The sequence below is a fragment of the Panulirus ornatus genome, chromosome 56, assembly GCF_036320965.1.
Source record: "Panulirus ornatus isolate Po-2019 chromosome 56, ASM3632096v1, whole genome shotgun sequence".
NCBI lineage: Eukaryota > Metazoa > Arthropoda > Malacostraca > Decapoda > Palinuridae > Panulirus > Panulirus ornatus.
The window spans coordinates 18164797-18236885 of record NC_092279.1 but is presented as its reverse complement, the minus strand read 5'-3'; the positions used below and the strand labels follow the sequence as shown (position 1 = coordinate 18236885).

General features: G+C 42.3%; 1 long non-coding RNA gene across 1 annotated transcript; it reads left to right on the top strand.

The window, feature by feature from the left end:
* Window positions 1-38666: 38666 nt before the first annotated feature.
* LOC139766066 (uncharacterized) lies at window positions 38667-66108 on the top strand. The gene is made up of 2 exons (XR_011716781.1): window positions 38667-38737; window positions 65868-66108. It is a non-coding gene; the product is annotated as an uncharacterized lncRNA (long non-coding RNA).
* Window positions 66109-72089: the final 5981 nt, after the last annotated feature.

Here is a 72089-nt window from a genome sequence, read left to right as displayed (position 1 = left end):
TGATATTAAACCAGCCCCATAATAGGCCTGCCCCCGCATCATACATGTGTCAAGGACATATTGTTTTAAAGTAGATATGATAACATCTGCTCAGGCTTTCGCCGTTAAACGCTACAGTTGATCAAAATCAAAGATGATGTCTATAGTTTCAAGTCTGATTTTATCAACAAATCTCAGACAGATCGACAGAATGTCTGCATTGATTTATTTGTCTGTCAGTTTACAGTGTTTACATTTTTGAGAGAGACTTAGAACTGACGTGATCCTCGATGAATGTGTATTTCCTTCTGCTCTGTTTTCACTGGGCAGGTAGGTGTCCACCTGGTGTGCCAGAGGTGGTGCTCTTGAAGTTCAGCTTCTTCAGGCATCATCTCTCTCTCTCTCTCTCTCTCTCTCTCTCTCTCTCTCTCTCTCTATCTCTATCTATCTATCTATCTATCTATCTATCTATCTATATATATATATATATATATATTTTTTTTTTTTTTTTTTTTTTTTTTTTTACTTTGTCGCTGTCTCCCGCGTTTGCGAGGTAGCGCAAGGAAACAGACGAAAGAAATGGCCCAACCCCCCCCCCCCCCCCCATACACATGTACATACACACGTCCACACACGCAAATATACATACCTACACAGCTTTCCATGGTTTACCCCAGACGCTTCACATGCCCCTGATTCAATCCACTGACAGCACGTCAACCCCTGTATACCACATCGCTCCAATTCACTCTATTCCTTGCCCTCCTTTCACCCTCCTGCATGTTCAGGCCCCGATCACACAAAATCTTTTTCACTCCATCTTTCCACCTCCAATTTGGTCTCCCTCTTCTCCTCGTTCCCTCCACCTCCGACACATATATCCTCTTGGTCAATCTTTCCTCACTCATTCTCTCCATGTGCCCAAACCATTTCAAAACACCCTCTTCTGCTCTCTCAACCACGCTCTTTTTATTTCCACACATCTCTCTTACCCTTACGTTACTTACTCGATCAAACCACCTCACACCACACATTGTCCTCAAACATCTCATTTCCAGCACATCCATCCTCCTGCGCACAACTCTATCCATAGCCCACGCCTCGCAACCATACAACATTGTTGGAACCACTATTCCTTCAAACATACCCATTTTTGCTTTCCGAGATAATGTTCTCGACTTCCACACATTTTTCAAGGCTCCCAAAATTTTCGCCCCCTCCCCCACCCTATGATCCACTTCCGCTTCCATGGTTCCATCCGCTGACAGATCCACTCCCAGATATCTAAAACACTTCACTTCCTCCAGTTTTTCTCCATTCAAACTCACCTCCCAATTGACTTGACCCTCAACCCTACTGTACCTAATAACCTTGCTCTTATTCACATTTACTCTTAACTTTCTTCTTCCACACACTTTACCAAACTCAGTCACCAGCTTCTGCAGTTTCTCACATGAATCAGCCACCAGCGCTGTATCATCAGCGAACAACAACTGACTCACTTCCCAAGCTCTCTCATCCCCAACAGACTTCATACTTGCCCCTCTTTCCAGGACTCTTGCATTTACCTCCCTAACAACCCCATCCATAAACAAATTAAACAACCATGGAGACATCACACACCCCTGCCGCAAACCTACATATATATATATATATATATATATATATATATATATATATATATATATATATATAACAAAACGCCAAGAAATTTCCTTTCTCTGTCGATTTTGAAATTCAACCATCCATCCCTGTGTGCGTCTCAAAGGAGTTAGTTTCCCACCACGAGAGATCACGGACGTTGTGATGACAGAAATCTAGCCAAAGCTGTGTGATGTGGTGTTCGAAGTAGGACGCGTATGGATAGACGAGGAGGTGGCAGCGAAGAAGTAGCTACCGCAACCCGAGCTCGGGCGAGGGGCGTGGGCGTGTCTGCTCTAATGCATATGGCCTGCCTGGGGACCTGAGTGCTCACGCCTGGCCAATAACAACAGAGGCGGCCATGGATGCTCGAGGCAGGTCGGAGAGGGGAGAGAGAGACACACACGGGGAGAAAATGGATGGTGTTCATTCCACCTTCCAGCTCCCCTGGAAGAGCGGGGTTGCAAAAGGGATAAAAGAAGTATAAATCTCACTGACCCCAAGGTTTGCTTCGGTGTCCAGAAGTCACAATCTCGTTTCTGAAACTCACTCAGGGACGTAGGAAAGTGACCTGGATCTGCACGTTATACCCGACCGGAGATCCACTGTTGAACCTTCCGCACCTGAGGTTGTCTGACTCGTGTACTTCCTGTGCAACAGTTAAGTGTCCAGTGGCGACTGTCATTGTAGGCTACCTTCACATCCTCCAAAATACTAATGTGTACACCCTTTAACTACCCCAACACGTCCCTCTCCATCAACCCAACATGTCCACCTTTTAACCAACACAACACGTCCCCCTTTAACCAACCCTACACGTCCCTCTCCATCAACCCAACATGTCCACCTTTAACTAACCCAACACGTCCCCCTTTAACCAACCCTGCACGTCCCTCTCCATCAACCCAACATGTCTACCTTTAACCAATCCAACGCGTCCCCCTTTAACCAACCCAACACGTCCCCCTCCATCAACCCAACACGCACCCTTTCTACCAACTCGAAACCTACCTCCTCCCCATCTGTTCTCGTCATCGCCCTCTCCACTCGGTCCCCTCACTAGTCGTCCTCCTCACTAGTCGTCCTTCTCGCAAGTCATCCTCCTCGCTGGTCGACCTCATTGCTAATCGACCTCCTTCCTAATCTTTCCCTTTCACAGTTCGCCTCCGTCGCTGGTCGATCGCCTCCCTCTCGTCTCTCTTCACACACCCAGAATCCATCTTCCTCACCACCACCACCACTCCCTCCGTCCGGCAGCTCCTCCTCCTCCTCTTCCTTCAACCCAAGACTCCCTCCCTCCTCCCCTTGGGTCCTCTAGGGGTCTGCTCCTGGAGATGGACGGCCTCGGCCTCGCCTCAATCTAATCTCCTACAAACAGGCTTTTGGACCCGACACACGACCCAGAGTCTGTGTAACGAAGATAAGAAAGTGTATAAGAATATATATATATATATATATATATATATATATATATATATATATATATATATATATATATATATATATATATATTGGAAAGGAACACGGAGAAAATGAAACACGATAAGTTCCCAGGTGCACTCTCGTGTAATAATCACATCATCAGGGGAGATACAAGAAAGAAATATAGCAGTCAGTTGATATACAACGAAGAGACGTAGTTAGGACGCCATTTGGTGAATACGTGATTGTCCAAGACAGACAATCACGTGTTTACTTTCAAATGGCGTCCTCGCTACGTCTCTTCTTTGTATATCAGCTGACTTATATTTCTTTCTTGTATCTCCCCTGATGATGTGATTATTACACGAAGGTGCACTTGGGAACTTGTGTTTCATTTTTCCCGTGGACTCATAGGAACATATATGTGTGTGTGTGAGAGAGAGAGAGAGAGAGAGAGAGAGAGAGAGAGAGAGAGAGAGAGAGAGAGAGAGAGAGAGAAAGAGAGAGAGAGAGACCCGTATGCGTCACTTTCCGTGTCTCCCCGTAAGGTAAAGTTGTGGCCCCTGAAAATCTTCATTGAATTTCTCGCCCGGATCCTCCCTACTGAACCTTCTCTCATGAATTCCTTTCCTGAAATCCTCCTCAAAGTTCTGCTAAAATCTTGCTTGGCTTCTTGGAAAGACGTGTGACTAATTATACCCGAACTTTACGTTAACATTCTCTCTCTCTCTCTCTCTCTCTCTCTCTCTCTCTCTCTCTCTCTCTCTCTCTCTCTCTCTCTCTCTCTCTCTCTCTCTATTTATCGGCCTAGCATTGCTTGTATCTTGACAGTAGTTGTGATTAGTCTTATTACAAATAATTCATTATCATTATTATTTTTATTATTATTATTATTGCTATTTTCATTATTATCATCGTTTTTGTTGGTTTTTATTGGATATTATAGTAAATCTCTATATCAATGCATTCTGGACAAATATTCATATAGTTCTCTCTCTCTCTCTCTCTCTCTCTCTCTCTCTCTCTCTCTCTCTCTCTCTCTCAAAGGCCATCATGTGTCCATTGTTCTCAGCTCTATCCTGTGGATGTAACCAGTTGGAATACTGTCCCTACCAACTCTAAGTTTGGCATAGCCATACAGCCAAAAACGCGTCCTTGAACAACACTTCGAAGTAAGGGATAATGTCGAGCAGTTTGTTTATTCAGCTAAGTTTTAAGGGTTTATGTTGATTTGTCTACTCTTAACCGAAGCTAAATTCGCTTGATGTCACGTTTTAGGAAAGCTGCTCACATCTGACCTCCATATAACCGGGTCTTCCTGATATCTGGTTTGGTTAGGATAAGATGGGATTATGTACTTGGTTATCTGACCCTTGTTTATGGGTTAGAGGTAATTATCAATAATGATAATCCATGTAAGATATCGTCTGTTGATAGTGATAACTAATACCATATAAAGATTCTATTTTGATTTTTTTTATTTATTTTTTTATTTATTTATTTATTTTTTATTTATTTATTTATCTTATTTATTTATTCATTTATTTTATTTATTTATTTATTTTATTTATTTATTTATTCATTTTTATTTATTTATTTATTTTATTTATTTTTTATTTTCTTATTTTGATTTTACTCGTAATCCAACCATGAAGGTCTGACTACAGGTGTTTACTGTATCTTGGAAGATCTTCGCTTAAAGGCGGGACATTAGTTACATTCGTGCGTACATAATTTCCAAATTCAAATTTAAATTCGCGTTATAAGAATTTATTCTGACATGAAAAGAATACATGAATACATTTTCCTTCCTGAGACAGAAGCGACTTGTCACATTCGTTCGTGTTGCAGGACGATGCAAGAATGTGTAAATTCTGAAGCTGAAATGGGGTTGGAGCCTGGAGGGTGTAGGTGGGAGGTGAGGGAGGAAGGAACGGAGGGACTGGTGGCTTCAAGGAGTGAGGTTTGTGGAGGAGGGAAGTGGTGGGGTTAAGGGAGGGGGGGAAGGAGGAAGGGAGCTGTCAAGATGTCGCCTCCCATGTTCTGTTGTTTTGTCTCTGACATCATGTAATCAACATCTCATTATTTCTTTCGTTTTTCAACCTTTATTTCTTTTTTTTCCTTCTGTTTCTGTTCTCTTTTACCTTCTGTTCTCCTTGTCTCTTTCTCCTTCGTTCCCTCTCCACCTCTGTTTAAACAGAGATATTTCTCTCTTCATGTTACGTCCATTACAGCCACACTCTGAGGCCATTATCTCTCACTATATGTTAGCTACAGGCGGCCAGGATTGGCCTCCAGCTGTGGTATAAGTGATTAGGCTTGAGCTCATACTCACCCCCATGAGATTACAAGTCCACAAGACCACCATAAATGTACTTCAACACCACAAGGCTACATCAACACAAGACTGGATCCCCTAACACAAGACTTCGTCACCATCGGATGACTAACGTTGCTTCCACAAAAGACCTTGGCAAGATCTTACATATGATTCTCCCCCGTCCCTTCGGCAGGGATGCCGACCCCATATGATTATCCCAATCCTCTGGCGTCTCCACCAGCAGCCAGGAATATAAAGCACGTCGTCCTAAAGTTAGTTTTCTCAGTGATATACACTTGTGGCGTTGACCCTGTGTAGAACACTGGGTCCATGAGCACCGATGGGTCGATGGCGGGCTATGAAGTGAGGGGCGGATTTTCAGTAAAATCTGGGAGATCTGAAAGAGTGGAAGGTCTCGTACATTCATTACGTACTGGCAGGCAAGGTTATGTCTACATAAGGATTAACATCGTATATATTCTCCTTGACAATGCAGTAGTGATGCTTATATTGTGTTTACAGCAGAAAAATGAGTGGAAGTATCGGTCGAAAAAGAAGAACATCCACATGTAATCTCTCCCACCACCAGTCAGCTGATGATATATAAACAATTCTTGTGCTGCCATCTACTAACAGCATCTATTGATACGATATTCATTGTGCTTGGCCTTTTGTTAGTAAAGAATAGAGCCATGATCATATCATGTCCCTTTTGCAGTAAAAACGTATCACGAACTTAATTCGTATTCGATGTAAAGTGAGTCATTACTTCCAGTGGCCCAACAGTTAACAATACCTCCCTGTTTACCTTCAAATCCAGTTCTTTCAGGTGTGCGTTCTGTCGGCTTTATTCAAATTCCTGGCTGATGCGAGGCACATGAACCACTATGGGTAGGAAAAAAAACCCATCACAATGAAGCACCAGCTTGGAACAATTAGCTCGCCAGGTTTTTTTTTTTTGAACCAATTTCCTGTGGATTCGGCTCTGTTCGAGCACCATGTAAATTTGCGATTCAGATCCAGGAGTCATTTTGAGGGTTCACATAAGTTCACTTTGTTCGAACACCCAGTGACTCGGTGGTTCAGAAAGAGCGAGTCATCGGTTCCTTGATGGATTCTTGATATCATGGAGATAAGTCTTGACTCTAAACACATTACAGTTTACGTTCTGACTTAGCTCTCAAGGACATGCTTAATCTTCATAATCTTCATCTATTTTTCTTCTGTTTTTGTGTTTTCTGCCTCTTGTGGGAAGTCTTACTCATTTGGAAATCATTCAAAGGATCATATCCTTTGGTTTTTTACTATCTTCATGTATCATTTCTTCCTTAGTTTATCTCCTACATTGAGAAAATTATCTTTAGTTTCTTGACCTGCTTTTATCCTCCCATGCTAAGACCACTCTCGTCTCTGAATACAACTTGGCTTGGATACGCGAGTCGCCCCTCACAACTCATCCCGTTTTCCCTCTCCTTCCAGATTAGATGACGTCAGGCAGACAGCTCCATCTACCAGCCGCTCTGGTAAGTAGAGCCAACTCAGCGTTTGTGTCATCTGTATCTCTATGGATCAGATGAACATAATTGAAGGTTTGTGTTTGAATAGGAAAAACAGTTTGGTCCTCTCTGGCCAAAGAGAATATTTCTAGAGTGATGGTTTGCGGAGATGGGTGTCGATGGGTAAGGAGTGTTGTTGGTGTGGGAGTGGTGGAGTAAATAAGTGAGGAGTGGTGTGGGCGAGGAGGATGTGGTGTGGGTGAGGAGGGAGTGGTGTGGGTGAGGAGGGAGTGGTGTGGGTGAGGAGGTAGTGGTGTGGGTGAGGAGGGAGTGGTGTGGGTGAGGAGGATGTGGTGTGGGTGAGGAGGGAGTGGTGTGGGTGAGGAGGGAGTGGTGTGGGTGAGGAGGGAGTGGTGTGGGTGAGGAGAGAGTACGGTGTAGGTGAGGAGGGAGTAACAGAAAACGAGAGTTAACGATGCGTGTGTTGGGATGTCGTTGGGTTGAAATTTCAGCTTCGTAGCGGTGACCTCGACTTGTCACTGTTGACCCGGTGGTTAAGTCAAGGGCAGACCACAAGTTAGGTCAAAGGTCAGCAAATGATCCTCCAGATCAGGTCAAAGGGTGCCCCCTTAGATTGAATCCAGAACTGACCCCAGTTTGGTTCAGTTGGTGAAATCCAGGTCAAGGACCGAAAGACCATATCCACCACACGAACCAAAGACATGTGAGAATGACGGCAAAATAACCAACCACTCAGACGGTACCCGCTGTCAGCGCCTGATTCCGGCACAATACCGACGTCTCTTAATACCCAATTTTTTTTTGTCATCATCTTTCGTGATCCTACGGTACAGTTTCACTCCGAAAAGAAGAGAAGAAAAAAAATTTCATCCCCCAGAACTCCACGTCATTGTACCACATTAGTGGTGTTTAACTCTGAAGGAATTACTCCGGGGGAGTCATTTTCCTGAAGGGTTTAACGAGGAAATTCATTTACGTTAGGGGCACTTCGGTATAATGACCCTGATTAGGGGCCCCGTGCCGTCTCTTGTATATGAAAAAGAAAAAAGAAAAAGGAAAACGGGTCATTAAAGGATGGCTTCCCTGGCGTGGAGCTTCTCCATGGGAGAAGATGGTCAGGTCGTCAGCAGCGGAGGAGAGAGAGAGAGAAAGAGAGAGAGAGAGAGAGAGAGAGAGAGAGAGAGAGAGAGAGAGAGAGAGAGAGTCATCAAAGACGATCCAAGCTTGAGCGAAGGGTCGGGTTCCTTTGACTTGTCAGAAGACGACCACGCCTGAAGGGGGCAAAACTCTGCTGATTTCTTCTGAGCGGAGGAGGATGCCCTCCAGCCTTGCCATAGCAGGGAGGTGAATGCTGAGTTCTTCCGGGCGGAGCTCTGACAACATTCCTCCCCCCTGTCTCCTCCTCCCCATCTTCCTCCTCCTCCTCCTCTTCCTCTTCCTCTTCCTCCTCCTCCTCCTCCTCCTCCTCCTCCTCCTCCTCCTCCTTCTCTTCCTCCTTCTCCTCCTCCTCCTTCTCTTCCTCCTCCTCCTCCTCCTTCTCTTCCTCCTCCTCCTCCTCCTCCTCCTCCTCCTTCTCTTCCTCCTCCTCCTCCTCCTCCTCCTCCTCATCCTCCTCCTTCTCCTCCTCCTCCTCCTCTTCCTAACCTGTTGTTCCTCTCCTCCACACACGTCACGGCGTTACGTCTGGTAAGGGAGGGTGGCTGGGTGGCTGGCTGGCTCTAACTCTGCCGTGATGATAGGCCGAGATAAAGGAAACCGAGACGAAATCATGATCTGCGATGTCCTGTAGCATTGACCAAGCCTCGTATCTCGACGCTGGTTGGTTGGTTGGATGTCCAGTTGGTTGGGCGTGAGTTCTAACAAACTGCCAGGGTCATTAAGGGTAGTTAACGCCGAGCTGTGGTATATTCAGGGGGTCATTAAGGGTAGTCAGCGTCAAGTTACATGTAGGGGGTCATTAAGGACGCCTTCTTCAGGTGTTAAAGGGGGTGATTCTGTGACCTCGCACACTCTTAAAGTACGTGTACCATGTGGTAGGAGGAAGGACTTTCACCCATCATGGTAGCGTGTTTGATCTGACGATTAGGTTAATGAGGCTACATAGACTCATTCCCTTTTTTTTTTCTGATTCAATGTGATCTACTTAGTAACCAGTGGGTTGAGGTATATTGGAAAAAGTTTGAGAAAATTGAATGTTTTTTCTCTATACTCGTTCACCGATTCCCGCGTTAGCGAGGTAGCGCGATACGAACAGAAGAAGAAAAGAAATAGCCCTCATCCACTCACATGCGTTTTTTATTGGTGGTGTGTCACGCGCTCGCTATCCACAGCCAGGCCTCGCAGTGAGAGACACGTCCCCTAGGCATGGACGCCCCCCTGGGTTGACACGAGCAGACTTACAAGCTGTGTCTATTGTTCGAGATCAGAGTCACAACCATGGTGCTTCACCCAAGCCCGAGATGGTACCCATTGTATCCACCAACCAAAGGAAAGATGAACAGTTGGGTGAACTGTGCTTCTTTTTCCCGGGTCCGGATCGGACCCAGGCTAGTAGACAGACAGAAGCGCTTACCACTACACCACAGAGGTGGCTAGTTTTCCTTCATATTTATTCTATTTCAATTCAGTTTCCTCCCAATTAATTTTTTTAATATTATCTGTACAATTTTTTTACAACGCGTTTCATTTCGGTGATTTTTATGATGACTATTACAATGTATTCCTTTTGAAATTATACGAAATTAACTCATTTGTGCTTCACTGGGTTAGAGTCAAAAGCTAATATATATATATATATATATATATTTTTTTTTTTTGCCGCTGTCTCCCGCGTTTGCGAGGTAGCGCAAGGAAACAGACGAAAGAAATGGCCCAACCCACCCCCATACACATGTATATACATACATGTCCACACACGCAAATATACATACCTACACAGCCCTCCATGGTTTACCCCAGACGCTTCACATGCCCAGATTCAATCCACTGACAGCACATCAACCCCGGTATACCACATCGATCCAGTTCACTCTATTCCTTGCCCTCCTTTCACCCTCCTGCATGTTCAGGCCCCGATCACACAAAATCTTTTTCACTCCATCTTTCCACCTCCAATTTGGTCTCCCACTTCTCCTCGTTCCCTCCACCTCCGACACATATATCCTCTTGGTCAATCTTTCCTCACTCATTCTCTCCATGTGCCCAAACCATTTCAAAACACCCTCTTCTGCTCTCTCAACCACGCTCTTTTTATTTCCACACATTTCTCTTACCCTTACGTTACTTACTCGATCAAACCACCTCACACCACACATTGTCCTCAAACATCTCATTTCCAGCACATCCATCCTCCTGCGCACAACTCTATCCATAGCCCACGCCTCGCAACCATACAACATTGTTGGAACCACTATTCCTTCAAACATACCCATTTTTGCTTTCCGAGATAATGTTCTCGACTTCCACACATTCTTCAAGGCTCCCAGGATTTTCGCCCCCTCCCCCACCCTATGATCCATTTCCGCTTCCATGGTTCCATCCGCTGCCAGATCCACTCCCAGATATCTAAAACACTTTACTTCCTCCAGTTTTTCTCCATTCAAACTTACCTCCCAATTGACTTGACCCTCAACCCTACTGTACCTAATAACCTTGCTCTTATTCACATTTACTCTTAACTTATATATATATATATATATATATATATATATATATATATATATATATATATATATATATATATATATATGTATATATATATAGATAGATAGATAGATAGATGTAGATATAGATATATATGCTTTCAGTAGTACGGATCTAGATATGAAATGGATGAAAATATTTCATATTGGTATTTTCAACGGATATTCACCATACACAGATCATGTTAGCCAAAAGGCTTGCATATTGATCAGGTGGTGTGCAATAGTCCAATCCCCAGAGCGGATTTTCCATAATGTTATATATATATATGGATGGGGTTGTTAGGGAGGTAAATGCAAGAGTCCTGGAAAGAGGGGCAAGTATGAAGTCTGTTGGGGATGAGAGAGCTTGGGAAGTGAGTCAGTTGTTGTTCGCTGATGATACAGCGCTGGTGGCTGATTCATGTGAGAAACTGCAGAAGCTGGTGACTGAGTTTGGTAAAGTGTGTGGAAGAAGAAAGTTGAGAGTAAATGTGAATAAGAGCAAGGTTATTAGGTACAGTAGGGGTGAGGGTCAAGTCAATTGGGAGGTGAGTTTGAATGGAGAAAAACTGGAGGAAGTGAAGTGTTTTAGATATCTGGGAGTGGATCTGTCAGCGGATGGAACCATGGAAGCGGAAGTGGATCATAGGGTGGGGGAGGGGGCGAAAATTTTGGGAGCCTTGAAAAATGTGTGGAAGTCGAGAACACTATCTCGGAAAGCAAAAATGGGTATGTTTGAGGGAATAGTGGTTCCAACAATGTTGTATGGTTGCGAGGCGTGGGCTATGGATAGAGATGTGCGCAGGAGGATGGATGTGCTGGAAATGAGATGTTTGAGGACAATGTGTGGTGTGAGGTGGTTTGATCGAGTAAGTAACGTTAGGGTAAGAGAGATGTGTGGAAATAAAAAGAGCGTGGTTGAGAGAGCAGAAGAGGGTGTTTTGAAATGGTTTGGGCACATGGAGAGAATGAGTGAGGAGAGATTGACCAAGAGGATATATGTGTCGGAGGTGGTGGGAACGAGGAGAAGAGGGAGACCAAATTGGAGGTGGAAAGATGGAGTGAAAAAGATTTTGTGTGATCGGGGCCTGAACATGCAGGAGGGTGAAAGGAGGGCAAGAAATAGAGTGAATTGGAGTCATGTGGTATACAGGGGTTGACGTGCTGTCAGTGGATTGAAGCAAGGCATGTGAAGCGTCTGGGGTAAACCATGGAAAGCTGTGTAGGTATGTATATTTGCGTGTGTGGACGTGTGTATGTACATGTGTATGGGGGGGGGGGTTGGGCCATTTATACACATACTATGTTACTGAGGCTTTCATTGTGATGTATATGTTGTCATGTACACATGATGGAGAGGTGGGAGTGATAGTGTGTGTGTGTGTGTGTGTGTGTGTGTGTGTGTGTGTGTGTGTGTAATTACCTATTTTGTGCTGTACCAGGAGGGAGTTTTGCACTTTTGAACTTCTGTATCCTGTGTGAAGTTCCTACATTTTCATTCATCTGCTTCATTCTTTCAGTATACCTGCGCCATGGAAGTGCTTTACATCCTTTTCTAACAACTTTGCTCTTCGATTTCATATTATTGTTCTCGTTGTTCTATCCTCTTGCATCTTCGAAGAAACAGTGCAATATACTCACATCATGAAGCTAATCTAAAACTTGAGGGTTGAGATTAGGTCATCCTTGACTCTACTGTGGTTAGGTCATCCTTGACTCTATTGTGATTAGGTCATCCTTGACTCTACTATGATTAGGTCATTATTGACTCTACTGTGGTTAGGTCATCCTTGACTCTATTGTGATTAGGTCATCCTTGACTCTACTATGATTAGGTCATTATTGACTCTACTGTGGTTAGGTCATGATTGACTCTACTGTGGTTAGGTCATCCTTGACTCTACTGTGGTTAGGTCATCCTTGACTCCTACTGTGGTTAGGTCGTCCTTGACTCTACTGTGGTTAGGTCATCCTTGACTCTACTGTGTGATCCATGATGGGCAAATTTATGGCCTCCCTAGCCTCTCTCTCTCTCTCTCTCTCTCTCTCTCTCTCTCTCTCTCTCTCTCTCTCTCTCTCTCTCTCTCTCTCTCTCTCTCTCACCTCGGAATTCTACTCTCTTAATTCTGGTACCATCTTTTTTTGCCTCCTTCTAGACCTTCTCTGATAATTTTTTTTTATACGTGCATTGACTAATTTTCTAAAATGGAATTCTAGCGACACGTTAAGATTCAGTCAAAGTCCCAATTCTGTCTCGCGCCCTTGTTACCTGCTGGATTATATTCGTACTGGGGCCACCTCTCACTGTGGCCCGTCCCCATTACTTTTGAGTTGAACTTCATCGATCGCGAGTCGGATCATCTTTGAACTCCGCCTACGTCCCCTTTGTCAGCTGAGGCAATCTTCCCACCCCCTCCCCATATTCTGCCAACATATTCAGGGAGGAGTCTAGCATACCTTCTGACGAGTCATTCATACACACACACACACCGGGAAGACGAAGGGCCCCAGAACAGAAGCCTGCGGCACTCCACTGGTAACTTCAGCCCATTTCGAGGTTTTTCTCCAGACGTGCATGCTTTGTTCGCTTCTACTGTGGTAGCCTCTTCGTCGAAGGCGTCTTCCCCTTTGGGCCTGCCTGGTAATCTACTCTTTTGATAAAAGCCTCCAGTGTGAGACAGTGTCAAATGCTTTCTGGTTGTCCAGACACACACACACACACACACACACACACACACACACACACACACACACACACACAGTTCACACAGCCTCCTGGTACCATAACTTCCTACGTCCTGGTACCATAACTTCCTACGTCCTGGTACCACAACTTTCTACGTCTTGGTACCATAACTTCCTACGTCCTGGTATCGTAACTTCCAGCCTCCTGGTACCATAACTCCCACCCTCCTGGTACCATAACTCCCACCCTCCTGGTACCACCCTGCGAATAGCCAAAGTTCCTAAAGAAGACCTGGTAGGGATTTTCAGCCTCGAGCCGAGGTGAATATTTATGAGAGAGAGAGAGAGAGAGAGAGAGAGAGAGAGAGAGAGAGAGAGAGAGAGAGAGATCAGAGCGGCCATGGGAGGAACTCGACCAGAAAGTGAGATCGCATTTCAGCGTCCGAGCCAGTGGTGGGGAATAACTGGATCGTCGTATTTCTGTCAGGCAGGGGTTCTGGGTCGACCTACCTGATGACGACATCTGTGTTAGCCGGGTCGTTGACTGGGTCGTGGACTGGCGGCCATTGATAGGTCACGTGAGTCGTACGCTACGTTTTAGCTTAGCTCCGCCTTCGAGCACGAGGTTACGACCTCTTGAGCACGACGGTACGCCCTCTTGAGCACGACGGTACGACCCTTGACCCCCGACGGTACGACCCTTGACCCCCGACGGTACGCACTTGGTATACGACGCTCTGACCTTTGACCTGACCCTGATGGCTTAGGTCATAAGGTCACGCCAACACAGCCAAAGGGGCCGAGCACAAGAAATTAATTTGATGTCAAGATTGAGCAAAGACTTTCAACCAATGAGTTTTCTATGGGAGTCGAGAAATGAATGTGGCAGGGAGGTAAAGGCCATCCCATCAAGGTGGGGGTCGCCAGGTGGGAGAGAGAGAGAGAGAGAGAGAGAGACAGGCAGGCAGGCGGCGCGGGTGATGGAAAAAAAATAAAATGAAAGAGACGCATTAGTTCTGCCTTGAAATGAGAAGGAGAGGAGATTCCGTCGGCCTTTCTCCTCTGATTAAAACGGACAGATAAGCCCAGGGAATTAGAAGGATCCCCGACGACTGGCACAGTGACAGTGAGAGAGAGAGAGAGAGAGAGAGAGAGAGAGAGAGAGAGAGAGAGAGAGAGAGAGAGAGAGAGAGAGAGAGAGACGCAAGGCGCCACACGCAAGGCACGACACGTAATCACAGTGGGCTTGGGTGTGCTTAGAGGCGAAACACAAATGAAACTCTTGGTGAGGGTAAATGACACATCCTAAATCCCTCTCCCTCCTCTCTCACCTTACACCCTCTTCACCCTCCCTCACCTTCACTCTACACTCTCCCCCACCCGTCACTCTATACCCTCACCGCCATTCTACACACTCTCTACCCATGTAATCTGCACCCTCCCCACTCCTTTAATCTACAACCTCCCCATTCCTTTAATCTACAACCTCCCTACCCCTTTAATCTACTCTCTCCCCTTCACTCTACACTCTCCCCCTCCCTCACCCTCACTCTATAGCCATCCTCTCCCTGAACGCCTCCCACCATGCTTCCCCTCACTCCTCATCCTTACATCCCTCAGATCATGGCATATTAGAAGTAAGAACAAACTTATAATAGTCCGATGCTGAAGATTGCCAAGTTAGATTACCGTCTCCTGCAGTAAGGTATCGAATCCTCCTGTGAGTGGCAGTGTGGCTTAAGGGCAGAGAGAACCAGGCATGGTATTATGTGGGAGAAGAAACATTTGGATGGTGACATTTGTAATGACACGAAATTAGGATATAGACATCACCCTGGTGCTTCAGGGCTGCTGCTGGTGGCCCTGAACCCTGGTGCAGTGTGGTGCTTCAGGGCTGCAGCTGGTGGCCCTGAACCCTGGTGTAGTGTGGTGCTTCAGGGCTGCAGCTGGTGGCCCTGAACCCTGGTGTAGTGTGGTGCTTCAGGGCTGCTGCTGGTGGCCCTGAACCCTGGTGTAGTGTGGTGCTTCAGGGCTGCAGCTGGTGGCCCTGAACCCTGATGCAGTGTGGTGCTTCAGGGCTGCAGCTGGTGGCCCTGAACCCTGGTGTAGTGTGGTGCTTCAGGGCTGCAGCTGGTGGCCCTGAACCCTGGTGCAGTGTGGTGCTTCAGGGCTGCTGCTGATGGCCCTGAACCCTGATGCAGTGTGGTGCTTCAGGGCTGCAGCTGGTGGCCCTGAACCCTGGTGTAGTGTGGTGCTTCAGGGCTGCTGCTGCTGGTGGCCCTGAACCCTGGTGTAGTGCGAGGACGTCGCTGGACGACCAGAGCCAGAACTATTGTATCGTACATATTCAAGGATGATCTGCCACGGTGTTGGTATCACATGTATCTGTCCATGTGACACCTCTCCCTCGTCCCTTCCCTCTAGGTCCTCCTCCAAGTCACATCCCTGCCTCACCCCCTTCCCTCCAAGCTGCCCATGTCATATCCCTCCCTCATCCCTCCGCCCCAGGACCTCCAGGTCACCTCCTTCCCTCACCCCACCCCTCCACGAATACATGTCACATCCCTCCCTCAACCCCTTTCCCTCCAGGCCCTCAATGTCACATCCTTCCCTCACCCCACCATTCCAGACCCCAACAAATGGCCCCCCCAGCTGAGCCATTGTCAAACTTGTCCGGCGTTGCTTCAGTCCCCTGATCACTCTCTCCAAAAAGTTTTTCTTTGCAAAGGCACCGAGTTTTCTGTGACGCGATCTGTCCAACTTTGGCAAATTCAATCGTTTTTCGCAGTAAAGAAATCTACGCAGAAGACCCTGAAAGTTAACTGATTATAGAGGGGAGATAATTGATAAGTGGATTATAGAGGAAAGTGATGGGTTATATATGTAGCTGGTGATAGTCGCCAGAGGCCTGGAACTTCAATCATTTGTACGTTTAAAGTGGATATCATTCCTGTATGTACAAGTCTAATAGAGTAACTTCAAAATCTCGGTTGTCATATTTTTTTTTCTTTTTTTTTTTTCGTGCTGAATACGATTCTGGAGTCGATATTTTTGGGTTGATTAATTCATTTCTGCAGTTAAGCTTTGAAATTATTACAGATTTGAAATACAACGTAATCATTTCCTTCAAAATAATTCCCTGTCTGTCAGATCAAGAAGACGCTATTATATATTCGAAACTGGCATTCAAATTACAGAAGCTTTATTATGGTATGTAACTATTTTTAGCCAAGAGAGAAAAAAATCCTGATCATTTGCCTCATAATTATCTGCAGTGTGTCTGCCTACGAAACCATTATAAAATATTTTTCATTTTAATTTCAGACTTAGAAGCGTTTCGTTATTTTGTTATTCTTGCTTAGCTTGAATAATTAACCAAGTTTTTTTTTTCATTATTATTGGTCGTTATTTCTCCGCCCAAGGAAGCCTTGTATGGTATTTTTCTTTCTCAAGTACATTGCATTTCTAAATTATTTTTCTCCGAAAATTACGTTTGATTTAATACTTTAGTATAGGTCATAAATAAATTTCATGTTATCGGTGTGTTGGTTTGGAACCATTAATTTAGTTTTAGTAATTAAGCTTCGAAATTATTTATTTCTAAAAAGAAAAAAAATTCATGATTATCTACTTTATGATAACTATTTATGTCTGATCAAGGAAGAATTATAGTCTAATTTACATAACCATTTTAAGCAACAACCCAGGACTTGTTCCTGTAAACATCTGAAGAAAACGAGAATAATTTCCGCAAGGATACATACCGTTCCTTCCTCAGGCAACAGAAGGTCATACGGCGCCCTCAGTCACTTGTCTTTAACAACGAATGAGGCAGCTCGCTAGGACGGACGTTCAACCTCAGACGTTCACCCTAGCCGGCCGTTCAAACCAGATGCGTCTCCCAAGTCCGGTCCGCTACCTTAAACCTCAGTGGGTTTTGTCACAACGATATGCAGATGATGTTTGGGTTTCATCAGAGAGCTAAACTTTACTTCTCATTCGACATAAGTTCCTGGCACTTTTACCAGCTATTCATGTCCATATCCTTCACTGATTAAGGTCAGTGCAACGTACTGGCCCAATCAGACCAGAACGTATGTTATTTTTATGTCGAGCGCCTTCCAAAACTTTTTTTCCAGAAAAAAAGAAAAAACTGAAGTTGGTTAGTTGAAGAGCTTGGAGTGATTGTGTGGAGAGAAGTTAGGGAATGTTTAAAGGGTTGAGTTTTAGGGTTCAAGAGGGGTTCTGGTACAGAGGCGTGGAGTGGGGTGGGTGATGTTGGTGGGGTCTGGGATGAAAAGGAGGTGGGGTGTAGTGAGGTAGGAGGTATAGGGATGGTGTAGTAGCGTGGGAAAGGACTTTTCTCCGTGGCCTTAGCGGTGGCTGTGGATTTAATGCTCAAACCCGCAAGAAACAGAGAGAGAGAGAGAGAGAGATTTTTAGGAATCAAAGACTTTATTCATATGGAAGACCTCCTTCAGGCAGTCAGGGGCAGCCCATACACGCCCTGGCCCAGCGATATGCCAAGTTTTTCAGCTCAGAAAGATCGTAATCAGGGAAGGTGAAAGTGATTTATTGGCCAAAGATGTAGCAACAGCGGGTACCTCACGCAATAACATAAATTTGATTAAATTTCAAGTTCATTCTCGTTAGAGATTCTATCACCCTTTTGTAATTTACTCATCTGTATTTCTGTCTATCTCTCTACCTGTCTATCTACCTGTATATATGTATATTCTAATTTTCCGGTTTCGTTTCCTCTGCAGCTGACCGTCTGATGCAAGCAAGTTGTTTTGAAACTCGACGGCCCAAACTGATCAGTTTTCTTTGATCGCACGTTTTCTCTAGCATAATTTACCCCATTTTCCTTTTGTCATAAACAACATATTACATTGTTGTTCATCGTTTATGTTGCCAGACCATCCGTGTTGCATTATTTGACACATAATTCCCTAGTGTAGTTAAGTCTGAATTATTCACCTGAATATGTTTCATATTTTATTTATTTAACTGTACCCCTGCCTGTATACTTCCCAGTCTTGTTTGCATAGGAATCGTAACTAGTTAGGTTTCCTAACGAGTCTTGTGCAGTTGTTGCAGCTCCATGATAGTAAATTGAATTAGAGATCCGAAACGTTTGATTGGCCTAGGATAAAAAGACTTGTGGATACGGTAGACTTCACGGTGGGTTTTGATTTCCTCACACAGGATATGCATCCAAACGGGAAGTCCGTTCAGCAATATTATATATATATATATATATATATATATATATATATATATATATATATATATATATATATCTTTTCTTTCATACTATTCGCCATTTTCCCATTGACAGCATTGGTCGTACGCCCGCCTACGGAGTACAAGGACCAAGGTCGCGTTTTCTGTCATCGTACACGTTCGTTGTGGGGTCAGCAAAGCAGAAAAGATGGCATCACTTTACGTCTCCGGGTTCTCAAGGCTTGTCCTTGAGAAGGGGGACATTTATAAAGAGGGAGCGCTGGTACGAGAGTTAGTCTTGGAGCTGGTGCTACCGTGTATGTAACGCAAGCTGTATGATTTGCCCCACAGGAAACTATTTATTGTCATTTTAGATGGAAAAAGGCCCGTGAGCTGAGTTCCCTGCTGAACTGAGATGATACGGACCCCCTTTTCATCGCTGTATTGAATCTGTTTTGCTGTTCAGTGGTGAACGTTAGTCAACACAGCATTGCAAACATCGACTTGCACACACACACACACACACACACGTACTTCAACAACTATACAACCCGGTCTTAGGAAAGAGAAACGCATTACATTTGCGTCTTTTTGAGTCACATTGGCAGTTTGTAGGTTTCTTCTTTGACTTCTTATACCTTTTAACTTTTACCAGACTCATCCCTGAGTTTGTGATACATTCCACTGTCACAGACTTGGCCTCGAAAGGACCCAGTGGTCTATTGCTGTTTGAATTCCTTTGCATTTGAATGATTGTGGTGATGTTCGTGTTCATAGGGAAGTAGTTTCAGTATTCCTGATTTGTCAAAAAAAAATATAAAAGCCACTTTTTTTCATTTCTTCAAGTGGGCGCAACTTGCCATATCCGCCTGGCTCCCTGCGTGGTACGTTGGCGTCGCGGTCAGTTTTCATGACTTGCCATACAGCGATCTCGTTGGCTGGTCGAGGGTCGAGAAGCGACCAGGTATGTTTGTTTCTCTCTCTCTCTCTCTCTCTCTCTCTCTCTCTCTCTCTCTCTCTCTCTCTCTCTCTCTCTCTCTCTCTCTCTCTCATCAAATTAACCCATCATTGGCCTTCGTCGATAGATCATTCATCACTTTCATTTGTCATGCCAGCTTCGGGCAAAACGATTCCAGTGATAAGTTTGATGTCCTCTGGCGGTGCGCGGATGGCTTTGGACTCTGAACTCAAGCGAAGAACGGAATTAAATTCCCCGTCATAAATGGGATACGTATGAGTTATTTATATTTTTTTATATGATTGTATTTGTGTTATCCTTATGAGGCTCTCTCTATATATACCTAAACAGATGATTACAACTGTTATTGTTGGTATTATTACAGACGCCTCAATATATCATGGATATTAACCCTTTCCAATTGAGAATGAAAGTTATGGAATGATTCTGAGGCAACTCGAAGTTTAATATAACTCTGAACATTGATGTGTCCAGACAGACGTGAACAGGGAGACGGACAAGGACAGATATGGAATGATACCGTAATATCTTAAGTTTTCGAACGACACATTAAGAAACGCTCCATATGGCAACATCGACTAAGTTCAGACAAACGACCGTTGGCTTGCGGAGGGAGGCAGACAACCTCGCCAAAGACGATCACAGAGGGAGCAGTAAAATTTTCCAGTCTGCCACAACTTGTGGCTGATCGTACGTATATAAAAGAAGATTATTGCTAGTGGAGTTGCGAAAGACTATACGTTGTAACAGTGAGAGGCGTGTATGGCCTTGGAATATTCTTCAAGACCTGGAAAAGGGGTTCAAGAATTTTCGATTGGTAGTTATAGAAAGACGTGGACTTTATTATTTGACCCTGTCAGTTAAATAGCCTATAGGTCAAATAACCAACCAACTAATTGTGCCATTCGGACATCCCCACTTCAGTGTCAGTTTGAAGCTGCAGTAGTTGCCCAGCAGTTTTCTTTTTTGCATATATATATATATATATATATATATATATATATATATATATATATATATATATATATATATATATATTTTATTTTTTATTTTTTTCTTTTTTTAAACTATTTGCCATTTCCCGCGTTAGCGAGGTAGCGTTAAGAACAGAGGACTGGGCCTTTTTTGGAATATCCTCACCTGGCCCCCTCTGTTCCTTCTTTTGGAAAATTAAAAAAAAAAAAAACGAGAGGGGAGGATTTCCAGCCCCCCCGCTCTCTCCCATTTTAGTCGCCTTCTACGACACGCAGGGAATACGTGGGAAGTATTCTTAATCCCCTATCCCCAGGGATAATATATATATATATATATATATATATATATATATATATATATATGCAAACAATGTTGTATGGTTGCGAGGCGTGGGCTATGGATGGATGTGCTGGAAATGAGATGTTTGAGGACAATGTGTGGTGTGAGGTGGTTTGATCGAGTAAGTAACGTAAGGGTAAGAGAGATGTGTGGAAATAAAAAGAGCGTGGTTGAGAGAGCAGAAGAGGGTGTTTTGAAATGGTTTGGGCACATGGAGAGAATGAGTGAGGAAAGATTGACCAAGAGGATATATGTGTCGGAGGTGGAGGGAACGAGGAGAAGTGGGAGACCAAATTGGAGGTGGAAAGATGGAGTGAAAAAGATTTTGTGTGATCGGGGCCTGAACATGCAGGAGGGTGAAAGGAGGGCAAGGAATAGAGTGAATTGGAGCGATGTGGTATACCGGGGTTGACGTGCTGTCTGTGGATTGAATCAGGGCATGTGAAGCGTCTGGGGTAAACCATGAAAAGCTGTGTAGGTATGTATATTTGCGTGTGTGGACGTGTATGTATATACATGTGTATGGGGGTGGGTTGGGCCATTTCTTTCGTCTGTTTCCTTGCGCTACCTCGCAAACGCGGGAGACAGCGACAAAGAAAAAAAAAATTATATATATATATATATATATGTATATATATATATATATATATATATATATATATATATATATATATATATATATATAGATAGATAGATAGATATTAGAAAGGGTGAATTTTTCGCGTGATCAAGTATATTCCTATGAGTCCACGGCGAAAATGAAACACGATAAGTTCCCTAGTGCACTTTCGTGTAATAATCACATCATCATAGGAGATACAAGAAAGAAATAAGTCAGTTGATATACAGCGAAGAGACGTAGCCAGGACGCCATTTGGTAAACGCGTAATTGTCCAAGACAGACAATCACTTGCTTGCCAAAGGGCGTCCTAGCTACGTTTCTTCGTTGTATATCAACTGATTGTTGTATTTCTGTATCTCCCCTGATGATGTGATTATTACACGAAAGTGCACTTAGGAACTTGTGTTTCATTTTCCCCGTGGACTCATAGGAACATTGTGTGTGTGTGTGTGTGTGTGTGTGTGTGTGTGTGTGTGTTTTACGTTCTATCTCTTTTTAGATAAGGAGATACTGAGACTATCTCTCGGTTCCTAGTTCAAAAGAGACATAAGGCAGACGTAATTCCCAGAGCAGCCGTCACGATTTCTTTATTCGGAGAGTTAGAATCGAATCGCATCAACACAAAAGATAGAACCCATGCATTAGTTCGACTTCCAGTATCGACAGGCACACGCAAAAACGCACATTATATATACATATATATATATATATATATATATATATATATATATATATATATATATATATACATATATATGCGTCGCTCCAGATGTTTGATTCCCACCAGAATCTTCTAGTCTCGGAGAGACCCTCCCGCCTGCAAGAGGGTCTTTGCTTATTGGCCAGGTCCTCCTCACCGCCTGCAGGACTTGGCAAGGACCAAGACCTCATCGCCTGCAGGAGAGTTTTCTTTTTTTCCTCTCTCTCTCTCTCTCTCTCTCTCTCTCTCTCTCTGACCAGGATCAGGCACGTGCCATATGAAATATTGGTCATGTTAACAACTGTTCCTTACGTTCGGTTTTCCCAGTCTTATCTCCTTTGATGATGCCCCAGTTTGCTCTCTTGCTCTGGGATAAAAGTGAGTGCACACACACACACACACACACACACACACACACCACACACACACACACACACACACACACACACACCACACACACACACACACACACACACACACACACACACACACACCACACACACACACACACACACACACACACACACACACACACACACACACACACCACACACACTCACACACACACACACACACTGCAGGTATTTATTCTTCAGTGTTGCAGAATGTATATATATATATATATATATATATATATATATATATGGAAGGAATATATGACTCGACATATGTGATAACACTAAATTCACATAATGGGAGAGACGTACCTAGATCACCGAAATACACATATGATTATGAAAAACTAATGCTTGTATATTCCAATGGGGACTATGCTCAAAAATGGCTAAGCTTACCGCTTAAATGACGGCTTAAATGACAGCTTAAATCTCATACCAGAGACCAACTGTTTGTCATATGTGTCTCCGGGGTAATTCCGGACAGGGAAGGGACTGTGTTGTGGAAGGCTGAGCATTTGTTCTCTCTCGCTGTGGTGGCAGACGTCCGGCAGATGTCCACTTTAAAAGTATTGCATGGCTTCCCTCGCTTGCCCATGAGACGGCAGGAAGTATCAAGAGAGAGCAAGAGCACACGGGGCGGGAGTAGTGTGTAGTGGCAACTAGTCATGATCATTTATGTCATTTGTATTTGCGTCACTTTCAGTTTTTTTTTTTTTTTTATCGCCTTGATGCCGTTTTTTTCTTCTTGTTCTTCCACTGGTATCAGGATGACGCTGTGGTTTAAAAATCCAAATGGCCTTGAGCATGATGTTAAATTTATTCTCTCTCTCTCTCTCTCTCTCTCTCTCTCTCTCTCTCTCTCTCTCTCTCTCTCTCTCTCTCTCTAGGGAGACAGATAAACGCTGATTTCGATGGATGAAAAGATATCGTTACTTCCAGCTTGGATATTCTCGGAACGACATAAGCAGATCGCCATTTTCTACTACCTAATGTAGGCTGCTTTCGCACGGGAGGTAATGCATAGCCTCCACAATAAACCAAACGATACGCCTCGCCTCTCGCTACCACCAAGAATTACATTAGTTTCCCCGAAAATTAGGTATCTGAAGCGGGCACTATTATAAACTTCACACGCATTGTGCATACAAACTCGAATCATTGTAGTCACCACTATACACTTCACCTTCCCTCAGTAAGACATCCACCGTCAACTTCAAAAGAGATTATTTTCTTCTGGCTTAAATCGCTATCGCTTGGGTACGCGAGCGACACGACAGAAAACAATTAACTTAAATGTTATATCGTTACCTGGGCGATCGGCATCTGTTCCTTGGGTTGGTTCATGGGATATATATACTGCTGGCTGTGATTCGTTTAACGTTCCTAAGTGTGTTAAACTAGATGACTAGGCATGAGAGGTTAACTTACTATGTGTGCGAGAACCTAATTCAGTCAAGCGTCAAGACGCTTAACTTACAGGGCGTGGAAAGCTTATTTCGCTCGGTGTGACGATCCACTAAATGTGAGAACTAATTAACTTCCTAGATGTGAAAACCTAACTTAGCAAGAACCAAACTTGATAGACTTTGTAATTGTAACGTACCAAAAGTGAGTACTTACTAAACGTTAAAACTTAACGTATATGTTATACGAACCTAACTTCATGTGCTCCTGTACTATATATCGCGGATCAAAGATATATCGAGATTTTTCCATAAAAACATACCCCTTGGAAACCTGAACATTATATTCCCTCATATCCGAGGATATATCTCCCCCCTCCACTCTTAATATCTCTCATTTCTCAAACGGAACTCTCATCAGAATGATAAAAATGTTGATACGAAGACATTTACATCACGAGCGACCATAACCATAATCGCTTACGCATGGAGTTGGAAGGAATTGGAATTGTTAATCATTGATCAAGTGACCCGAAAAAACCCGCGATCGTCGTGTGGCAACACTTCATAATCACCAGACTGGGAGTTTGCTAGTCTGTCAACCGTCTCTCTCTCTCTCTCTCTCTCTCTCTCTCTCTCTCTCTCTCTCTCTCTCTCTCTCTCTCTCTCGTTGACCAGACTCGTACTGAAGTTTCATACAACTGACGTAAGCAGTGGACATGGAAACGGGAGGACAAACAACGAACTTCAGGCCACCTTCAACGGGATTGGTGTCCTACTCACTCAGCTTCAGGGGGACTGGGCTCCTTCCAGTCCATATTGATGTTCAGGGTGTCTGGGCTCCTTCCAGTCGATATTGACGGGTTCCTACCGCTTTAATTTTACATGGCTCGTTTCCAATTCAGTGATATGTTGGGTTAGGCTCCTAATGCTGATATATTTACGTGTTTTTCCGTTTTTCACAACTATATATGCAAGTTTCTTTAGAACAGTAAACTATATCAAATTTCTCTTGTAGATTTATACAAATTATTCTATCATCTGCGTTGCTATCTGATTTATACAATGAAAGTGTTGAGACAGCTGTGAATTAACTTAGAATATTTCACACTGAGACACAACAGCTCATATTGCATGTAAACCTTGTTATCTACTTCCTGCATCGCGTCTGCGAGTTCTTGCGCCCTCCCACACAAGCAGCAAATTCACAAGATATATTCAAGACTAGAGCGGTTGTCGAGCGCGGCGAGTGTGGGCGGAGGGATATGCGTTGGTGCCACATCTCCGTCCTGGTCGTGACGGAAGCAAACACCTCAAGCGCCAGCGGGTCGTGGACCATACATACATATTTTCAAAACTTGAAGGTGTTAAAGATTTTTGGTTGGTGGATGTAACGTGACTTAGACGACCTCAGTGACCCTGGCATTTTGTCGACAGCACAGGGCTTAAACACCCAACCTGCCATCAGTCACGAGTGAAGGGAAATAATGTTTTTACAGATAAGATTACATTTGAGATATGGTCTGGGAACATGGAGAGGGGTAAGTGAACATGGATTGAAAGAGAAGATCAAAGTATTGGAAGTGTAGGAAGCAAAGAGGAAGGGAGACTGAGGAAGAGACTGAAGGCTATATGAAGGAAGCTTTGGGGTATCGGGGCGTCAACGTTGAGGAGGATGAGAAGCATCCATGAGAAAGAACGAACTAGATCGACTTGATATATGGGCAAGGGGTATGGACGAGGGGCTGTAGTGATGCTAATGAATTTAACCAGGACATAGGATGAGGTCAAGGTAAAACATGGAGTAGGCCGTGAGGCGTGGCAACAGATAGTAATCTCGACGTACATGAACTGTCTGAGAGTGGATTTATGCAGATGAAGTCCCTGTCCGTCTGACTCCGACGTTACCTCGTTAAGGCACGAGCGACAGTTAGGTATGATTAAGAGATACTGTTGGAGCAATTTTGACGGATGAATAACTCGTAGAGAATCGCCCACCAAGAGGATCTCTCAAGATCAGAGGATAAAAGTCTCGTTCCTCAGGTGTCCATAATATGTTTGTATCATCTTATGCAGCGTCTCGTTTTTCTCTTCTCATTTCTTATGAACGCTTATGACATTTTCTTGCCCTCCTTCTAGAAGCCTTTGACCTCTTGATTCTTTATGACCTGTGACCCCTTACTGAAGCCTTAACCTCTTGATTCCCGATGACCTGTGACCCCTTACCGGTATATCTCGCCATCCCCTCGCCGACCTGATCTCAGACCTCTGTCCTAACCCTCCTTTGTGATTTCTGACTCCTCCTTCACCGGTGTGACTTCTGACCCCCTGTCGCCCCCTCTGACCTCCAACACCATCACTGGTCTAATCTCTGACCCCCCCATTCCTTAGTGTCAGGTTCGCCTCTCGGGGTGACCTATGACCTCACCCATTACCGATATATCATACTCTAAATCGACTTGCGCGATTAACCTTAGATATCCTTGTTGATGCGACGACCTCCCACCCTTACCGGACGTACCCTTCCAACCACATTCTTATATACTGTGAAATCTAACCCCCTTTGACTCCGAGTCAGCGTGACCACTTCGTCCTCGTTGGCGTAAGAGGTTTCCCCCAACCTCCCTCCTTTTCCTCCGTCAGTGTGCCCTCCGACCGACCTCCCAACAAACCAAGAGGAACCGAGTGAGGTCGGGAAGGCGTAAGAACCCCTCCGGGCGACGTTAGGTACATGTGTATCGGAGGACACTTTCCACCGAGCGGGTACCGTAGTTCACGATCGTGTTCGCGGTAAAGGCGAGGTGGAGCCCAGGGCAGGTTCCTCCGCCGGAGGAGACCCGTCACACGGGGGAGAGAGTTGTGGATGCGGTTGTAGCTGGGAGGGACGTTCATGCGGTGGTATCGGTTGTCTTAGTTGTAGAGATGGTGATGTGTGCTGTTGTAGTTGCGTCGGTAGATGTATCTGGCGATTTCAGTTGTAGAGATGTGGCAAGTGTAGTTTGTAGATATAGGAGTATTAAGGCTGTTTACTTAATGTAGTTTGGATGTTTGAAGCTGTTTGTATGTCTCTCACCCTCCTTCTCTTCATCTCTCTCTCTCTCTCTCTCTCTCTCTCTCTCTCTCTCTCTCTCTCTCTCTCTCTCTCTCTCTCCTTCCTCTCATTTCCCCTTCCCTCACTCGCTTCCTGTAATCCGGCGATGCGGATAACCAGACAAAAGAATATTTTCTGAAACTCCTCCAATTTCTTGCTCTCCTCATCTGGCCGAATCCTGGAGACAGATCTGGCCAGGCCCCCCTGGTAGTGTGTCTGCCCGACCTCCCACTGCTGACTACAGAAGTCAAGACTCAGGGGCTCCCCAGGGAGGAGGAACTCGACCCTCCTGACGAAGGGTACCTCTCTGGGGTTTGCTTTGCCAAGTGCTACAAATGGAAGGTAAATAGCGATTACCTCTCTCTCTCTCTCTCTCTCTCTCTCTCTCTCTCTCTCTCTCTCTCTCTCTCTCTCTCTCGAGTTCTAAGACAGCGCTCACGAGAGAGGACAAGCAACGCTCTCACCCATTCCTAACAACTCGGACAACCAAAACAAAATTCAGATTTCTCCTTCATAACGCGTGGAAAAAGGAGTAGGTCCCACGGCGGCGCTGACAACTGACGAAAAGGCTTCCAGGACTTGTCATAGATGACATCCGTCTCGCTCCGGGACCTGTCATAGCGCCACACGCGACAGCCGCCTCGTTCCAGGACCTGTCATAGCGCCACATATGACAGCCGTCTATCGTTCCAGGACTCCGTCATAATGCAACAAATGACATCCATCACGTTTCAAGACCTGACATATAGAGTAATGACTTCCGTCTCGTTCTGTGACTTGCCACGGTGCCACAAATGACTCCCGTCTCGTTCCAGGGACCCATCACAACCCGCAGGGAAGGGACAGAGGAACAAGCCAACGTATTTCCCCTCTCCACACACGATAGAAATAACATCTTTGGCGCTCGGGTTACAATTGACAACACTATATAATGGATAAGAACTTAACTTCTGACGTTCCAGATCCCTGGTTTCCTCGAGGTATCTGACATTGACTGGATGCTCCTTGTCTTCCTGGAGGGTTATTATCCGGTGTAACTCGTTCTTCCAGGTAGTCGTGGAGGTTGTCGACCGGTGTGTCTGGATGTTCCAGGTCTTCTTTGGGCGATCATTTGGTATAAGTAGTTGTTCCAGTACGCCTTTGGGTCAACATCTGGTGTGACGTTATCATGTGGTGTGACTTCGTTGTTGTTCCAGGGTGGTGTTAAGGTTGTCGTCTGGTGTGATGAGGTATTCCAGGTCTTTCTGAGGTAATTATTTCCTGTAACAGAGTGTCACCATCTACCACAGTCTCTGAATACTGTTAATTTGTATTAAGCAGTAGAATTTTGCCTTTAGTAAACAGTTACATGAAAACAGTCGTAATGTCTTCTTTAGTAAAGCAATTGCGCACCATGTGTAGATGGTCTCCTCATTACGATCTTGTGCCAAAGTCCTCAAAAGATAGATCTTTGACGTTTCAACTCCCCCCATCCTGACGTGAACAACATGTCTCAAAAGGAAAACCTCTGCCTTTAAGAAATTGGGAGCTCTTCAGATGCCATGAATTCTTTTCTTGGAAACAGCTCTTCCCATTATACAAAAGGATTAATGTCTTCAATGGAGAGGTCTTAGCTCTAGATACTTACTAGACAGTTAAGTCCAAAGTAATCCGATTCATCCATTCTCCCAGTTTGACTTTGTGAAGTTTGGCCCACCTAGGTGCCTTATTCCACGATTTTGGTCCTCTCTAATACAGGTATTTGGGGTTTCCGCTCTCGTGCGCTAGCAGAGTGTGTACCGAACCGTTTGCTAGACCACGTAAAACTGAGCAAATGAGTGCGTCACATGAATGCTGGCAAGTCTAAAATTAGGCCATTGTTATATCTCTTTCCTTATACCTCGAAGCTTCACAATTCTTGACCCACGTCACGTTTCTCTTAACATCTACAGCGACCTGACTTTCTTTAAGAAAAAAAGAAAGAGGGGGACATGTCCCACTCCCTATAGAATTCTCAGCATAATTTTTTTTTCCTCGTTTTTTTTTTTCTACCTCACTTTAACTTTCTTAGTTACTTCGACTAAGGCTCCAGCCAGAATGTGGACTTCAGTCCGTTACTTGGGGCCTCTTTCAACACACACACACACACACTCTCTCTCGCTCTCTCCCCCATCAGAAAATTCTATACGAATATGGGATTATTAATCCTGCTTTTATACAAATATATGCAACATGCAGCACATACGACGTATATTACTGTTCCATTATAACATTTATGTAGTCTTTGTCAACGTGGCTTAATTAGAAGGATTTTTTTTTTTTTTTACAGCTTTAAACATATAATAATATGTCATGTTATCACCTGAGGTTACAGAGAATGAGTCGAACTGATGATGGTCTGAGAAATATTACAGAAAATGTTAAATGTTTAGAGGGTAACTATAATCGTGGTTACCTTCAAATAATTTCTATACAGAACTCCAGTGTTCAGTTTTAGTCTTGATATTCCTCTTATAAGGTTGCTGTACTTTCTACCAACATTTAGTCTGTCTCCTTTTCATCACTTACGCCGATATCATACGGATCATAAATCTTGATATACACTCCCCATGTAACCACTTAATTCTCGGCACTCTCCCCATTCTGATACCACCCCAAGATATTCTCCCTATTTAGCAACGCCTCACCGAGGACAGTTTTCGTACCAAACAACACCCAGTTCAGGCTAGACTAGGCTAGAAGCTAGAGGGCTCAAAGATAATTCGTCAAAAGTATTTCAAACGATCAAAGGTCAAGTTCGTCTAATTTTGCTCTGGTAGTGGACACATTCTTGTGGGCAAATTGTTTCGCTTCAGATAGGCCACAGTATTTCTCTTCAACAGGGTTGTCAACACCTGGAATATATGACCAATTGTAGATGATGAAAACAACACAATGAAAAAATGACTGTTACTTTCGCTTCAGGTCGACAGATGATATGTATTTTCATATATAGCTTGCAGGTATTTCTCGTCCAACCATGCATTTTATACTCATACTCCTTTGATGTTTTCCAACGTCACAAACAACCTCGAAACGACCCAGTGGTTTGAAGCTGTTTACCTTCCTTTTGTATATATTCTTCGTCTGGCAGCACCATCACCCCTCACCCCCTCTCCTCCGTCGTTCAACGTCTCGCACTTGAAGCCTCGGCAGCGTGGACACTTCTTCCCTCACTGTGCCCTCCATGCCAGTGAGCAGATACCTCAATATTTACCTTCAATTTCCTGTAGTATTCTTAGGTCGGCGTAATTCAGTGACGAAGCGAGTTGTTAGGTTAGGCTTGTTGGCGCGCGCGGGACACACGCCAGTGAGGTGTTCCATAATTTATGCAACTTGTTTGGAAAGATGAAATCATTTATTTCTAAGCTTGTAGCCAAATGGCCGGGTAGCACATCGTTGTTAAAAGTAATAATAGGCTATCTAGCTTACAATGGACCTGTAGTTTTGAGTCTTCTCAATAGATGGCATTGATATGGAAGTATCTGGCAGTAATTGGCGTTCACACTTCGCTCATTACTTTTTGCTTAGTTTACCTTTGGCGATGTTCCTGTATGCGTGTGTCTGAGTGTCTGTGTGCAGGGAGGGTTGTTGTCCCATATCATAAAGGTAAATTCAATCGCTGTTTTATCAAGTAGTTTTGGGAAAGATTACAGAGAAGATGGTGGTTCTGAGTCCCAGAGATATTAACGTAATGCTGGGAAATTAGATGGTGGGGGGACGGAGGTAAATTTGATATTGAAAGAGGTAAAACACTTTATATCGAACCGAAAAGGAGAGACTAATGTAATGTAATTATCAAAGAACTTCTATTCCTTATTGTTCCTACGGCTGTGTACTTGGTAACATAATCTTTGATGTTTAATATCAAACATGAAATTGCTGCATAGATATATATATATCCATGCTCTGGAGAGTAATACATTAGTATTTGTTTAAGTGCTGTGACAGAATTAATTACAGGATTGATTGTATCGGATGCTTGCGGGTCGTTTGCAAGTTGGCATCCTTGTTGAACCAATTAGCCTGGTTATACCTAAGCACACACATCTCGACTCTACGCCAAATTGGTCTTAACCTCCCCCCATTGTTACTTTACCATAAAGGAGTTTATACTATATTTTGAGAGAATTTAAACAAGAAGAATACAAATTATGAATATCTTGAGACATTACATTCAGTTACGTATATAGCTCGGAGTAGTTCTTCGAAGTGCCAATTTTGGTGATCAGTAATAATAGAATTCTTACAATGTCGTTTCTTATGAATCGTAATGAATCGATGATACGAAAGGTTGTAATGTCCTTTGTTGTCGTTCATTACCATATTTTGCAAACCAGTGAACGATGGAACGAGCCTGTGATTTCGTCTGAGGATATAAAAATGACCGGGTAGGCTTCGTGCAAGGTTACGCCTTCGATACGGTGTGATGCCGTCGTGTTTTCAAGTGATTAATTCATAGTTCGTTATGTAAATAAAAGTTGTTAACGAGAACCTTGCTGTTATATAGATTGTAGCTTCAACGGACCTACGGTAAATTACACATGGGTAATTATTGTGAGGATGAAAAATGAGACAAGATGGGTGAACCGTGTGAATCGCATTTGGAGATTACGTTTGAGTGATGAAAAAGAAGAAGAAAATGGAAGAGCAGGAGTGAGGTAGAAAGGGGAAAATGAAATGTGTTTTTAAGAGAGCAAGTATATATAATAGGCTACGCAGATGAGGTTGAGGTAATATTACGGCACCACATTTATGTATTCTTTTTTAAGTCTTTGCATAATTTCCATCTAAGCTCACTAAAGTGGAGATTACCATTTGAATATTACGAGATCATACTGTCTTTTCATATTAGAATTTATAATCGTTTGATCTCATGTAAGTTATATCAGTATTTACCAGTCTTACGTTAACTCCAGCTTTGGATGGTTTTAATCTTATGCATTTTTCATATATGGTGGGGGCCATGGTATATTACACTGAAATTGAGACTGACATAGAGATGAATACCTAGCGCTGATCACATCATATTTTGGATATGTTGCATATAATCCTATAAACACGATGATGAGTAACCAGCTCAGGTTAGAAAATGTAATTTATGAAAGATCTCATAATGCATCTAATCATTTTAGCTTACCGTTAGGTGTTATTCACAGTTTTGTTAGTCGCTCCTTGATGATAAAATGTATGTCATGAAATAAAAAGGGGGGATCATGAAAAAAAAAAGAAAATGAACCCAGACAATCCAGTTGGGAGCGCTACCCTCGGATTATGAACCCTTGTCGCTAAAAGGGTTGTGTTCAGACGATTCTGTTTATGAACCCAAACGCGCATAGTGAACCCATCGATCAAGATTTTATTCTTTGATCTAGGACGCGTATTAGCCTCAGTCACATACGACCATTTTACGAATATAAACATGTTCGTTTGCGTGTATTAACATCAATCACATACGACCATTTTACGAATATAAACATGTTCGTTTGTATGAGATCGTTGCATCGGAATATGGACTTCCGAGGACAATCATAGATATGTACTTAACGGTGATCGGAGTGTAAACATGGGAGTCGGAACGCGCGTCTTTAAACGATCAGAAAGTGAAATAGAACAGTCAAGACTGATCTCAAAGGTCAGAATATGACAGCCAATAATTGCCATACTGTGCAGTCACCAATTGCTCCGAATGTGCAAGGTAGTTTATTCCTTTAACACTCGGAATTTGAATGATTCAGAGATATTGAAACAAAGGATCCGAACCCGTTTCAGAATCCCGGCGATAGGAAAATGTTGCCAAATGTCGCTAGAGCAAGAGAGGATGAAGCCTTCCACTCTCCTCCCTCATATCATCAGGCTAAACAATGAGAGCTTCGGAAGGGAAGATTGTTTCCTCTTTAGGAATTAATGTAACGGTACATAATCAGGGAACACAAGTAAACCCCTTGTGTGTACTCACACACACACACACACACACACACACGCATTTGGCTTCGTAGTAGTAGTACACTTGTACGATGTTTTTCTACTGCACCGGTGATACAAACATCCCCTGAAAAAAGGAGAAAACAAAAATTCCCCCCTTCCCCCCAGGAAAAAATTCACCCCCTCCTCCGCTTTCTCATCCCAGCTGACGCACAAAAAGGTGAATCGGAAAAGAAACAAAAATTAGATAAGGGTGAATGGAGAGGTAGGGAAGGGTTGGGGGGGGGGGGGGAGGTAGTTGCATCTAGTCCCAGTGTGTTTGTACGTGTGTACGTGTGTGAGTCCTATATGTGTGTTAGGTAGAGAGTTTTACACTCGTATTTCCCGTCTCTCAGACTTATATATACGTATGTATGTAATGTCCTTTGGGGAAGTGGACCAATGCACACGATAATTCACAGCATAGTAATGGAATATCTGTGGAAGGAAATTATATATATATATATATATATATATATATATATATATATATATATATATATATATATATATATATATATATACTGACGGAATGGTACCTCAAAGCTGGACGCCCTTTGGTCCAGACCAAATCAACCGTGCCTCAGTCTCCCTCAACACCCATTGACAATAAGGGAGATAGAAAAAAGTGTCTATATTGCATATATTGCCAAACACACAAGAACCTTAGTGGTAGGGATTTTTTGTTTTGTTTTTGTTTTTAGCTTTTCAGTGGAAAGAAATAAAGTATAGCAGACTTGTGTTGACAGAGGAATGGCGTGCTTTGAACTCGTTAGGAACATGATTGGGTAGTTAGAAACACTTGACAGCTGTGTGTGGCAACAGATCTTTTCAACAAGGACATAAGTCAGGGACGTGAGAGAAAGTGACTTCTATCCTCCTGTTTTTTTTTTTCTTTTTTCAAAGTTTCGGGTCATCAGGCGCTACGATAGTTGTTGTTGAGGAAGAGAAGGGAAAAAGTTGGAAGACTCGCGAGAAATACACTTACGTCTCGCTCCCGAAGGAGGCTAACACTGATGACCCAAGACGCCTAGGTTCTTAGGTCCTCTCTCTCTCTCTCTCTCTCTGTCTCTCTCTCTCTCTCTCTCTCTCTCTCTCTCTCTCTCTCTCACGCGGCTGTGAATAACACACCCACCTCCGCCCCTTACGTAACTTGAGAGGGGAACCAATAATGAAAAAAAAAAGAAAAAAATAAGGAAAAAAAATATCTTGTTAGGAAACCTGGTCTTGTGTATGTGGGTGTGTTGGGAGATGGGAGACGACCGCTGACCTAATTATCTCATTCGTTGGATGTTGGCAGAAGCTGGTTGTTGTAATCATTTCCTTCCTTTATCATCCCCTCCCCTTTTCCTGATAAAACTGGGTGGCATAACGCGCTGGCGTGGGATGTTCATCATCCTCAGCGATTGATTATGTGTGTGTTGGGGGGGGACGTCAGAGGCTGAGGGAGCCAGAATACATGGAAAATACAGATTAAGTGATTTTAGCTCACTTGAATTATTTTTTTTTTTTTCCCCAGGGAGTTGGGACCCTATTTACTGTATGGTAGGCTGCCTCCATTACAAGTAGCATCAGTTCCCACTGGCTTCAAAATACATCACGTAAAAAAAAAAGATGTAAAGATTTCATGTCAATATTTGTAAGGCCGAAAAAAACATCATTTATTTTTTTTTGAAAAAAACATCATTTATTTTTTTTTTTTTTTTTTGCCATTCTGTTAATCTTCTGGCATTACTTATCCTCTTACTCTAAATTTAGACCATGTGTTTCAACATTTTTGTTTTTATATGATGCTCTAGTGATCATTTTCATTTTTTCCGAAAAAGTCTTATTATAATCGTTCTCGCACATTGCTCTATTTTCACCTTCCACTTTCCCATCCTAGTTATTATCATGCCACAATGCTATATTTTCGCTCATCTTATCCATAGACATGATATATACATATATATTTATTACACATTTTATGTAATTCATGGTTTTCATGCTTCCTATTTTTCTGTAATATATATATTTCCCTTTCCAATAGATCCTTCTCTTTGTGTTCTCCTTTTTTGATGATGTATTTGTCATTTGTTTTGTGTTCCGTGTATCTACGTACAAAAGAAAATATGTTTCATTCCATCAACGTCTTTGTCTTTTTCCATCGCGTCAGTCGGTTCATTTCCAGTCAATCCAATACATTGCAGGTACCCACCCTATGAAGAGTACCATTTCTCCATGTTTTCTAAATTCTTAATTGTACATCACGTACGGAAAGTACATTTTTATCCATGAACATCCTCTCTTTCCAGTCCTTGAGCCCATTTTGAGTCGGTTACTATCAATCTATCATTTCCAGAAGGTATTTTTTCCCCCCCCCCCATCATTTGGACTCTCATGATTAGCATCTACGTCTGTCTGTGTAGTGAGGCGAGTCCTTCATCCGCTCTTACCATATGTGTTATTCCAGGACCCATTTCCCCCCTAATCACGAATCCCAGTCCACTACCCTCTTGTTATCCCAATCACCCTCTTCAGTATACCAGATAATATCACCAATCTTTTTTTTTTCTAAACGTTCAAAGTCTTTATCCTGCTTAAAACATCCTTCTTTCTCCTATCTGTTAACATCACGAGCCATGATGAATGATATTTCATATCTTTAACGGTATTGACCCCATGACGATCAATAATTCTGGTCATCAACAGGATTACGTGTTCTTGTAAGTGACCAGGTTGTCGTGACCCAGCCCCTCTTGCATCTTCATGTTTCAGACAAGTTAATTAACCTGCCATATTCAGGGGTCATAACCTCTTTTTGCCCCCACAGCATTTTTGTATCCTAAGTGCTCTTTACTCCACTATGATTTTAATTTCCTAAAAATCATCACACTCTATCCACCTGGGTGCATATCATCTTCATATTGTTCTAGATCACTTATAATGTCTTTTCCCCCTTAGTTTTCGTAACTGTAGCCAATCCTGGGGATGCATAGCCACCTCATAGTTTAAATCCATGCGGTGCAAAGTTCCCTCATACGTACAGAGCATTAGAGAGATGCCTGAGGCTATATGCAAGTAGGGTGTACTGAGGAAGGACAGAAGAGTGAGGGAAAGGGGTAATAGTTGAGGCCAGCCACTTCAACACGCCTCCGTTCCTCTCACGTCACCCGTACGGCTGTGTTGGTGTCAGGTCCGTGTCGCCTAACCTAACCTAACCTCTTCTTGTGTGCTGCCACCCATTTTGATCCTCGCGTGTCGTAGGGACTTGGATGAATCTGTTCCCCTGGCTCTCTCGACGTCCCAAGACCATACGAGAGGGTGACGCACACACCACACGAGTCTTTGCTATATATATATATATATATATATATATATATATATATATATATATATATATATATATATATTATCCTTCCATCGGATTTCTTTTGTTTTTTGTTTTCCACTTCATGGACAGTTCTTCTTGAATACATTTTTTTGGGGGATGGTTCTTTTCCTGTTGCTCGAACACTGTTGTGGAGGATGGCATAGTGTGACGTCTCGTCCTCTATCTTGTCGCCACTTGGTGTCCATCACATGATTTTGATCCCGTTGCCCTACGCTCTCTCTCTCTCTCTCTCTCTCTCTCTCTCTCTCTCTCTCTCTCTCTCTCTCTCTCTCTCTCTTTCTCTCTCTTGTGAAACGGTCTTGTGTTCTCAGTCTTCACCCCTTTTCACTTCTATCCTTACGGTATCCGTTTTATATTCTCCATACCAACCCTATTCTCTCTCTCTCTCTCTCTCTCTCTCTCTCTCTCTCTCTCTCTCTCTCTCTCTCTCTCTCTCTCTCTCTCATGCGCCAGAATTCACCGTCACAGCGAGAAAAGTGTTAACGCAGATAGGTAAGTTGAAGACTAATAAAAAGTCCAGGTCCTGATCGTTTCAATCTACGAGTAATTAAAAACCTTCGAACACGAAATTGCAAAACCGTCGACCTATATTTTCAATAAATTTCTCCAGGATGGAATAGTTTATGTACCTAACTCTCTCTCTCTCTCTCTCTCTCTCTCTCTCTCTCTCTCTCTCTCTCTCTCTCTCTCTCTCTCACACACACACACACACACACACACAGTTCTGTAGGTATTATTAGACTTGGACAAGTGGTTGTCAAACTAGAGCAAAATTATATATATATATATGCCTGAGCCAGGTACCCATTTTATCGACCAACCACTAGAGGTGGATGAACAGCTGGGTGGACTGTGGACTGATTGCCTTAATTCAGGATTCGAACCTATGCGCTCGACCGTGGGCGGCCCGTGAATGCGTCACGGTCAAGACCATTGGACTCTATACGCCCTTCTTTAGCTAGCGTGTTAATGAGTCCGTTAATGAGCTTGTTAATGAGGCTATCCGGGTTTCATTCCCTCCCCTTAATGTCTTTGGGTGTTTTTTTCTACCCGTCCCTGGCCAAGGATAACGTTACAGTCCCTCCCTGGGTTAGCTACCCAAGTTGAGGGGCAAAATTACGGCCCAGCCCTAATCTCTCTCTCTCTCTCTCTCTCTCTCTCTCTCTCTCTCCCTCCTACAGGAGAGGATCTTACCCGGGCGGTGCTTCCTGTCGTGGGAAAGGCTTTCGAGAAGTAATAAAAAGTCATTTCCCCTCTCTCTCTCTCTCTCTCTCTCTCTCTCTCTCTCTCTCTCTCTCTCTCTCTCTCTCTCTCAGCGTGAGGTGTGAGTGATTGGCTTCGTCAGGAGCGACTTGGAATGTTTCCTTAAATAAAAAAAAAAAAAGGAAAGTGACAGATTTTGTAACGTGAGAAAAGAGGAGGAGGAGGAGGGTCATTAAAAAATATCCTCCCTTGATGTGTTTGACCCTATTTTTTTTTCGTGTTTTTTCCTCCCTTTTTTTTTTGACGCTTGTCATTAAACTGGGATTTTCTTTTTTTTTTTTTTTGTCTTTGATGAAGATGACGTCATCCGAACCTGTTGTTGACAAGGAAGAAAATAGTTATCGACGGAAACTTGCCACTTCCTCTGTGATGATAATGATACCCGAATCAAAGCCGAGACACAGTCAGCTTTCGTGGCAGATTTTAAAAGTTCTAATCCCTGGGTTTGATGACGGAGGCTACACGAGCGAAAAGGAGGAGAAAGGACGGCATCAGAACGCGAGGAATGAGAGTAAACATTGTGAAGACATGATGTAAAAAGATTTTAGTTACATGGTGATATGATGATCAAAACATCTTCAATCAGTTTTGTAGTTTTAGCTGAATTGCTGTTCTTTCCAGGATATATATATATATATATATATATATATATATATATATATATATATTTCTTTTTTTCAAACTATTCGCCATTTCCCGCATTAGCAAGGTAGCGTTAAGAACAGAGGACTGGGCCTCTGAGGGAATATCCTCACCTGGCCCCCTTCTCTGTTCCTTCTTTTGGAAAATTTAAAAAAAAAGAGAGGGGAGGATTTCCAGCCACCCGCTCCCTCCCCTTTTAGTCGCCTTCTACGACACGCAGGGAATACGTGGGAAGTATTCTTTCTCCCCTATCCCAGGGATAATATATATATATATATATATATATATATATATATATATATATATATATATATATATATATATATATATATCCTCAATTTTTCATTCGTCTATCAGATTCTCCCTCACTTAATGATCCAAATCTTGGACCTCCATCCCATATATCCATACTGATCATAAATGTATTCCGGTTCCAGACATGTGACCCCACGGAACTCGCCTTCCTGGATCGTATCTCTGCCCCTCGAGCTCGCAAGGTAAGAAATAGCTTCATTACTTATGCTCTTTCCTGGACTCTGTTGGGCTTTGAAAATATTACATGGGAAAGTGTGTTTTTTAGGGGACTAACTTTTGGTACTCTTAGGTGAATGAGTATTAAGATTCAAGCGTTGTAGACTTTTGTCTCGAAAGTCCTTAGAGAGTTTCACAGACGATATATATATATATATATATATATATATATATATATATATATATATATATATATATATATATATTCCAGGCGTTATCATAACCCTTTTGTGTTACTGGGATACAAACTCGATCGTTCCATTATTGTTTTTTGTGGTAAAGGTCTTTCCCCCGATAGCCTCATACACCCTGGTTTAACCCACTGACAGAGCCTCGTCCCCAGTATACCATATCTCTCCAGTTCATTCTATCCCGTGCATGCCTTGCACCCTTGTGCATGTTCAGGCCCCGATCGCTCAGTTCATCCATCTCTCCTATTCGGTCTATCTTTTCTCCTTGTCCCCTCCACTTTGAACTCGGACTTCCCGCTTACTCTCTCCTCACTTATCCTCTCTATATGTCCATACTCTGTCAGCGCGCTCTCTACAGCTCCTTCAACCATGCTCTTCATGCTAGTACAATTCTCTCTCACCCTGTCGTTTGTTACTCGATGCACCCTCCTCGCAACATATATTGCCCTCAAGCTTTTCAATTTCAACATATCCATCCTCCTCCCTACACTACTTTTTTTTTTAATCTAGAGCCCATGCCTCAGATCCATATGGTCTTAGAATCTCTAGTGCTTGGCTTATATGCCTGAATTCTATAATCCAATCCAATTGAGAACCCACATGACACCGTCGGCACCACTGTGTCATCAAACATGCCCATCTTTGTCCATAAAAACATTATAGCCTTTTCCTTCGACTCACTCCTCAGTGCACTTGGGACATTTGCCTCCGTACTCACCCCTTGAGTCACTTCAGCTTCCATGTTTCCATCCGCTGCCACGTCCACACTCCCAGGTATTCAAAACCACTTCAAACATACACCAGCCCCTTTTGGATTATGCCCTCAGTTGCCAAATCACCCACTCCTCCATTCAAATCACCCCATCACTTTTACTTGATCCATCTTATCAAACTTGCTGACACACACACACACACACACACGTACACGGACACACTCTCATCTCATCTTCAAAACAGTCACCTCTCTTCCTCACTTCTCTCGCTACCAGATGCACCAGCACTGCCGCTCATGATCCATGTTCACTTGCACACATCATTGTGAGGCCTTGCTTCCTTACACTACCTCACACAGGCTCACACAACACTTCCCTCACTTGTTCTCCTTCTCCAACATTGGTCGAGTTGATATTTCTCGCTCAGCGTGAATTTCTGTTATTTGTAATCGCAGTCAAACGTTCCCTTCCATAAGAAAAAAAAACGGTAAGAAAAAAGACTTCGATGTTTGCTTTATTTATTTATCAATTTCCATGGCTTTTGCTATGTTTACTTCCCATTTTCCATAAATTTTGCTCTACTAAAATTCTCACGGAATTTTGATAGTCATCTCCAATTTCCTCTTCAAATTACTTTTTTTTTTCTATTTTAATACATTGATATACGACTGAATAACCATCCTGAGGCAATTTCGTTGTGTGTGTGTGTGTGTGTGTGTGTGTGTGTGTGTGTGTGTATGTGTGTGTGTGTGTGTGTGTGTGTGTTATCAGAAATGGCGGTGTAATTCGTGTCTTATCTTTTCGCACGGTATACCGGGTTTTCTCCGCCTCTCTCTCTCTCTCTCTCTCTCTCTCTCTCTCTCTCTCTCTGTCGCGTTGTGAGACGGACAATTTGCCTCTGGGCAATCAAGTAATTTCGTCGGTAAGTGATGTTATTATCGTAAATTGTACGAAAATTGAAGTGTACTCCATGTTCTACTCGGGTGGGAGGAGGAGGAGAAAGTGACGGTGGAGGTCATCTATTTTTCTTAGACTGCTGAGAAAACTATCGATTTCAACTGATTTTTTTTTATTTTTTTCGTTCATCTTTCGTCTCCGTTGCAGTTTCGCTCTAGATGCAGTTGCCCTACAGTGAGCGGGGTGGTACGTCACCGTAGACACCCCCCCGCCACAAGATTTCCCTGCGGTGTGCGTTACGCGTTATCCCTTGCCTCGTGACCAAACTTCTTCGCGAGTACTGCTCGTAAGTACTCTCTCTCTCTCTCTCTCTCTCTCTCTCTCTCTCTCTCTCTCTCTCTCTCTCTCTCTCTCTCTCTCTCTCTCTCTCTCTCTCTCATTCTCTCTCTCTCTCTCTCTCTCTCTCTCTCTCTCTCTCTCTCTCTCTCTCTCTCTCTCTCTCTCTCTCCCTCCACTGTATACCACCGAGGCGCACATGTATTCACGAGGACATACATCCCACTGGTTGTGTGGTCGTGGTGGACGGAGGAGGGCGTTGTTAATGGATGCTTCCCTCCCCCGTGGTGGATCATCACGTTAACTGCACCTAAGGGCCGGGGGTAAGTGCACCCTTACTGGTGCCTTAAGGGTTAGAGGGGAAGCTGGCGCGCAGTTCGTACCCAGATTCTGACGCAGGTACTGAATGCACGGAGGGAGGTGGTGATGATGGTAGCTTCCAAAAGAAAAGATAGAGAGAAGGAAAAAAGAAAGGAATGGGAGTAGGTAGCGACCACCACTTCTCCAAGAACTGGTCTCCCGGGCTAATGGCGCCTACAAAAACATTGGGAGAGTTTTTGGCATCGTGTCCAAGACTGTCGGCCAATGTAGCCTACAAGAATGGGAGTGATGACAACGTCTCCAAAGTTCTTACCTACAAGGATGCGAGAAATGGCCGCGTCTCCAAGACTGTTACCCCCAAACCCTAAGAGTGGATGAACAGCTGGGTTGACTGTGGACCGACTGCCTCAAAACCAGGATTCGAACCCATGCGCTCGTACCCAGGACGGCCCGTGAATATGTCATTACTCAAGGAAATTAAAGGCTAATAGCATGAGATACGAGTTGATGATGCGTTCTCTGTGTTCAGCTTATAAACTCGAAATGTCTCTTTAATTCACTTTCGCTCTTCGGGTTCGACAGGTACTTTTACTAGTGGCTGCTCAAGTTTGTTTACGGTATTGGCTCCTGGCTCGGGCCAGGAGCCACGGCTGCCATCGCTCGACCCCCAACCAACCCACACACTCACTCCCTCCCTCCCGCCAGCCCGCCCACTCTCCTTCGCTTCTCGAGGCTTCCACTCTCTAGGTCGGAGGAGGGAGAGAGGAAGGGAGGGAGCCTGGTTTATGTTTCAGTTGGAGATGGATTATGGAGGTATTGGGGGAAGGAAGGTGGCGTTGAGGCAGAGAGAGAGAGAGAGAGAGAGAGAGAGAGAGAGAGAGAGAGAGAGAGAGACGGCGGCTAGGGCTAAACAGAGACGGACAGACAGACAGGAGAAGGAGGCAAAAAGAGATAGATCCATAATTCACAGTTCTGTAAATGATTTGATGTAAATACCCCAAATACCATGGTCAGCTTATGGATGTTGGACCTTATAATCGGATGATATATTCATATCAAAAATTCATGTCTTGTTCAGAAAGCCGTGTTGCCAGTAGCCTTAATAAAACAGTAGCTTCCCCGTGGCTGAAAGACGTCACACTGAGCTGATCTCCAGCAGCGTAGAGAGGAGGGATTTTTTTTTTTTTTCTCCTAAGCAGCTTAGATAATCCAGGCAAGTCAGAAAGTTTTCAGACGAAGTTGTTAGAAAAACTTTTTCCCGCGACGGAAGATGTCGTTCTGGCTACGCCATAACATGTTGGACTGTAGTTCTTAGAAGACGAAGAGAATGGGTTGTTTTTTCGTTTAAAAAGACACACACACACACACACACACACACACACACACACACACACACACACACACATATACACGGGAGACACTTTCCACTTTGTATAATCTTGTATCGCTTATCAAAGGCCTTTTTTTATAGTATGGTTAGAGGAGAGGTACAAGAGTTGGGACAGTGGAAAGCTTATTTTGAAAAGGAAAAGCAGATTGAAGTGTGTACAGGTGTATAGTATAAATTTGTTTTATGTATGTTGTTGAATATCTGGGAGCGTGTTCTTTGATGCCTTATTTATATAACCCCCCGACAGGCTGGATTTATATATGTATTAACTTGCTGTGGACCAAGAGAAGTAATCAAGCGGTAGAACTCTTGAGTGGTTAGACGTAAGAAGTGGTGTGCCATAGGGATCAGTCTTAGGACCACCTCTCTTCATCAGATATATTAATGACGTTTGACCATAGCCAGCGATACTATGCTGGGGAATTAGGATCCACTAGACATTCAGTGTAACAGCTGCAAACTGACCAAGATGATTCTCGAGGCTAAGGAACAAATCCTATGAGAGCCGAGTACACAATTTAAATTTGGAAATGAGAAGGTTAAGAGGTGATCTAATGCAGGCAGTCAGAATTATCAAAGGCTCTCACATTCTCAGTGTAAACAGTTATTTAAACGTTTCTTTGTTTGGTTTCATTTGTAGTAATGGAAGCAGACTCGTGGGCAAATATTTTACTTCAAATGAAGCAAATTACTTTTTTTTTAACAACGTTGTTTACTTTTGGAATAATTCACCAGTTAGAGTAGCGGAATACAGCACCATAGATACGTTTGATAATATACTGAATAAATACTAAACTTCATGTTTACGACCAACATAATTTGATCCTCTTTATTTGCATAAAATGTTTACATATGTCTCCTTGAATCGCCTATCTGCTTTTGTATACTTCCCAGACTAAGATCCACGTTTATGATCTTACTTCTCTGAGTATATTTGTTTTACTCAGGAGGTAGGATGCTCCCTGGAGGAGAGGGCAATGAAAAAGGTTGGGGTAGGGGTTGGGGAAGGGAGGGACGTCCAGGGAGCGGATGTCCGTGGGGGCAAAGGGGAGGGGTAGGGGTAAGGAGAGAGAGAGAGTGTGTGTGTGTGTGTGTGTGGAGACCAATGTCCAGGTCATAGAAGCACCCGAAAAAAATGATCGAACCTTCGAAGTTTAGACCCACCACACCTTGCTTTGGAAGCTGGTCTCTAGAACAATGAAGTTATCTCTAATATGTATTATATAGATACACAGCAAGGGTTCCTCTGTACCTCGCCCCACATTTCAGCAAACCAAACACCAGTTAGAACCAATTTGCTCATCGTCAACGAGGCACTCTGCTCCGGCCAGCTGTGACGTGGGGGACAACTTTGAACAGCTCTGCACCACACACTTGTCGTGGAGTGACCTCTGAGAGTGACTCCAACAGATGATGCATCTCTCTGAGCCCCAACGTCAAACACTACAAGAGCACAAAACATTCACGGGGAAATCTCTCAAAACGAATGACAATCTCTCTCTCTCTCTCTCTCTCTCTCTCTCTCTCTCTCTCTCTCTCTCTCTCTCTCTCTCTCTCTCACACACACACACACACTCACTCACCCACCCATCACCATCTATGTAACAGACACGTTGTGTTGAGTATGATATTACATTCAACTTCACCGTCCAATGCTCGACATGAATAGTGTCAGACAAGTGAGGAAGGTAAACAGAAGGAGACTCAGAAATATACTAGACACCGATAATGTTGGGAAAGAGGATGGTTAATAGAAGGCCCACAGAATATACTCGTCAAAGACGATTCTGTGCAGGAGTTAAAGGTAAATAGAAGGACCACAGAATTTACCACACATAGGTGGTGCTGTGCAGCGGGTGAATGTAGACGACCAGAGAATATTTTGGACTCAGACGGTGCTCTGCAAGGGTGGAATGTAAACGACACAGGTTATGCTGTGGAAGAGTTGAAGGCAAGCAGAAAGAGCACAGAATATACTCGACATAGACGGTGTTGTGCAAGGGAAGACAGTAGAGAGAAGAACCACAGAATATACTCGACACAGACGGTGCTGTGCAAGGGAAGACAGTAGAGAGAAGAACCACAGAATATACTCGACACAGACGGTTCTATGCAAGGGATAAAAGTAAAAGAGTGAGACCTCACAGTATTCTCGATATAGACGCTGCTGAGCAAGGGATGAAAGTCAACAGAATTATTCCCGTCTGTGTTTTTAAAACTTGCTAGGGAAATATGCCGTCCGTTGCCTCGCTGCCTGGCTCGGGGGGAAACTTTGTTGACATTCCGCTAGTTGGTGCACGTCGCCTTCATCTGGATGGTGTGGGGGCGCAAAGCATATGGGAATTAATTTGAGCCAGACTTCCCCCTTCTCAGTTTATAAGTCCGCGTACCCAAGATCCCCTGTCTGACCAACTGCGAGTCCAGGATGTGATGCTGACATACTTCTCTGGATGAAGGGATCCGAGCGAATATTGTAGACAAGGACGAAGTAATGAGAAGAAAGGAGATCCGTAGGGAGAAATACGGTGCCATAGAGAGAATAGGATGGGTAGGTGGATTGAAAGAGACAAGCGGGCTGGCAGTTACGAAGAGATACAGTCTCTCTCTCTCTCTCTCTCTCTCTCTCTCTCTTTCTCTCTCTCTCTCTCTCTCTCTCACACACACACACACACACACACACACACACACACACACACACACACACACCCCGGAGTGTATGTGTGTGCAGAGATACAAAGGAGTAAAGACAGTACATGTTTATAAGGTCAAGAGAATGGGGCAACACAAGTGTAGAAATCTTCCCATTGCACACACAGACACACACACACACACACACATACACACACACACACACACACACACACACACACATTAACACACTTGCTGTAGACAGGCATAAAATCCCAGTGGGTAGGTGTGTGTGTGCATCCTTCCCCATCAGGAGCAAAAAAAAAAGGAAAAAAAATCAAGTTGACCACATACATAGTAAGAAAGTGTATGTAGTCTTAGAATGATCCATAACACCTGATAAAGGCATTGAAGATTTTTTTTTCTTTTGATGTGGATGTATAAATCTTAACAACATTGAGTTCCACAGTGACCTCGAGTTGTTGTTAGGAGGTTCTATGGCCCATCCAACCAGCAGGAAAAAAGGACGTTCGTTCTCTTCCTGGGTCAGGCAGGATCTCGCCCTGAGTAGTAGGATATTCCTCTCGGTCAGTCAGAGATATCCTGCCTAGGACCAGCGTGGGCCTCACGATTTATCACGGCTTCACAGAAAGAAAAAAACCTATCGTTTTAACAGTGTTCTTTCAAAACATGATGTTTGAGTAACGTCTTAGGGGAAACTGTGTTCTATTTCACCCATCCTTAAAAAAAAAAAAAGAAAAAGGATAGATAAAAAATATCTTATATTCCCTCTTCGTTCTTACAGAATTGCTATTTTTTCCCCGGGGAAATTATTTAATAAATTGCGTTATCGGCATCATAAAGATCTTTATACAGTGTTGTTAATACGATGAGTTGGCTTACTCTTTGATTTCTTAGGCCACGAAAAGTATATAATAATGTTATAGAACATTTTTATACTTCACGTTTATCCGTCGATTCAAAGAAGGTTGCAAGAATTAAAATTTTTGTAAGTAGAGAAGTAGATTATCTAATTACTTTTTTAAGTAGAGGATAACTAATTTATTTAATTACTTTGGTTTTGATTGAATATAACGTGGATAATATATATATATATATATATATATATATATATATATATATATATATATATATATATATATATATATATATTGTTAGGTGACTAACTTCAGTTATCGTTTATTTATTTTAATCGTTATTTTTCTAACTTAAAGTTCACAAGGTCAGGTCAGTGGTGGGTGGGTAGGTTAGCCTTGCTGCGTCTTTCCTAATGTAGGCATTAAGGCCTTTGGTTTGTGAGCGAGTAACTCCCTGTCATGAGGTATGGCTAGAGAAGTTGTGGGTAGGTTTGGTTAAGTAAGGGTTGTTTGTGCCTTTATTTGGAAAGATTATGGTTAGGTCGGTGGCTTCAGGTAGTAAGTATGGTTGAAGGGTTTAATATGATGGGAAGCAATGGTTCATAGAGTTTGCTTAAGGGGATAGAAGATGGTTTAGCAAGGTTGACTTGTAGCGTTGGTTGGTTGATAATTGGTTGGGTTGTTTTGGGTTGCTGCAGTTGATGATTGGATAATTGCTATTTGAAACACATACTTTTATATGTATTATGTATTTATAATGTAATGTATAGATGTATTTATATACATTTACACTTGGTAGATAATGACATGGTTTGTCATTTCATAGTCAACGAAATCGTGTATTAAAGAAAAACAAATTTACTATAAACAGAACAAGAATATTTGTAAAATGTTAGGCCCATATCACTGAAACTCACATTTGATGGAGTTACTCGTGAAAACATTGCTAAGCATTATGAAGATAATTATTCAAATTATCTAGGTACTATAATTATTCAAATTTAGGTAGTATAATTATTTAAATTATTTAGGTCGGACGTGTTATAATAAAAGTAAATGAAATATAGCTTAATACAACCGTAGAGTTATTTACGTAGCTATGTACTAAATTCCTCCAGCAAGAATACTAATTATGGAAAGTAAATGTAAAAAAAAGTATTATCATACTTATGAATTGACTGGAAATTATTTGTTTTATTCAGATGTACGCTAATTTGAAATGTGATGCCCCGTAGTCATCAAGTTACTGGGATAAATTGAAGTCGATAGTAACTTTAGATAGTTAAAACTAAATAAGTTACCACACGAAAATAATCTTACGTATAGAAAATGACAAAAGCAGTGCTAAAGTTTAATGGGTGTCTGAAATATTATGAGCGATGTTTTGGTGATCCAAGGCTATAATAGGTTTTGCTAACTTTATAGGTGGAATTGATGTTAATTCAGTCAAAAAGAAGTTGGTTAGAATATGAAAATAGGTTCATTGAAAAGGCACAAAGAAATAGTGTGTATATATATATATATATATATATATATATATATATATATATATATATATATATATATATATATATATATATATAAGCAGCTGAATTATTGAGCGCAGTTTGGGCAAAATCTCCGTTATGTTCTGAAACCTTTGTCAACACTGCACCAACCCACCGTGTTTGCACACTGGCTGACGCCTCCACTTGCTAGCTGCGCCGAAGTCAATAAGACCTTCATGAGTGTGTTTATGTACTCTATGATATGCATGGAGCCAGCCCGCCTGGAGCTCTGGTATAAGCAGCATGTTACCTCTACCAGTTCGCATGTGATTTATATATTTTTCGACCATTTAGATTTTTTTTTTTTTTTGTACTCTGGATGATGTAGGCTTGTGGGTTATTATTGGTGTTAGGTGCTGTTGCCAGCTGAGTACTCTCTCTCTCTCTCTCTCTCTCTCTCTCTCTCTCTCTCTCTCTCTCTCTCTCTCTCTCTCTCTCTCTCTCTCTCAACATCCGCGCACCTCTCCAAGGGTGAACCTCAACCCCTCCTCCGACAATCCTCTCCCAGATTCTTCCACTTTCAGAACCCATCTTTACACCCGTCAGCAGTACATGCTGAGAAGAACGTACCCCTCCAGCAAACCTATCCTTTATAGAATAAGATATATATATTTTTTCTCCCCCTCCAAAAATGCCAGGGTCCGCGTTCACTACACACTAAGAGAATGATATGTTATATATATAATTTACCAGGGTTTTCGCCCTGTCTTGTGACAGCTCGTTCTTCGAGCGTATACTGAAGGTCTTGTGTATGCGATAGATCGTGTGTGTGTGTGTGTATGTGTCATTGTGTTTGTGTCAAGTGCCCCTTGTTTGTGTATGCGATAGATCTTGTGTGTGTGTGTGTCTGTGTATGTGTGGCATTGTGTTTGTGTAAAGTGCCTTGTCGATATTTCTGTAGAGAGTATTGCTTGTTCATGAAGAAATAAATTTGTAAGTTTATATAAAGCTCATGAACACCTTTTACGAAGAGGTAAGATTCATGTTCAACGCGGTTTTCAATAATTTCACTTGATCATGGATTCGAAAACGTTATATATATATATATATATATATATATATATATATATATATATATATATATATATATATATATATCGTAGAGGTAAATATAATTGCAATACACACGCCACCCGGCGAGACCATTACAAAAAAAATTGTGCAGTACAGGGTTTCAGAGAAGCAGGGTCACCCTGGTGAGCTAGCCAAGCGACGATTGAAATGCAATATTTGGAGATGAAAAATTCTTGATATAGACGGAAAACACAACCTGTTCGTCAACATATTAGTCCGCCCTTCGCAAAAGGCTGGTAGCAGACAGGGGGAACTCTAGCAAAGGCACTATATTTTTTCTTTCCATGTTCATATAAGCGTAAAGAAAGTTTTTTCTTTCTTTTTTTCTTTTTGCTAATTTATGTCTGTGAGTTCACGTTGCTTTCAAATTTTGCAGCAATTTCATATTTGCTGTATAAATATAGGTCTTCCGGGAGTCTTTTATACTTTGGAATCTCTCGGAAACATTTCTGACGAAGGTTTGGAATTTATTTTCGTATGTGAGTTTGCCTCGCCTATAATATATATATATATATATATATATATATATATATATATATATATATATATATATATATATATATATATTCCTAAGAGTTCACGGGGAAAATGAAACACGATAACTTATCGTGTTTCATTTTCTCCGTGGACTCTTAGGAATATACTTGATCACGCGCAAAATTGTGATCCTTTCTAATATATATGTATATATATATATATATATATATATTTATATATATATATATATATATATATATATATATATATATATATATATATATATATATATATATATATGGAAGGATCGAGTGAATAAGGATTTGAGTACTTTGGGCCAGAACATATTGAAGGGTGAAAGGCATGAAGGCATGCTCGGATAGAGTGAACCTCAGTGATGTGGTATACAGTGGGTGACGTGCTATCAATGGACTGAACCACGGCTTACGCAGCAGCCGGGGCTGTGTGGGGGCGAGGGATACCTCGGAAAGGTCTGTGAGGGGCCTGGTTGTAGGTAAAGGGCTCCGGTTTTGGGGCATTACACATGACAACTGAAAAAATGGATGTAAGCGAATGAGGCGTTTTTGTCTGTTCCTGACGCTGAAAAAGATTGTATACAATGATGGGGGGAAAAAAAGTGAAAACATCAGTTACATACACATTTGTTCAGTGAAAAAGTTAAATTCAGTTACATACACATTTGTTCAGTGAAAAAGTTAAATTCAGTTACATACACATTTGTTCAGTGAAAAAGTTAAATCCTTAATAAGATTAGTGGTTTATTTGCTCAAGGTTCGACTATTGAAACCTGCTCATCGTCAGAGTACGTCATTTAGGTGTATCCCACACCTAGTGTTCTTTTAAGTAAATCTGTTTTTCACTTGTGGCATATCCTCACCTACACCTTTCCTCTGGCAACACCCAGTGTTACACACCACACTGTTACTTTCTTTCATCATCTACAACTCTCCTGTCACCATCTACACTCACGTATCTCGCCACCTACAGTCCTCCCTCACTGCCTACACTCCTCCACCTTCTCCTCCTTCTCCTTCTTAACTACCTACACTCCTCCTCCTCCTCCTCCTTCCTTATTACCTACACTCCTCCTCCTCCTCATTCCTTACTACCTACACTCCTCCTCCTCATTCCTTACTACCTACACTCCTCCTCCTCCTCCTTCGTCACTACCTACACTCCTCCTCTTCCTCCTCCTCCCTCACTACCTACACCCCTCCTCCTCCTCCTCCCTCTTTACCTACACTCCTCCACCTCCTCCCCTCTCACCACCAACACACTCCTCACGCCACTTACGCCCCTCCCAATAAACACAGCTCCTAACATCTCCATCGTTATTCCATCTCCCTCCCCGGGGACTTCCCAACTCCCTACCTTCTCTACATCATCCCCCCACCTCTCCCCCTCTCCCTGACCGGCCTTACTATCCCTCCATCCTCTACCCAACGCCAAGCCCTTCCTTTCCCATCCCTGCGTCCCCTATTCCCCTCCATTAGACCATAAAAGATGGACATTTCCACATCAACATATTTCTCTTTTTACTTCCTTTTGAAGGAGGGAAAACACATCCATTAAGCGACCATTTTCCTCGGTCATGTATGTATATATATTTCAGTCCCCGTTCGAGACAGTTTTCGGAGCTATCATCTCCCGGCCTTCCCACTAATGGCGATGGAGTTTCAGGGGAGAACTTACGTATTCTGGCGACGTCCTGAGAGATTTACGTCACAGGGTTCACGGCCGAGTGAGAAAAAAACGGGGCGGTGGGTGGGTCGGTGGTGGGAGAGAGAGAGCAAAAGAAAAGGTTCCAGGGGAGGTTGAGGGGAAGATGGACAAAGGCGCTGAGGAAGGTGGGAGGAGGAGGAGGTAAAGAGGTGGACAATAAGAGGCAGCTTGTGACATATACCGGAATGTGATGAGTTATACAGAACCGGTGACGTGGCGTATTGACTCGGAGGCGATGTTGTCTGTACGACGCGTAGAATGAAGTGTAGTGTTGCTGGCTTGACGATTGAGATGGTAAGACTTCCGAGGATCGCGTGTGTGTGCGGGACGAGTAGGAATACGACCGGGCCTGGTTTGCCTGACGAGTATGTTTCTCTCTCTCTCTCTCTCTCTCTCTCTCTCTCTCTCTCTCTCTCTCTCTCTCTCTCTCTCTCTCGGTCTTGCTATGACCGCGTGACTCACGACTCGCTCCACAGTTAGTGTAATTAGACAACATATTGCAGTCTAATTGCCACCCGGGTCGATGATGCGTCCACACGCTTCGTCGTCGTCTTCGTCGTCGTCAGCTCTGGAATAGATACCTCTCTTTGTGTTGACTTGTGAGACGACTTCCTGGAGGGGCTTGTGGTCGAGGCGGCTCCCCTCCAACCCATCATCGGAAGCCGTGTTGATCCTTGCGTACTGACACACCTGTTTCCCTCCGTGCCCAATGAATCGTAGGTTAATCATCCTCCCCTCGACTATTTACCTTCCTGATTTCAAGAGGAATAAGTAGGTCAATGATTCTCTCTGGGTCGGTATGTGGATTTGATTAGGTTTTTTTGGGGGCATCGTTGTTACCCTGGCGTCTTTAAAATCTCGAGGGGGTTTGGGGAAGGGAGGAAAGCATTTCGTATTAAGCATGGCGCTGTAGATGTTGGGGAGGTAGTGATGAAGACCTGTGCGTGGTGGCGTAGCAGACCTCATCACTTGAGGTCCTCCTCTCCTGAGGATGTGTTCCAAGCTTCCTCTGTTCAACCCTCCGGCACGTCACTGAAGAGAGAGATCCCTGGCTGGAGGGATCGTGGACACTCGAGAACCATCAGAGATTCAAAAGCTTCGTAAAAGACTGCAAGATATAAGCTAACGTAAACAAATGAATGCATCATTATGACGCTAGGGAGAATAAGACTCGACGACATGGTCGTAGATAGTCACCAGATGATGTGCTAGGAAAGCCATAAAGACTTCAGAGCCACTCACAAGCGTTGAGGAGGCCCCCACGGGTGTGGAACATCTCAAACCCCACAGTGTTGTTGTTGCCTGTGCGTGAATACACAGATAGGTCAGTGCTAATGTGACGTAGGCTTGATGATAGATCCTAGCATCGGCCGTAGGGGCAGATGTGACATATGGGTGTGACCCATCCCAGACTGACGTATTCCCCACACACACACACACACACACACACACACACACACACACACACATCGCCTCAAAATCAAGGAAACTGAAGCTACACAGGTCATATATTAAAGCTTTGCGAGGTATTACGAAAGAAGAATATGCCTACAACATCAACGACTTCGTAATGAGACCAGTTGGTACGTGCGTGTTTGAGGGAAGCAACACAAAGTGATTTTGTCTGAAAGCTTGAGGACGACGGTGGAGACACGAATCCAAGCTCTCGACGGCAGTAATGATGTAGGACACACTTGATTCCCACGGAGCCTCAGCAGCACATGAGAGAGGCTCTAGCCATCCATCGACACACACACACACACACACACACACACACAATGAACGACTGTAAGCTTTATGTAGCCAGTTCTTCCCTAAACCACCAAACAACGCCACTGCCCTCAAATTTCTAGATTGCCTGAGGTATATGATTTAGGTATGTAAGTTAGGTATTGAGAATCCCGCAAATGGCTCCTATGCTTCTATAAAACCTCCACCTTACATCTGTGCAATGTATAGTTATTATTTCCCAACTGCATCTTTCCCATGTCCAAACCCTTTTCTATCCCTTCCCCCTCCTGCCACCAGCCCCTTAAGATAATGAGAGAGACAGAAAGACAGACGGACAGACAGACAGAGAGAGAGAGAAAGAGGGAGTGAAATGAATTAAAGTCAGTAAAGAAAGAGGAAGTGGTAGATAAATCAAGTCAGTAAAGAAAGAGGGAGTGGTAGATAAATTAAGTCAGTAAAGAAGAGGGAGTGATAGATAAATTAAGTCAGTAGAGAAAGAGGGAGTGGTAGGTAGATTAAGTCAGTAAAGAAAGAGGAAGTGGTAGATAAATTAAGTCAGTAAAGAAAGCGGAAGTGGTAGATAAATTAAGTCAGTAAAGAAAGAGGGAGTGGTAGATAAATTAAGTCAGTAAATAAAGAGGGAGTGATAGATAAATTAAGTCAGTAAAGAAAGAGGGAGTGGTATATAAATTAAGTCAGTAGAGAAAGAGGGAGTGGTAGGTAGATTAAGTCAGTAAAGAAAGAGGAAGTGGTAGATAAATTAAGTCAGTAAAGAAAGAGGAAGTGGTAGATAAATTAAGTCAGTAAAGAAAGAGGGAGTGGTAGATAAATTAAGTCAGTAAAGAAAGAGGGAGTGATAGATAAATTAAGTCAGTAAAGAAAGAGGGAGTGGTAGGTAGATTAAGTCAGTAAAGAAAGAGGGAGTGGTAGATGAATTAAGTCAGTAAAGAAAGAGGAAGTGGTAGATAAATTAAGTCAGTAAAGAAAGAGGAAGTGGTAGATAAATTAAGTCAGCAAAGAAAGAGGGAGTGGTAGATAAATTAAGTCAGTAAAGAAAGAGGGAGTAGTAGATAAATTAAGTCAGTAAAGAAAGAGGGAGTGGTAGATAAATTGAGTCAATCAAACGACGAACAGGATGTTATATAAGGCGTGGTGCTCTAGTTCGTGTTTGTATTTGGTTGTTTTTTTTTTTGCAACAAGAGCGACTATAATGTTGTGTTGGAGAGGAGGTATTATTGGTGAGGTGGGGAGGGGCGTCAGCAGGTTATAACTAATCTGGATATGTGTATATGTGTGTGTGAGGGAGGGAAAGAGATATGTATAGAAAACGTGGAGGATGATGGATTCGTGTGATCAAGTGAATATGCATAGACGCTCGTTAGCAGGAAGACGTGCATGGACGTGTGCGTTTGGTGAATCCATTACACAAAGTCTTTCGCAGAAAAGAAAAAATATATATTTATATTTAATCATATATATATATATATATATATATATATATATATATATATATATATATATATATATATATACTACAAATGATGGAACTCGACAAGAATAGTTTGCAGTTCAAGCCAGAAGGGGGGCATGACGCGGGTTCACGTTTTCTGTAATGAGGAGCAGGAGCTGGACCTAAGCTTTAGGCAATATTATAGAAACGAAAATGTATTTGGTGCGTGAGAAACACCGGATTTAAAGTAAAGGTTTGTGTTGCAAAGCGAACGAAACACAGGGAGAATATAAAGGATAACTGAAGCAAGTAAGTTTTTTATATTGTGAATAATAACCTTTGTAGTAATATTACAATTAGAAGTTCGATATATATATATATATATATATATATATATATATATATATATATATATATATATATATATATTCCAGGACGAAAAGACTATTACCTAAGGGTGGCTCAATATAAACGAACCATTTTTAAAAAAATCAGTTACACGATTATTTACTGTTATTTTCTTCTTTTTTTCCCTTTGATTCAATTAAGCATGTCTGGTTATCATTTATTTGCTGATGATACATATTTCTCTCCAGTAACCTCTCTAAAGCCAGAGTCCAGGTCTATAGGATGTAAAGAAATTATTTTTCTTTCACCTTATTTTCTTTATACGCCGAGGGTTTGGATCACAGACAAAAGTCCTTGTCATGACTGTGCCTTAATTGAATTTTAGAACAGGGTTAAAGAAGAAGAGAAGGGAAAGAGGTTTCAGCCCTTTCCTTGAGCTCCTTTGACTAGCCTAAAAAAAAAAAGTAAAAAAAAAAAGATAATGCGGGTTGCAAATTTAGCCCTCCCATCCTCTCTCTCTCTCTCTCTCTCTCTCTCTCTCTCTCTCTCTCTCTCTCTCTCTCTCTCTCTCATCCGAGTGTCGTGATAAAGGACCAAAAGTGAGATGGAAAGAGATACAGCGAGGAAGTCGTGAAGTAAATTGAGAGAGGGTTGGTGTACGAGGTGTGTGTGTGTGTGTGTGTGTAGAGAGAGAGAGAGAGAGAGAGAGAGAGAGAGAGAGAGAGAGAGAGAGAGAGAGAGAGAGAGATGTTAACAATAAGCGCCATTGGTTAGTCTTGTTATTGAGGATGGGAGTTAAGATCAGCAATGTTGACGCTCAGGGAGTATGAGACGGTTCCGGCCATCACTCCAACACTCGTCTTAAGTCAGGAGGTTAATTAGCACTTCCTGTGACAACTGGCATCTACAACGTAATCCCTAAATAGTAAGGTGTAGCCTTTTGGAAAATCATTTTCTATATCTGATTTGGCTTCTTAATGGCGTATGATGTATATAAAATCTTAAATATTATTTTAATCAGTAGTGTGGAAAAAAAAATGACTTCTAACGTACGTTTAAAAAAAAAAAGAATAAATAAGAATTAATAAGATAAGACTTTTTTAGATTATTATTGTAAATATTTGCTCTGATTAATGATTTGGTATATAGTTTAAAAGGAGAATAGTTTAGTCACTATAGAATTCACTGTTACACAACATGTAATATCGATTTGATAATGTAATGCTCTTGCTGGTATATATATACTGTGAAAGAACAATAAGGAAAATCGTCCTTTAGAGTAAGGAGAATAAAAACGTAGCTAGACTTTGTTTATACGCTAAGAAAACATATTAAGTTTACAAGATATTTAAACCCGCCTTGAATTTACCCGTTTTCATCATGGTATTCCGTAGAAAACGTAACAATTGTAAATCATAGTGAGGAAGTATTTTTCTCACCTGGGGCAAAAACCTCGCCAAAGCAGTGAATAGAAACTCTGGGAACTAGAACAGCCAACGTACTTATATATATATTCCACTGTAAGAGGATATGAAAAAAGAAAATAATGCTTTGTGTTTATTTTCCTGGAAGGGTTTTGTTGTTCTTTGTATTATATATGAGACAGGTTGAGCCATATTCTTCGCGAAGCTCTGTCGGTAGCGGAAGAGATTTGATGGTTCATGAGTGGTTGGTGTGTGTGTGTGTGTGTCTGTGTGTATGGTTTGCAAGTCTTCACCACGCGCGCTTCGGTGAGGGTGCTCAGTCGTAGTGTGTGGTGGTGTCTGAGCCCTAGGAAGTTGCCCGATCACTCGTCGTGAAGCAAGCGAATAAAAAAAAAAACGGGAAAATGATGTGTTAGGAGACGTGAGGGGGTTTACGTCATGTGCTGGAGAACTGTGGATGGTAGGCGCTCTGTCCTCCGTCCCTTATCGAATGAGGGGGGACAGTATCCTTGAGTATACGACTGCTCGTTTCCCAAACAACCTTAATGGCATATGGAAAGTCTACACAAATGTTTATCTCGACCCGTATGCAAGGTGCATATAGTGTCTTATCTTTCCCAGCTAGTACGTTTGTTTCTGAACTCCTTCCTCTTCTGGGTAGTTCAAACGACCTCGAAGAGGCCCTAGTGATCTTTCTGTTGCTCCCTGCAGCATTCAGAGGACTGGCAAGGGAATTCAAACATGGGTCCGCCTTAACAAGGCTCTGTATTCCTTTGTATTCTTGGACGTCGCTGTCATGTCGAGCCCTCAGGTCATCACACTGTCTAAGGGGAGAGAGAGAGAGTGTGGGAAGGCAATTTGGCTTCCGTCATAAAGTTACGTGTGTATCTAGGGTCAGGGTAGCGAAAAGAGGTCTTGTTATCCTTCCATGTCCCACCCACCATTGCCGGCCGGGCGGAGGTTCTGTTCAATCATCATCATCATTATCATCATCATCATCATCATCATCATCATCATCATCATAATGTCTGTCACGAACTGCACCTCGAGTGATCACTATCACCCATAAAACTACCTTTACGATTGTGAGTTCTTCGACTTTAAAGACACAGAAGACACATTAGTCCTGGATAGATGGTGAGAGAGAGAGAGAGAGAGAGAGAGAGAGAGAGAGAGAGAGAGAGAGAGAGAGAGAGAGAGAGAGAGAGAGGAAGAGAGAAAGAAACGAAGAAGGGAGTGTCAGAAGCATCAGAAAAGGAGAGAGAGAGAGAGAGAGAGAGACGGAAGAAGGCACGTGACATTTCTTGCGATTTTTTATTTTTTTTAAGTATGTACGTCACCCTCTGAACTCAGATGGTCAAAAGTGGGATAGAAACTGGCAGCCGATGTAAACCCCGTCTCGGTTATCATCAGCAGCGAAATTACACGCCAGGGATGTCCTCATAACTGTTGGGAAATCGCCTCCTCCACCAGCTCTGAACAACGTCCATGATGCGGTTTCATTTACTCTCAGCGATGCTAGAAACATGTATGTGTGTGTGTGTGTGTGTCTAAAGTTCAACAGAGTCGGGTTTGCTTTTCGTTATACAAGAATGGAAACTTGTGGTGAGTTAGTTCATTGGCGTAGGTGTCGTACCAGAGATCATCTCTGGTTGAAATCTGTCATACATGTATCGTATATTGGTGAAATCTGTCATACATGTATCGTATATTGGTGAAATCTGTCATACATGTATCGTATATTGGTGAAATCTGCCATACATGTATCGTATATTGGTGAAATCTGCCATACATGTATCGTATATTGGTGAAATCTGCCATACATGTATCATATATTGGTGAAGTTTGTCATACATGTATCGTATATTGGTGAAATCTGCCATACATGTATCATATATTGGTGAAATCTGCCATACATGTATCGTATATTGGTGAAATCAGTCATACATGTATCATATATTGGTGAAATCAGTCATACATGTATCAATTATTGGTGATATCTGTCATACATGTATCATATATTGGTGAAATCTGCCATACATGTATCGTATATTGGTGAAATCTGCCATACATGTATCATATATTGGTGAAATCTGCCATACATGTATCGTATATTGGTGAAATCTGCCATACATGTATCGTATATTGGTGAAATCTGCCATACATGTATCGTATATTGGTGAAATCAGTCATACATGTATCATATATTAGTGAAATCTGTCATACATGTATCGTATATTGGTGAAATCAGTCATACATGTATCATATATTAGTGAAATCTGCCATACATGTATCGTATATTGGTGAAATCTGCCATACATGTATCATATATTGGTGAAATCTGTCATACATGTATCGTATATTGGTGAAATCAGTCATACATGTATCATATATTAGTGAAATCTGCCATACATGTATCGTATATTGGTGAAATCTGCCATACATGTATCGTATATTGGTGAAATCTGCCATACATGTATCGTATATTGGTGAAATCTGCCATACATGTATCGTATATTGGTGAAATCTGCCATACATGTATCGTATATTGGTGAAATCAGTCATACATGTGTCATATATTGGTGAAATCTGTCATACATGTATCATATATTGGTGAAATCTGCCATACATGTATCATATATTGGTGAAATCTGCCATACATGTATCGTATATTGGTGAAATCTGCCATACATGTATCGTACATTGGTGAAATCTGTTGTACGATAATCGTATTTAGTTGGCATTTGGTATACAAGTATCATAATGAAGCCTTCTGTAAGGGTAACATTTCTCGGTGAAATCTGCTGTACGTGTGTCACATCTCAATCAGATCTGCTGCGCATATATCCTGTCTCGGTAAAAATCTGCTGTGCATCTGTTTCCGTAAAGGGATCCAGTATTATGGGATTATACTGTGCTCATAATGGGTCAGTAACCTATTGTGCTGGGCCTGGTTTTGACCTTTTTGATTTAGACTGGTATTTTCTAAGTGTTCCTCTTGTTAAACATACCTTCGGCTTTACTCTTGTCCACACCAGGTTTCCCCGTCATATGCCGTTTACCTCATTTACCACCAAGTCTTCAATTGTCATTTATGTGGGCGTATAACCCACACGATACAATGGCAGTAGTTGTTAGGGTTCGTTACCCACCCACCCTGTGATTCAGCGACTGGTCACAGTTCGAAACGAAACGGTGGAGAATTGTTTCATTCTGCCCTGTAACTGGGTCACTGACTGATGTACAAGACCTCCGGAGAATTTCCGTTGTATTGCACAAGCTACGGAGGCAGCTACCCATTCTTTGCGTTTTCAGGTGAACTATTATATATTCCGCAGGTCTGAATGATTCTAATATAAATGGAACAACTGCATAGATAAATCTAAGTAACTAAAAAAAAAGAGTATTTTTAATTTTCATTTATTATTCTCTTTAAGGCATTTTGAATTAATTACCTGCGAGCTACACATTAGTTTAAAAGTTTACATACTTTTGTGCCATTTGAACTGATAATTTCTGTTATTGAACATTTAAACAATTACGTGTTTGATATGTTTTATGATTATATGCTGCATGTTGGCCTCAGAAAACAAAATACTCTTGCAATGTGTTTATTTTCTTCATTTAAAGAAATCTGTACATGTGCATTATTCCAATTGTAGTTTTCCAGTTCAGCAGGAAATTATATTTTGACTTGAAATTTGGCGTGAATTCTTCATACCTGTAATTTTCCCACGTGTGTGTGTGTGTGTGTGTGTGTGTATGCGCAGACAGTCACAACAAACAGGTGACTTCATAAATGCCACTAAGAAAAGGAAACGCGAGAACTCTGAGCGCTTTCGGGTATTACCACATCTTCAGAGTACGAAATAGAGTCCTCTGAAGATATGGGTATACATGAAAGCGCTCAGATTCCTCGTGTTTCCTTTTCTTAGTGGGGTTTATATATATATATATATATATATATATATATATATATATATATATATATATATATATATATATATATATGTATAATATATATATGTATAATATATATATGTTTTCCCTGGGGATAGGGGAGAAAGAATACTTCCCACGTATTCCCTGCGTGTCGTAGAAGGCGACTGAAAGGGAAGGGAGCGGGGGGCTGGAAATCCTCCCCTCTCGTTTTTTTTTTTTTTTTTTTCCAAAAGAAGGAACAGAGAAGAGGTCCAGGTGAGGATATTCCCTCAAAGGCCCAGTCCTCTGTTCTTAACGCTACCTCGCTATCGCGGGAAATAGCGAATAGTATGAAAAAAAAAAAAAATATATATATGTATAATATATATATGTATAATATATATATGTGTAATATATATATATATATATATATATATATATATATATATATATATATATATATCGTAAACTATTTACCACCATGTCTGAGAATCTATCCCCGGACCATCTGTGTGTAGCAGCCAGGTGGTAGCCTTGCCCCAACGTCAGAGTGAACTTAAAAACATATTTCCTGCTTAACTCACTCAGGCTTCAGTGTCCCGCGCCGTCTCACTTAACATGGGAAATAGAAAAGGAAAAAAGAAAAAAAAAGAACTCTCTTGATTCACGTGTCTCGCTGATGAGTCACGTATCCTTTACGAGGTGGGAAATAAATACCTCTCACGACCTGGACAAGGAAGGAAGGCTTTTTAGTCGAGTCTTAAGGCGCTGCGGTATATATATCTTGCCATGCAATGTACACATCTGATGTAGATGGTTTACCACGATACCTGGCGGGAATGGATCCCCCGTATCATGTGTGTGGCACCCACGTAGCCTAACCACGTAGCCACGCTGAGTTGCCACACTTACGCGGATGGTCCAGGGTGGAGTGGGTGGTCAATTCTCCGGATATAATGGTAAATAGTTTACATCAGATATCATGTGTATAATACATAATTGATATGTGCATATATATATATATATGTATGGCAGGGCTAAAACGCGTAGCGCTCATGAGAACCAAACTGGAGGGGAATATTTTCTTTTTTTTTTTTTGTTTGGTAGTGTTTGAAGTCTTTCGTTCGTTGGTCAAACCAAGAGTCGCCAGTAGATTTGGTAAACTCCTTAGCATCCTCAGAACGAAGCCTGTGCAGATGGGTGGGAAACTCCGTGCTTCAAGGTCAGCAGGTTCTGGGGCGGTGAGGAAGGTGGCTAAATTGAGGAGCGGATTGCAGCATGAGGCAGTCGCGGGGTCCGCCCTTGTGGTCCAGCAGAGTGTGAGGGAGGATGCCACACACCCCTTGGGTGAAGATTCCCCCTTGCCGTTTCTTCTTGATGACACGGACCAAAACTCGCGAAGATTCAAGTGTCCCAGAAAGTGGAAGTCATGATCTCACCACTCAAAGGTTTTGTTTAGAACTACTTCGATTCCATTTTGTACTGTAGGTGCTGATGACGGGACCCATGTCTTTTCCTTCCCCCCTGGAACTAGAAATGCCCTTTTTGGTTTGGCGTTCAACAGTTTAATCAGCGTGTCGTGTTCGTCGGTCGTATGAGCTGATGGATGTGGTCTTAGAATTATCTTTGACATTACCTGAAGAAGGTGTTTAAAGATTTTTCGGTCGGTGGATGTGGTAGCTTACGTTGACGTCCTTAATGATCCTGGCAGTTAGTTGGTAGGCCTCAAGTCCAAACAACCATTTAGGTCCTGCCTAATGACCTTCCTCAGAGGTCGCTCGTCTTTCAACCATATAGCATCGGCCACAGTGCCATACGCAAAGGGAAAGTGAATGTGGTCTTCCGGTTATCTTGAAACATCTGAAGGTGTCAAAGATCATTTTGATTGGGACAGTGTTATGTTGATGATGACGGTATTCATGTCCCTGGCAGCCAATAGGGTTAAAATCCCAATAAACCAATTGAACACCAAATACGATTCAAAGATTTACCTTTTACATCACTTAAAAGAATAGGTATAGTCTGAGAAAACCCGCCAGAAATAAAATGTATAAACGACAGCGGTAACGGGGACAGTAGAAGGCTGATGTGTAGCAACGAGGAGACGGCGATACCTTAAAAAAACAAAAATTTCATTTTCTTATTCTTTGTTTGTTTGTTTGCGTGGGCCAGCCAGGCATCCTGTTGCCTGTCTTTCTCATGCAAACACTTCATGCCGTATCTGCAAACAGTTATAGCCCCTCGAACTCTAACCTACTTTGAGACTTGATTGCAACAGCTGAAATCTACACTGAGCTACTCTACATATTTATTTTTGTTTTTGCAATTATATAACTGTCAGTACAATCGCCAGAAGAGCTAATTAGTAAATGGCTGGTAGTAATATCGTCGGGAAAAACATTTTCGATGTAGAATTGATATCAGGACACAACTGTTTTAGTATTTTGTTATGTGTTTTGTACGTATGTTTTATCTTAACTAATGATTCAGGGAAGAGAGGAAATCTGGAATGCATGTATTAGAAGCATTTGACTTAAGTTTTACTGTGGTAATGGCAGCAAGTACGCAGTCCAGAGATGTTAATTGTATATCCATTTAAGTCTGCAATAATGTGAGGCTGTAATCATCTTGATGAATATGTTCATAACTGTCATTCTGTGGCACGAATGTAAAGTTTGATTGAGTATAGAATTGCGAAATATCCATTTGTAGTGAGTGATTAATTTGTAATGAAAAAAAAAAAAAAGAAATGACATTGTGGAATTAGATGGTATTGGAACTTTGCAATAACGTCATATTTTTCGCAACTCCACACAGAGAGGGGATTTTGAGCAAGGTTTTTGGCCTATTATGTTTCACTTCCGGTGTGGGGCTCCTTATTCATACACACACACACACACACACACACACACACCCTGAACTAGTGAGTTCCTTGAATCGAAAAAGTGTATAAACTTTCGAAGAAAATAAGTGGGTTTTGTTTTTCTAAGAGGAGGGGAGGTTATGTATCCTGTTGGATAAGCTTGGTTTTCCAGCTCAAGAAAAAAGAAAAGTTGGGAAAAAATGAGAAAATTGTCTTAATATGAGACGGGGGTAGAGAGAGAGAGAGAGACAGAGAGAGAGAGAGAGAGAGAGAGAGAGAGAGAGAGAGAGAGAGAGAGAGAGAGAGAGAGGGCAAGAAAGAAAACGGAGGTGAACGAAAAGGGAATGAAAATGGACCTCCAGTGGAACAGGGAATATTAGGACCAGGAACAGTAGATCAGCCTCAAATAAGATGAGCTGAACAGATGGGCTGTCACCCTCAGGCAGACAGATGTTAAGTCCTTGGAATCTACCAACAGGAGAACCTGGGAGATACAAGGGATGGGATGCAACACACATGAGGTAATTTCTGCAGCAACATAGGCTGACGAGGGAACGTGTCTGATGTGGACAGGCAAAAAACTTTTAAATCCGATCACTACACCTACATAAGTTACATAATAACGTACAAGGAAAGTTACACAACCTTTGATGAGGTATACGCAATCTTTGATGAGGTATATACAATCTTTGATGAGGTATACACACTCTTTGATGAGGTATACGCAATCTTTGATGAGGTATACGTAATCTTTGATGAGGTAAACACAATCTTTGTTGAGGTATATACAATCTTTGATGAGGTATACACAATCTTTGATGAGGTATACGCAATCTTTGATGAGGTATACACAATCTTTGATGAGGTATACACAATCTTTGATGACGTATACACAATCTTTGATGAGGTAAAAACAATCTTTGATGAGGTATACATAATCATTGATGAGGTATACACAATCTTTGATGAGGTATACGTAATCTTTAATGAGGTAAACACAATCTTTGATGAGGTATACGCAATCTTTGACGAGGTATACACAGTCTTTGATGAGGTATACATAATCATTGATGAGGTATACACAATCTTTGACGAGATCTAAGAAAATAGCATATGAGAAGGATATGTTACGGTAATAGGACGTAAATACTTCCGAGGAGGAAGTGAAACATAAAAAGAGAACTGGTGTTAGAGAATTGAATAGCGTTCTCAGCACTAGAGACTACTAGATAGCGAGCGGCTCAGAGAGAGGCGCAAGAATTTTTAGGTTTCAATCCAGAAGATAGGGTCGGTCTGGGTCGTGGCTCGTGTGAGAGCGGGAAGCGGAAGAAATGAATTAAACGTTAGCGACACGACTCTCCTCACCTTTGACCCCAACCTATGTCAAGGATCTGATGAGTGATCAACTGACTCAAATATGCGACACGCCAGTTGGGACAAAGTAATTGAACACAAGCAAGTTTTCCTCGTACCGTGAGAAAAAGTTTTGTATGACAAGAACTGAAATGTGTTACAACTGCTGAAGGTGTTAGATGTATTACAACAGCTGAAATAAGTTAGATGTATTACTACAGCTGAAATATGTTAGATGTATTATACAACAACTGAAATGTTAGATGTATTACAGCCGCTGAAATGTGTTAGATGTATTATATAACTGAAATGTGTTGGATGTGTAATACAACAGCTGAAATGTGTTATTTGTACAATACAACAACTGAAATATGTTAGATAAGGGTTGGTAGACGATACAGGGGAAAGGGGATGGGGGGTATGCGATGAGAAGGTGTGTTGAATGTAGGATTAAACGATTTCATATATGATTGATGACTACAAATGCGTTAGGGTAAGATTAATCGTTGCACAGCTTTGAGGCGCAGTAACTTAAACAAACAAACAAACAAAAAAGATGGTTATAAACGCGTCATGCAATGAGAGAGAGAGAGAGAGAGAGAGTATAAGGATTCTCTCTCTCTCTCTCTCTCTCTCTCTCTCTCTCTCTCTCTCTCTCTCTCTCTCTCTCTCTCTCTCTCTCCCGTTCTTGACGGTGAACATAACAGAACGATAGAGGGTATAAGCCCTTGGGAGATGTGGTGGGGTAACTTATTGAATGGATGGTTTTTTTGGGGGGCGACCATGGAGCTAAGTTTGTTTTTGTTGTTTGTTGGGTTTTACGGCCAGCAACCTATGAGGAAGGTCATTAGGATTATGAAACATGTCTGCCAGAGGAAGTTAGGATCCGTAGCAGTTCACGATGAGGTATAGTTTAGGGGAAGAGAGGCAGATACAACACGGTGGAATGAAGTTTCTTTCTCTCACTGTCCGTTTTCTTTTTCATTTCATTACTTTTAACGTGGACGACATATTCCGAATGTGTTACGTTAATATCTTCCAGCGTATTTTCTCTCCCAGCAACGTGACTGGATCTGGAACATGAGCTGTGTCTTCAATGATACGTATGGATTAAAAAAAAGAGATGAGAGAAATCTTTTAAGATTTTTGTTCTGTCTTCACTGTCTGGAAGCAGGTCACCGTTTTTCGTAACTGATGGACCAATAGACTGGAAAATAACCCTTTTTCTTCCAAGCAATAAAAGTCGTTTGGGTTTCTTCTGCTATTTTATGCAAAATATGCTTCATATGGATGCTTATTTTGACATATGCGTGCTTAAAAGTTTTTCTATGTAAACTTACGTAACTTACTATATCATGCTGGTTATATTCTCTTCGATTCTTTTGTGAATTGTTTTCCAGTAAAACACACGGTCCTTTATATCATTATTCCACCAAGTTTGGCATCGTTTTGGAAAAATGACCATTTCGTATGTACTGGTACACTGTTCCTTCTGCTGCTTAGAATGTCTTACTAAAGCATTTCCAAGCTATGGCCATATCATTTTCACCGACGATGTCATCCATCCCAGAGTATCTCACAACGAGCATTACGAAGATCATTAAAATCATTAAGTCTGAATAAAAAGAATATAATGGTTTTTATACGATTCTCAAGTTGGGTTGTATTACAAACTGGGTGCGTATGTGTGTGTGTGTGTGTGTCGGTGTGTGTGTGTGTGTTAGGCGGTGTTGATTTACCCTCATATACCCTGATTCACTGCGTCGATTTTCTCCTGTACTAATTTAACTAATCTACTTCTGTCTATCTAGAATACGACCAGTATTCTTGTTTTAACACTATGCCAGGGTGGGATTTCCCTATACCGTTGAGATGAAAGACCACCTGTGCCATGGAGGCTTTAATCACCACTCGTGTGACGCCGTGGATCGATGTGAACCATAGCTGCACTACTGGCGGCCCGCGGGCCGCATGTGGCCCTTGTTTACATCATGCGCGGCCCGGAGTGCCCTCTGTATGATGGAAGAACACGTCATAAAACTACCAATTAATTCCTCGGTCTCTCCCAGTTATTTCCTCAAGATCACTGTCCATACTTGCGTGGTGAGGCTTCTATTCATGCATGTTTATTCCGCTCCACTTTGCATCACGATTCATACCATGTCACAGGCTTGATATAGACCGAACGACGGCAGTCCATACACACACACACACCGTCCTATATAGACCTTGTGACTGCTAAATATAACCCCAGTATCAAGAGACGCCTTTCAGAAATGCATCGCATCGAGTCGCATTCAAAAGGCCACTCTCAGAATGAAAGTATATTCGTATTTTCTTGTTTCACTGTATCAGTGTAAGCCATAAGGGATGATAAACTCCATTCGATCACTGTTCTCCGACTGACAGGCTGCTGTAAAGTAGGATTAAGAATAATATGTGATTTAAATGTTATGAAAAGATGGCATGAATCAGTTCTGAGACCGCGAACGTAGGATTTAGTCAACAAATACTATACCCAAGAAGGAAGAATTGCCTGGGCGACCCTGATATAAAACAACACCCACCTCCCTACAGAGAGAGACTCTCCTCCTCTCCTGCTTAGACTGCATGATTCTGCCTCATAAATGGGTCGTAAAAAAAAATATGTGTAAAACGAGAGGTCGTGAAGGACAGGAGAGGCCATAAACGCGGCCAAGAAGTCTCCAGTGTCGTACTTAATGACATTATATGACTTTCTGGGCCCACTCCCCTCACCATTTCCTCGCTGTGACTTTGGTAGTGCGATCTCTATATATCATATAGGTAGTTTGTATATATATATATATATATATATATATATATATATATATATATATATATATATATATATATATATATACCTGTATACCAGGTTTTACACCTGTTACCAGATGTTACCCATATTACCAGGGGTTACCCCAGTCACCAGATGTTACCCATATTACCAGGTTTTTAATCGGTGTTATGTTGTTACCAGGGGACACACACACACACACACACACACACACACATCACTGTTCGTTACGATCGTCAATCTACTTCAGATCTCGTACAATACCTCCCTCTGTGAACTTTGTGAACAGATGCATAGCTGTGCATGTGAACAGCTCCATTTTCTATTAGTTAGGCTTGTGTGACACGTGAAGTGCTGCAGTACTGCAACTAGTCGTTATTTGATGTTCAATTAAGGTCATAATGTATAAACCATTTACTCTGGTAACATTCCAAGATAACTGCCACCCTCTCGTTGTAACTGTACCTGGTGTACCTCGTCCACATGCTTATCCAGTGTGGAGGAATATATCTGGCCCACCATAATCTTGCATGGTCAGTTAACCAGTAAGTACCATGACCTCCCACTTCTGTCATATTTATCATGATTCAGCTGTGTATTTTCAGCAGCAACAACAACAAAAATATGACATGGTTACCAAATGGCGTCCTAGCTACGTGTCTTCGTTGTATATCAACTGACCGTTATATTTCTCTCTTGTGTCTTCTCCTGATGATATGATTATTACACGAAAGTGCACTTGGGAACTCATAGGAATATATATATATATTTATTTTATTTATTTATTTCATACTATTTGCCATTTCCCGCGTTAGCAAGGTAGCGTTAAGAACAGAGAACTGGGCCTTAGAGGGAATATCCTCACCTGACCCCCTTCTCTGTTCCTTCTTTTGGAAAATTAAAAAAAAATAAAACAAGAAAGGGGAGGATTTCCAGCCACCCGCTCTATATATATTCCCTGGGGATAGGGGAGAAAGAATACTTCCCACGTATTCCCTGCGTGTCGTAGAAGGCGACTAAAAGGGGAGGGAGCGGGGTGCTGGAAATCCTCCCCTCTCATTTTTTTTAATTTTCCAAAAGAAGGAACAGAGAATTGGGCCAGGTGAGGGTATTCCCTCAAAGGCCCAGGCCTCTGTTCTTAACGCTACCTCGCTAATGCGGGAAATGGCGAATAGTTTGAAAGAAAAGAAAGATATATATATATATATATATATATATATATATATATATATATATATATATATATATATATATATATATATTGATTTTCCAAAAGAAGGAACAGAGAAGGGGGCCAGGTGAGGATATTCCCTCAGAGGCCCAGTCCTCTGTTCTTAACGCTACCTTGCTAACGCGGGAAATGGCGAATAGTTTGAAAGAAAAGAAAGATATTTACTCACATTGTCACGAGCACTGGACTCTTGTCATCCCCCCCCCTTAACTTCATATCTGCCTAGGGGAAAGGCAGGAAAAACCGTTGTTTAGCCTTCCAGGGCAAAAAAAAATTTCTGCCACTAGAAACGGGGGGGGAAAAAACTCCGTTAATTACATACAACAGAGCCGGCTGAAACTGAACCTAATATTTTTTTTTTTTATTCCTCCAGGTAAGCACTTGTGACCTGTCACCATGTAGACTAGATGCAATAACATTAATTGCTTAGGGGAAAATTGAAATTGGCCCTCTGGATCTCTCGTTCTTGCTTCCATGAAATGAGGAAAGCTTCGGGCGCCCGTCTGGGTCTGGCGACATCTGGCATTAGTGAGTGTGTTGCCATTCAATGAGGTTAGCTCACGTTGTGGTAATTTACTAGTCTGTCAGATTTTGCATTCTTTATGATACTGTAGAGGTATGAATGCGTATAGGCATCACTTTCTCACTGTTGCCGTGCGAAAGGAAGCATCTTGACTTTCGTCCAGTCAGTGACAATAATACATTATATCTGTCCAATCAGCGTACAAACGGAAGTATCATGACTTTCGTCCGGTCAGTGAAAATAATACATTATATCTGTCCAATCAGCGTACAAACGGAAGTATCATGACTTTCGTCCGGTCAGTGACAATAATACATTATATCTGTCCAATCAGCGTACAAACGGAAGTATCATGACTTTCGTCCGGTCAGTGACAATAATGCATTATGTCTGTCCAATCAGCGTACAAACGGAAGTATCATGACTTTCGTCCAGTCAGTGACAATAATACATTATATCTGTCCAATCAGCGTACTGTAGTGTCACTGGTGTGTCCACCACACTAGGTTCCGTGGTCCGGTTCACTCAAGATGCCATACACTGGCAAAGGGCAGACCGTATGTAGCAACTGTAGTGTCGTTGGCTTTTACGTGAATGTGCGTGCGTGTCTCGCGTCATGTGATGGGATGAATAGTTCATCCCAAGTGAATTCGGTTCACTGTCACCTCTCACGAGCTTCAGATGATGATAACAACATGCGAAAGACCATTTTAGTGTTGTGTACCGTAGGCTGACTCTGTGCGGTGTCGCTTGGTATAACACACGCAATTTCCCCCACAGCCCTAACCTCCCTTGATTAATGTTATATCTGTCAGGCCAGCTGTGCTCCCTGGACACAATTGCCTCATCTAACTGACGGTTTATCTCTCACTGGAGGAACTCGGGCGGCCTTTGTACTGCAGATGAAGTAATACCACACGAGATCTGTATATTCACCGATCCATTACACTAAACTATCAACACCCACTCACACACACACACACACACACACACACGAGTGAAAAACTCCCTCCCTGTACAGCAAAAAGAGTTAATTACACACATTTGACTACAAAGCTCTGTATATTCTCATCTTACCTTCATTAAGTAGATTTACTTATGATTACAGAGAAAAGTATGTAGGCGTCACAGATGCACATGGATAAACGGAATTATGTTAATAAAACGAACGCTGGCAATCATGAAAGGCCAGAGGTATGTTCCATAGAACACTCGAATCTGCAACACTGAAACACTGTTATGATGAGAGAGTATTTACCCATGCTTATTAGCTTAACACCCTTTGTCGGGGTGTCATGTTGCGAGATGGAGAGATTATATACTCTTGTGGGTTGAAAGCCAAGCCCACCATCCCACGTGCGAGTGAGGCAGACCGACAGCTAGTTACCTGGGACAGAGAGAGAGGAGTAGATCTTGACAGCTTTTATAGAAGCGCTGAGAGAGAGAGAGAGAGAGAGAGAGAGAGAGAGAGAGAGAGAGAGAGAGAGAGAGAGAGAGAGAGATGAAAATCTGAGAATGCACACACACAAAAAAAAGTATTTATCACCTTAGATCGCTTGGGTTTGAGGTCACTATCACCTTAGATCGCTCGGGTTTGAGGTCACTCTACCAGATATCTGCCAAATCGTAACAAAGACGGACGGCCTCGTTGGGCCCTGGGCCCCTTGTAAGCCTTGTCGTTGATAGGCCTAAAGCCTCGAACAAGCCAAACAACAAAGAAGTAGTTTGGCTTCGTCAGCATCCTCTCTTATACATCAGTTGAGGAGAAGAACGACCCTCCTCTCAGATAACCATGTCCACGTAATTGTAATTTTCCATTCTAGCGAGGTAGCGCCGGGAACAGACGAAGAAATGGTTTCCCATTCGCTCAGATCCATTTTCTAGTGTCATGCGTAATGTAACGAAGCCACAGCTCCCTAACCACAATCAGAAAAGTCTCTGGGCCTTGGTTGTAGACAGGGAGCTGTGGTTTCAATTCATGCCTTACGATGGCCAGAGAATGGATGTGAGTGAACCGGCGAACGAGTGTTTATATATATATATATATATATATATATATATATATATATATATATATATATATATATATATATATATATATATATATATTTTTTTTTTTTTTTTTTTTTTTTTTTATACCTCGTCGCTGTCTCCCGCGTTTGCGAGGTAGCGCAAGGAAACAGACGAAAGAAATGGCCCAACCCCCCCCATACACATGTACATACATACGTCCACACACGCAAATATACATACCTACACAGCTTTCCATGGTTTACCCCGGACGCTTCACATGCCTTGATTCAATCCACTGACAGCACGTCAACCCCTGTATACCACATCGCTCCAATTCACTCTATTCCTTGCCCTCCTTTCACCCTCCTGCATGTTCAGGCCCCGATCACACAAAATCCTTTTCACTCCATCTTTCCACCTCCAATTTGGTCTCCCTCTTCTCCTCGTTCCCTCCACCTCCGACACATATATCCTCTTGGTCAATCTTTCCTCACTCATTCTCTCCATGTGCCCAAACCACTTCAAAACACCCTCTTCTGCTCTCTCAACCACGCTCTTTTTATTTCCACACATCTCTCTTACCCTTACGTTACTTACTCGATCAAACCACCTCACACCACACATTGTCCTCAAACATCTCATTTCCAGCACATCCATCCTCCTGCGCACAACTCTATCCATAGCCCACGCCTCGCAACCATACAACATTGTTGGAACCACTATTCCTTCAAACATACCCATTTTTGCTTTCCGGGATAATGTTCTCGACTTCCACACATTTTTCAAGGCTCCCAAAATTTTTGCCCCCTCCCCCACCCTATGATCCACTTCCGCTTCCATGGTTCCATCCGCTGACAGATCCACTCCCAGATATCTAAAACACTTCACTTCCTCCAGTTTTTCTCCATTCAAACTCATCTCCCAATTGACTTGACCCTCAACCCTACTGTACCTAATAACCTTGCTCTTATTCACATTTACTCTTAACTTTCTTCTTCCACACACTTTACCAAACTCCGTCACCAGCTTCTGCAGTTTCTCACATGAATCCGCCACCAGCGCTGTATCATCAGCGAACAACAACTGACTCACTTCCCAAGCTCTCTCATCCCCAACAGACTTCATACTTGCCCCTCTTTCCAAGACTCTTGCATTTACCTCCCTAACAACCCCATCCATAAACAAATTAAACAACCATGGAGACATCACACACCCCTGCCGCAAACCTACATTCACTGAGAACCAATCACTTTCCTCTCTTCCTACACGTACACATGCCTTACATCCTCGATAAAAACTTTTCACTGCTTCTAACAACTTGCCTCCCACACCATATATTCTTAATACCTTCCACAGAGCATCTCTATCAACTCTATCATATGCCTTCTCCAGATCCATAAATGCTACATACAAATCCATTTGCTTTTCTAAGTATTTCTCACATACATTCT